The following is a 72,089-nucleotide window of genomic DNA, read 5'->3' as shown; positions in this document are numbered from 1 at the left end:
CCAGCATGTACTGCCTTAGTCGGCGAGCAGCCCAGACCAAAGCACAGCAAGTTTTCTCGAGCAGTGAATATCTTGTTTCACAGTCGGTAAACTTTTTGCTAAGATAGTATATGGCATGCTCTTTTCGACCAGACTCGTCATGCTGCCCCAATACACACCCCATAGACCCCTCAAGGACCGTCAAGTACAGAATTAACGGTCTTCCCTCCACAGGAGGCATCAGAATCGGAGGCTCCTGCAAATATTCTTTTATTTTTTCAAATGCCGCTTGGCAATCATCATTCCACCTGACCGTTTGATCTTTTTTCAACAACTTGAATATCGGTTCGCACGTGGCTGTTAGATGAGATATGAACCGTGAAATGTAGTTCAATCTACCTAAGAAACCACGAACCTCCTTCTCCGTTCTCGGTTCAGGCATTTCTCTTATTGCTTTTACTTTTGCAGGATCAACCTCGATTCCTTTCTCACTTACAATAAACCCCAGCAATTTACCGGACCGCACTCCGAACGTGCACTTGTTCGGATTCAACCTCGGTCTAAACTGTCTCAGCCGGTCGAACAACTTGGCCAAATCTACCAAATGCCCCTCTTCTGTCTAGGACTTTGCTATCATGTCATCAACATAGCATTCGATTTCATGATGAATCATATCATGAAACAAAGTCACCATGGCCCTCTGATAAGTAGCACCGGCGTTCTTGAGACCGAATGGCATCACCTTGTAACAAAAGGTACCCCACGGTGTGATGAACGTTGTTTTCTCCATATCATCTGGCGACATTTTAATTTGATTATAGCCAGAAAAGCCATCCATGAAGGAAAACACCGAGAATTGAGCTGTATTATCTACCAACACATCGATGTGAGGTAGCGGAAAATCATCTTTCGGACTAGCTCTGTTCAGATCTCGGTAGTCCACACACATTCTCACCTTCCCATCCTTCTTCGGAACTGGCACGATATTTGCAACCCACGGCGGATAATTAGTGACAGCAAGGAAACCAGCATCCCACTGCTTCTGCACTTCTTCTTTGATTTTCATCGCCATGTCAGGTCGAGTTCTGCGCAATTTCTGCTTCACTGGAGGACAATCTGCTCTCAACGGTAGCTTGTGCACAACAATATCGGTATCCAACCCTGGCATATCTTGATAAGACCAGGCAAAGATGTCGACATACTCTTTCAACAGTGCTACCATTCTGCTCTTGACACTTTCCTCCAAAGCAGCCCCGATTTTCACTTCTTTTTTGACCCCGTCGGTACCCAAGTTCACAACCTCAATCTACTCTTCATGCGGCTGAATCACCTTCTCCTCTTGTTTCAACAACCTGGCTAATTCCCCTGGCAGTTCACAATCTTCTTCGCCTTCTTCTTCAGCATGATAGATTGGATTGTCGAAGTCATACGAGGGTGTAACAGGATTGTTATCAATGAGATCCGGAGAAGAATCACATCTGCATGAATGTTGATTCATGCATTGCTTTAGAACCGGTGTGTGACAAATTGAAAAAGAAAAATGAAAACATTGCCATTTTTATTTTATTTTTATTTTTAAACTGCAAAAATAAATGAAAAACAGGGAACACCGCTTTTAATTGAAAAACATCCTTTTATTAATGATGCGAACTTGCAAATTTAAACATGAGGTGGCCCTTACAATGGACCATTACGTGTCGGGCAACGCGTATGGCTTTCATGCACATAAAATCAAAATAAGAAAAATATTACTCTTCCAGCAGAGTGACCCGGATGATCTTTTCAGCCTTCCAGTTTTGGATTCCCATCCCTGGTGCGCACGACTTTATCCACCGGTCAATGTCGCAGTCGTTATCAGCTTCCTCACTCATCATGCAGATGTGATCCGGATCCAGCATTCCGGCGCTTGTGAATGTTACTGACGTACGGCGTCCTCTGCCTTGTCCTGAGCCTCGGCCCGGCTGGTAACCCACTCCGAAGCGATCTTTCTTTGCGGAGATATCCATCATCCTGCCCCAGCCAGGAGCCTCTCCATTCTTTACCACCTCGGCGGCCTGTTTGTACGAAGCAATGGACGGTTTCTCCTCCTCTTTGGCAAACAGAGCATTCTCCACCTTAACGGTTTCGAAAGCTTGACTTGGCGTCTCCCAGATTTCGCCATCCATCTCCACATATTTGAATGAGGACAGGTGGCTGACAAAGATATCCTCCTCTCCGCAGACAGTGACGACCTGTCCCTCCCAAATGTATTTCAACTTTTGGTGTAAAGTCGAGGTCACTGCGCCAGCAGCAGGGATCCATGGTCGACCCAACAGGAAACTATATGCCGGTTGGATATCCATGACGTAAAAAGTCGACTTGAACACCTCTGGGCCTATCTTCACAGGAAGCTCAACCTCTCCAAACACGGCCCGCTTCGACCCATCGAATGCCCGCACTATTAAATCAGTCGGAGTCAGAATCAGCCCATTACAATTCAACTTTGCCAGAGCCTTCTTCGGCAACACATTCAAAGAGGAGCCGGTATCAACCAGCACATGCGAAAGCACGGCTCCTTTACATTCCATCGCTATGTGTAACGCCCGATTGTGATTTCTCCCATCCACAGTCAAGTCCATGTCTGTAAAACCCAACCCATGGCTGGCATGCATGTTAGACACGACCGTCTCCAACTGGTTAATGGTAATCTCTTGAGGAACATAGGCTTTCCTCAAAATCTTCAACAAAGCCTCCCTGTGACCCTCAGAGCTTAACAGCAAGGACAAAATGGATATTTTGGAAGGAGTCTGCTGCAGATGGTCAACCAATTTGTACTCAGACTTCTTGATGATTCTCAAGAATTCCTCTGCATCATCATCAAGTTTTTCTTCCGACCCAAGCGGCGCCGGTGTCACCACTGGAGTAATATCACTCACCACTGCTTTCCCTTTTGCCCTGGCTAAAGCCTCGGCCTTTTCTTTTTTCTCCTTTTCTCCTTCTTCTCTCCTTAATGCATCCGGAGCAAACAGTCTGCCACTGCGAGTGAAACCGCTAGGACCGGCATTATCCACCTTCGAAACGGTGGTTTCATCCGCAGTCTGATCCTCTACCCTCTCACCATTGCAGTATACCTCTCCACCATAATGCCATGGTACGGCATCCTCTTTGTCATACGGAATGGGTCCAGGTACCGTGATGGTAACTGGAGCCGCCTCCGCCAGGGTAGACAAATCTACCGGGTCAAAATAAATTGTTATGGTGGAGACCTCTTCTTTTCCCATATCAACCTTCTCAATCAAAATACTCCCATCGTCCATCAAACTCTGGACAGTCTTCCTTAAGAGTTCACACCCATCAGGGGCACCAACGCACTCAGCACATTGCTCATCACAGCCTGGATAAACCCCATTCTTCAACAACTGCCTCTTGACCTCAGCCAGAGGAGTCTTCAACTGATTAACACTTGACAACCCAACTCTGCCCTCCTCAGAGATAGCATTCACCCCCCTTTGACCATGCGCGGGCATGGGATTAGCATTCACGTTGGGAGATGGTGCAAAGTTGATAGCTTTCGAATCCACCAGGTCTTGAACTGTGTGCTTAAAAGCTTTACAGTTCTCTATATTATGTCCGGGAGCACCCGAATGGAATTCACACTTTGCATTTTCATCATAGTTGGCTGGCCTTTGATCAGGTCTCAAAGGTGCCAGAGTCCTTAGCTGTACCAGCCCCAAGTCCATCAACTTTTTAAACAGAAAAGAATAAGTCACAGGCGGCCTATCAAACTGCCTATCAACTGCTCTCCCCCACACCTGATAACCAGCCCTCTGAGGCCTCTGCTGAAATGGTTGTCTTTGCTGTTGAGGTTGTTGTTGTTGTTGTTGCTGTGCAGGCTGATGCTCAGCAGGAATGGTTACCGCAGCAGTATGCTGGAAGTAACGATCCCTACTGGGTCCTCTTTGTGCGTATACTGCACTGGTATCACCCTCCTTCTTCCTCTGTCCATTCCCAAAGGGCTTCTTTGACCCAGACGACGAAGCTACACCCTGAATCTTCCCGAGCTTCAACCAGCTCTCAATTCTCTCCCCAGCCACAACTATATCTGAAAAGTTGGTCACCGGACAACCAACCATCCTCTCAGCATACGCCCCCTGCAAAGTCCCCATAAAGAGATCAGACATCTCTCTGTCAACTAGTGGAGGTTGCACTCTGGCAGCCAACTCCCTCCACCTCTGAGCGTATTCTTTAAACCCTTCGTTATTCTTTTGAGACATACCCTGCAGCTGGGTACGACTCGGGGCCATATCAGTATTGAACTGATACTGTTTAAAGAATGCGTCCCCCAGATCTTGCCAATTCTTGATATCTGAGGACTTGAGCTTGGTGTACCACTCCAGTGAGCCTCCGGACAGACTGTCCTGGAAGAAGTACATCCACAGCTTTTGGTCCATGGTGTAAGCTGAGATCTTGCGGACAAAAGCCTGCAGATGAGTCTCGGGACAGGAACTCCCATTATAGCGATCAAACGCGGGCGCTTTAAACTTTTGCGGGATCACAATCCCCTCCACTAGCCCCATGTTTGACATGTTTACCACCCCAGGAGTGGCATAGCTCTCCAGAGCTCTGATCTTTTCAGCCAGCAGCTGAATCTCTTTGTTCTGCGGCGGAGCACTGTACTGACCAAAAGGTTCATTATGCATCGAGAACTGGTCTGCTTCCCTGTCTTCCTCTCTGTCATCCTCAACCCCGAAGAATGGAGGAAACAAACTATCCTTCAAATTCTGCCCCGGTTGACCACCAGCAGCACCGAAACCCTCAGCGGTGTTATTTGCCATACCCACCGTTGCTCTCTTTCCACCATCTCTAGAACCACCCAGCCCCTGGTTGGAGACACCATCCAAGTTTACACCACTGTTTGCTGCTGAAGCCCGCTCGAGCTTCTCGACTTTATCCGCTAGAGCCTTCTGACCAACTGCAAAGCCTTGCATAATGTTGATCAGCTCATTCATCTTATCCTTCAGCTCGAGGATGTCAGTATTTGGAAGATCCATCAATCGAGGAGTGTTGCGCCTCGTGAAGTATCTGTGAGGTCGGGTTGAGTGCAAAGGTACAACTCTGCGAGCACGAGCAATGATTCCTGAAACAATCAAGCACGTTATGATTATGCATGAATGCAGTGTTTATCCACATGAGGAACACTTTGTCTCTCGATCCTGGCTTCATCGAGACAAATAATAATCCGGCAGTAATATTCTGACAGTCAGCAGTTGATTTCGTCATACAAACCAGAGATATATGACTTAGCAAAACACCCCTAACCATGTGTGCACTTGTGTGAGTGCATACGGTAAAGCAAATCAAGCTTGAAGATCAATCACTGAATGAAAATAACCATCACATAACAAAATGCATAATGAGTGCCCTAGTCATATATCAAATCAGATACAAATCTCCAGAATCCGGAAAGAAATACAAGCAAATGAATTCCGTCAACAAGCCTGACGGTAATCCAACACAACTGAAAGGCTAGCCTGATGAGGGTCCCACAGATGGCCCTATCTCAGCTTCCATCCTCGCGAACTCTGCGGCGAACCTGAGCTCGGTGTTCTCCTGTTGTAATCTTCCCACCTCCTTCTGGTGAATCTTCGCCTGCCTGAAGTAATGATCTCTCTCTGCCATATAATGATCCCTCTCAGTGATGATCTTCACATTCTCCGTTTCCTTAACCTTCAGCTTGGCCTCCCTCTCAGCAATGAGAACTCTGACTTTGTCATCCCTCTGATCCCTCACCAAGATTTGTCTCCTCTTCTGATCCTCAATGACCTTTGAAGCTCTAGCCAATCTATCTTTGGTGATGTCGTGCTCCTTTATTGAAGATGCCAAAGCCTGACTGACCTTCCCATAGTAGGCCGTATCCTTCTCAAAGCGCTTTGCTTCCAAGGCATGTCGCTTGTCTTGATCTTCCACCTTCACTTTGATCTCCTGGTTAGCCGTCTGAATCCGAGCAACACTCATCTCCAATTCTGCTTTCTCTGCAAGCAACTGATCTCTGGCCCTCTTCATCTCAAGGAACTCTTCCATACTGACAGAAGAAGTCGGACCCTCAATCATAGGACACCAAGGATCACCTCCCGGAAATGGTAAAAATGTGAACTCTATCCTCTTCCGCAACCAATCATTAAATAGAGGAAAATACTGGCAGTTGACCTTGCCATACGGAACTTTGCCCTTTCTCTGGATATCACGCCACTCATCCAATACTTGCCTTAGCTTGGCCTGATTGCCATCAATCGGGAAGTAAAAGGACTCCTGGATCTCTCGCCCGAGAGGAGGACCCTCTACAACAAACCCCATCTGTCTCCTAAGAAGCACTGGGTTGTAATTGATGCAACCCTGAACTCCGATAAGAGGCACATTAGGAAGACTCCCACAACTATATATGAAATCCCGTCCAGCCATACCGTTATGAGTCCAAGCTATGTCAGTGGCCCGCAAACCCATCAATCTGACTGACCACTTGACAGTAGGATCAAGATGAGCAAAAGCACCTCGGGAAGGCAAATACCCCATAAACCACCTGAACAGCAACTGAGCACAGCATCGGATCAAACCCCCACGTCTCTTCTCGTTCTTGTTATGAACTGAGTAATAGACATCTCCGATCAAAGTAGGAATAGGGTTTCTCTGCATGAACAATCTGATAGCATTATGGTCCACAAAGTTCTTCTGATTAGGAAACAGAATGACACCATAAATGCTCACAGCAATCAAAGCACCAACCGTCTTCCAATCACCCACAGCAGCATGTTCCTTGGCATTAGCTTCCAAGAAACTCAAATGAAATCCAGGTAATTTCCCCTTTTCCTTCAAACCCTCCTTGATCATTTCCGGACTCAAATAAAGAGCACGGGAAATCCCAAGGACATCAGGCTCCACCCTAGTAGCATGGAAAGGAATCTGATCACGGATCTGCATACCCAGAATGCTAGCATAGTCTTCCATCAGAGGTCCTAACAAATAATCTGGAAACACGAAGCATCTCAGACCCGGGTCATAAAACTGGAGAAGGGTATGAATGGCACTTCTGTCGCTGTCAGCGAGTCTGAAAACCAGCTTCAGGATACTACCGTATGACTCTCTGAACATCCCCACATGGTCGGGTGTAATCAATGCTATCATCTCCTTCAGCACACCAATCTCTGGGTCAAAGAAACTGTAGGCAATATCATGCTTCAAACCGGTCCTCATATCTGAGCAGAAAGTATCTCAACCAGGATCTCGATCAAAATGTTCCTGCATATGGATAAACATGTGTTAGATGCAGGTAAATGCAAGATGTAATGATGCTGATGAATGAATGCAATGCACTGCCATCCTCCGAGTCATCTGATCATCTGCACTGAAGCCCTGATCTCTGAACTGATCACAACCATCTGAAGGAATATGTAACCATAAATCCAACTCAAGGGTTCCGAAATAAACGGAACTGACAGATACACCATCATCACCATCAGACAATCTTTGAGCAAATACCCATAATCCTCTGAATCGGCCCAGGGAATCCTGAAATAAACGGATCCCCACTGATAAATAACTCGGACAACACTCCGGCGTCTCGGCGATAAATGACCATAAATCCGACTCATAAATAGGACTCTGATCCACGGAACCAAAAGTCACCAACAAAGTCATCATCTGAACATGCATCTGTAAGAACCACCCTACCCTCACAGGTAAATTCTAATCAGGTCACCCTAAGGCGGATAATAGTCTCGACAATCGGGCAAAGATACTCAATGGGTTTGCCCTTTCGGGTGTGCCATTGTAGCTCTCCTGAGATCGTCTAAACCAAAAATCCGGGAAATGATCGGTCACCAGAGTCAACAACTCAAATGAAGTAACTCAAACAAAGTGGAGTACCCCACAGAGGAGAGCACTATCAAATGAACCTCGTCCGGCTTGTGGTACATCACGTTGCCAGGCACATATTGACCTAACATGAAGGAGGCAACATGAGACCACACTAATCCTAGGTGTATACTCGGGCCTGGGTTTTAGCCCCACTCAGAACACCCACCCCAAAACAGAGGAACCACCTGCACAGAGGACGGCAACATGGTAGTATGATGCATGCAAATATTTATGCAAATATATACACAGTCAGAATAATAAATGCAATAAATAAAGCAACACAAGCAACCTAAACTATCCTAAAACGCTAGGAGAGACTCGCTTAGGGAAGATGGACCAGCACAGGTCGACATCTATGGGTTCCCTAGCAGAGTCGCCAGCTGTCGCATTACGCGAAAAACCGGCGGGAAAACAGGACAACAGAGCCGCCACCGTGCGTTATTTATCCCAAAAGAGGGAAAGGAAATGCTCAGAGTAAACCTGGAAAAGACGTGGTCTCACGACCAAAGAGAATGGGATCGGGAGTCGGTTACGCAAGGGGAAGGTATTAGCACCCCTCACGTCCGTCGTACTCGACGGGATCCACGCTCTAAGAAAGGAAAGGTTGCTAAAACAAACACCACACACACACACTGGCTGAAAGAGACACAGGAAAACAAACAAGACTGAAACTGACTCGGCAGGATATCGGATCCTGGGCCTACTTAGTCTATCAGGCATAGACATCAGAGTCAAAGTAGTTCGAACTGGGGAAGCGACACATGCTCGCTAGGATATCGCGTCCTATGCATACGTATCTCCTTGGACGAAGGAGGATCAGAGCATTCGTAGCTCGGCTGACACGCACACAAAAACAGGCAAAGGCAAACGTGGAGCCCGAATGCCATTCGCTGGACTTACATCAGCATCCAAACCAACACACGCACACTGGAACCCAGATGCCACTCGATGGACTTATACCGGCTTCCAAGCACACAACAAGAACAAACAGACAACAAATTGCTAAGGAGTCGGGAAATCGAGCCTAGCAATCGTCAAACAACACACACAAAAAGAAAAAAGGTGCCCGGAGAGACCTCGCACGGTCTCCTGTCTACATACCTCGTCTGGAACGAGGATCAGGGCGATGTAGTTCCCCTACAGAGGGGAGAAAGACTAGCCTAACCAGATAACAGAGGGAGACACAACTAGGGAGACTACGACTCGAGCCTAGATGTTATCATGCAAATCATCCCTAAGTTAAGGTTTCTAGCTAACTTGCACAGGAAGCAAGCCTATCCTAACCCTGACTTGCACAGGAAGCAAGCCAAACTAAACCTAACTTGCACAGGAAGCAAGCTAAACTAAACCTAACTTGCACAGGAAGCAAGTCAAACAAACACACAAGCACAAGTAGCACACACTATATGCAAACAATGGGCTCAATCAAGGTTAGGTTTTAGTCGAGGGGTCATATCAACCTCAACAAACAAACCTCTGTAACTGGGTTAATGGTGCTCTTAACCTTGACATTAAGAGCCAAGGTGAAGCAGATGAAAGGATATGAGGGGTGTGCCTCATTGCTCTTATCCCTGGTCAGGGAGAACATTTGAATATCAGAAGGTGTGGGAGTTCAGAAAGTAGGAACTCTCTCCACAGATTATTGACTCGATAGATCTTGGGTTAGGATCTCAATGCTACAACCATGTCATGGGAGCAAGGAGAAGACTCACAGAATAGTGGGAGATAGACTACATATCTCTTACATCCACCAATTGCCTTATTTAAAGGACTTTTCCTACTTGAGACAAATGTAAACACACACAAGCATTGCCTCTTAAGGAGGACTTCAGACAGTTGCCTGGCCAAGTAACAGGCCAGGTCTTCCAGACTACATGGAGTAAGGAATTATACCTCAATGCAAATTGCTTATCAAGCAAAGCAAAGCAAAGTTCACAAGGAACTAAAAGCAACTAAAGTACCTGAAATCAGTCAAGCACAGTTAGTATATCAGACACAAAGTTAGAACAAACAACATAAACCAAACAGATAATACAGTCAATCAGTTGTGCAAAGCACAAGCTCAAAGCAAGTGAGCTAAACAACCTACAAAACACACAAGTTAGTCCATGATAAAACATCAAACTCAAGCAACTGGTATTAATCTCTTTGAAGCATTTGTTGCTTAACCTGAAACAACAAGCTTAAACATGAGCAACAAGACCACTAGGACAAGCCTAGGGTCAAAAAGAGATAAGAAAGTCAAAACAGCAAGTGGCAAGTGTCCAAAATCAAGTTCAAACAATCAAGAAACAAACTCAATTGGTTTCACAATCATATCATTCATCATCATCATTTTATAAGCAAAAAGAAGTCAAAGCATGGCATATGGAAGCTCATAGAAGTCAACAGCAAGACTCAACTCAAAACCAATCATAAACAATTCCAAAAATCATCAAATAATTCATGCTCAAACATAATCCATAACATGATATGCATATCAAATTTCACCTCATTTGGATCAAAGTAAGTTGGTCAATGAAAATAAGAAAGGCAAGGCAAGTTCAAGCATACTCAAAGAAGTCAACCAAACATGCACCAACTTGAATAATTCATAAAACAGTGATAGCATATGAGAAATGAATGGGATCAAAACCACGGCAAAGCTTAAGATGTCTACTAATCACATGTCAAATTTCATGTTCATCCAATAAAGTATGAGAATTTCACAAATGAAATGGGAACATGTGTCACAAAAAGTCAACATATGACTAAACAGGGGAGAAAATCCCAAACAATCAGGAAATGCCACAAATAATTCCAAGAAAAATCACATTTAAACTAGACATACTCAAGTGCATTCATGCAAAAATTCAAAGCAATTTGAGGTCAAGAAGCATGGTAAAGAAAATCATGAAGTTGCACATCAATGGTGTGACACAAATTGTCACACCCTGCTTCAAAAAATCATAACTCTCACACCAGAAATGATAAATTCATAAACTCTAAACCAAAATCACCATGAATGTGTCTAGTTTGTGCACAAAAAATTTGGAAGCCATTGGACAAAGCATCATCATTTCACAAATGTTTTGGAAAAAGGTACAAAAAATGGTCACATGTCACAAACCCTAATACCAATTAAAATACACTCATGCAAAAAATCAGGAAAAAATATGATAATAAACTAGAGATTGTGATGAACACAATGCAAAAATTCCCATGAAATTTGGATTTAAAATGAAAGACTTATGAATTTTGCAAGTTTGTGTATCAAATTGAAATAAACATTGAAAACAAACATGATTTAGTGAGACCAATGGCACGGGCGATGGCACTTATGTAATTACCGCAGCCACTTAACAAAACACTGTGTTTTGGCCATAGAAACGAAATAACGTGATTGGTTGGGGTTAATGTAACAGTGTCATACAGCCATGCACACGTAAAATTTTCTGGGCAGCAACAAGAAATTAGGGTTTGTATAAATAGTGACCACATTCATCATCTTCCAAATTCGTGAAAAATATTTATGCCCAGAAATACAAATTGACTACACCATTGGACTCAGCAAACATCACACAACACGAATCCATCATCCATTTGCACTAAAACAACTTATCCAGCATGAATCGAACAAGAACAATAATGAACACAAAAATTCATTTCCACATAACTTCAAAAATACACAATCATTTTCAAAACCAAGACTACCATAGAACTCAGCATGCAAAGACCTTTCCAAAACATGTTAAGATTTAGCGAATGGTGAAGTTCGAAATCTTACTCGATTTTGAAGAAATTGGAGAAACAGTGTTGTTTTGGTGGTTTGGTGATGAAACAGATGTAGCTTCTAGTTCCAAATAGTGAATGCTTGAAGATCCTAGCTCAGCAAGGCTTGAAATGGTCCATACTTTGAGATGCCATGGATGAATGCTCGGAGAAACAGAGCTCGAAATTGCTGCTACAGTTGGAGATTCAAGCTTGAAATGTGCTCAAAATGGTGAGTAGTGATGAAGCAAGCAAAGGCCAGGTCGAGGTCCTTGCAATTTTTGGTCGAAAATCCAAATGAAGGAAACTGTGAAAAATGAGAGAAACTGAGTTTTTCTGTGTGATAATGTGGCTGCTAGGGCTTCAATCAGAAAGAAAATGATCTTATATACTTCTGTTTATGATTGGTTAAGTGTGTTTAGCAAGGTGGTAATCCAAATTTGTAAAATGACCTCTTTTGCTAATTTTGCCAATTTCACTTAAGTGGTGAGGTGTATGATGGCTGCAGCTCGAATTGGGCCTTCCAACATGTTTCAAATGCAATTTCTGAACTATTCCAAATGGCCAAAAATGATTAAAAATGGTTATTTCAAAAAGTCAAATTTCACCCTCACTTGAAATTAATTCATGTAAGTTCAAAAATGCCATTTTGATTTGTGATGTTTTGATGAATGATGATGACATTTTTGGAAAGAGGAGATCAAATGTGACTTGTTGCAAAAAACCCCACCCAATTTGGCCAAATGGTTTGAGAGATATGGCCTTTTGAAGTTCAAAAATTTTTGAGAATGAATTGATCATAACTTGCCAACCATACATGGGAATTGAGTGTTCTTGGACTTTTTGGAAATGGGAGAACAAGATATTCAACTTTCATGTTGGGCAAAAATTCATTTGAAGCTTGTATCATGATGTAAGTTTGGGATCAAGAAGTTTCCATTTTTGGCAAATTCCAATTACAGGTCAAGTTTCTATTTTTGGAAATTTCTTGTCTGGCTTCAAATTCTTCTATGATGGTGTTTTATATGTTATATGAGGCCTATATGGACATGAATGAGCCTTCTCAAACCAATTCCCACCATCCAATCACTGATTAAATGCATAGTTGACCAACAGTTGACTTTTTAGGGTTTCTGGTGAACTGAGCCATGACTGATGACTTCTGAGCAATCAAACCTTGACCAAAACACTTCAAAAGGACCCCTAGGTCATGTGAACATGTTGGACCAACCCTAGGGCCTTGGCTCAATGAAAATTGCCCTTACTTGCTTGATTGACTGATCTCCTGACCAGTTTGACCTAACTTGTCAGCTGAACTTGCACTTGGGCAAATGGACAATGCAATGTTATGAAGTGGACTATATTATGTTAATGAACTAATGATGAAAATGTATGTACAAAATGTAGGTGCAAATTTGAGGTGCTACACTTATCAACACCCAAGTTCCATTGATATTGACAAGACTTGATTGGATCAACCAAGAATCAAGGGTTTGTTGTAAGTCACGAGCATGGAGTCTGGGTAAGAACCATCCCAAGGGAGTGAACTAAGGATAACAACCTGTAGATCATGTTCTAAAAAGTTCCTAGAGTCTTAATTGCATCTATCAGATATTACAGGTTAGGATGACTGACTCATCGACCCATAATATTCTCAAGAGAAACTCGTCTGAGTGTAGTATCGCGTAACAACTGTTATCAAGTCTACACTTGGACAGTTTCCACACTACGTTCTAAATAGGCCAAGGGGGGTTAAATGTTCTACGGTTCTCAGCTTCTCGGACCCCAAATTAGAGATAGTAATGCCTAACCACAAATACTTGTGTGACATTTCCAAATCCAAAAGGGTCTCAACTGAGTAAATGGATCTCAAGCCAACTTGTTAAGGACTACTCCACACAAGTTGAACGTGACTATACCATCCTCCTATCTTAATTGCGCTCAAGTTCAGGTTAGAACTTATCTCACCACTCAAAGACCACCAAGCACAACAAGCAGATAATATCATACAAACAAATATACATACATCAAATATACAGTTATATACACACAAAAAAGTAGGCTAAACTCACTAGAGACTATTCCTCAACAGAGTCGCCACTTAATTTATGTAGCGGTAAATTCACGATCATCAAGCTATGGATAAGCTAGACATCAAATAACAAGAGTCTCCACTGCGCTTTTATTGTTTCCAAGGGAAAAGGGAAAAGTACGAACAAAACGCAAAACTAAGAATTTTCAAATCAAAACTAATAAAATGCCAGAGAATACAAGTAAGGGGGTTGGTTGCACAAAGGGAAGGTGTTAACACCCAAAGTGTCCTAGGTACTCCTAGGGAGCCCTTTTTTGTGTGCATATGTATTTTTGTACAAAAGATGTTTGCAAATAAATAGAATGGGGAGATGAGAAAAGAATTCATTAATTATATTTTTGTGTTTGACAAGACCTTCAGACTTGTGCCTACGTACCAACATAAAAATGAGGGATCAAAACCTCGTAGTTCGTGGTATAAATTTCAAAGTGGATACATTGCTTTTAACAAAATTTAAGTTTGAAAGGCACAAAGGCCTAAAAAAAGTGGTTTGAATGAGTTAGTTCTTTTTGGCTTTTGAAAATTTAAAGTTAAGTATAATTAAGTATATTTACAAGTTTGATTAGGAAAATGAGTTTAAAAATGCAATGGCATAAGGCCAAAGTTTCTAACTTGCAAAATGGTCTAAGTTTAGAAAACAAACACAAAGAACGAATTTTTTTAAAAAAAAAAGGAGGGAGAGATTTTGAAATTTAAGAAATGGGGAAGAGATGAAGAGACTAATCCTAAGCATAAATTTAAAAGTTGAGAGTTGAAAAGATCTGACCAATGGGCTGCGATCCAATAGACAAGAATGTCATATAGAAACCCAAATTCCCTTGGACATTAGAATCAAGCAACAAACAATGCATAAAATATCAACTTGAAGAGCAAGGCATCAAATAAAGATAGCCACATCCAAGCTTAGCAACTCCATGATCTTTCTTCAAATTTACCCATGTAGCAGATGAGTTTCAAGATGCCATAAGGCACAGGTTCAAAATAATAGCTTCACAATGATCATGTTGCAGACGAACTCAAAATGGATCTCTAATGATGTATCAGATGAAGTTTCAAATCATAAGCACTTGGTTACATGAAAGTTGGTATTGGCCAAGTCCTTTGCATAGGAAGTGTTGCCTAAATTCTAAGTCCAAAAGTCTCAGATCAAACCAACAGTCCACACAAGATCTTTTTTAGGGTTTTTGTTCTTATTATGTACATTAATGGTCAAAGACCACACAAGCAATCACAATATACACAAGCAAAATATCACAAAGTATGGTCCAAGTGGGCAAAGTGAAAATGACATTAACATAAACAATTAGGATGGTATGAATAATGTCAAATGAATAAGGCTTAAAAAATAAAGTACATTGAAGTAAATGACTTGAAATTAAAGGTTAGTTGTTAATGAGTTAGAAGATAGTATTGCTTTTACTTTTTGTTTAAGTCATTCTTTGGAGAACACTCAACCCACTTATCACAAGCATGAATCCTTGAACCAAGACATGTTCCAAGGGAAGGAAAAAAGGCCAAGTTTCCACACAATACCATGAAAGAGGGAAGACTTACAATCTCACTAACTAGAATGTTATGCCTTTTGTGTCAAAATTTAGCGCTATGTTAAGCAATCGTAATTGGACTTATGTAGAAGTCACAACTATTTGAGGCCGGGCAATATAATTTTGGTGTTAGTGCATGTTAGAGATATAGTATAATTGACTATGCTCATGAAACATACCACACACAAAAAGAATATGCAAAAGTAGTGGCCTAATCGCATCCATACTCATGTTGATTTTGCAATCAACTAGCCTTAGGATATAGAGATATCATAGGACCATGACATGAATGCATAAAGAAGGGGAATGAGATGAAGAGGGAAGGGAAGTGGATCAAACTCACATTGGACAAAAGAGGACTTTTACCAAATTAAGATCATTCATTCATTTTGGGAGATGAAATGTATATTCCATCAATCCCCTAAATCCAATGGTCTTAACCTAGCAAAGTCAAATCAACCTTGACCAAGGCCCAACATCACAAGTCAATCTTACAAAAATCAATCAAAATGACTCAACACAATTATTTGGCATTTATTCAATTTAAAAATACTAAAAATAATGCATTAATTTAAATATGGTTGGTCAAATTCCTAAAAACTCATCAAAACACCAAAGAAATAGCCATGAGATTTACCATAGGTCAAACAAGGTCAAAGGACCTTGGAGAAATAATTTCAGAATTTTTGGAAACTTAAAAGTATTTTTAAACAATTAAAAATAATCACAAAATCAATTAAATCATGAAAATTATTAATAATGATCCAAAAATAATTTTAATTCAGAATATGAAAGATGATTTTATTTAAATTTTTTTTGGTGAAACTCTCATATTTTTTGAATCAATATTAAAATTAATATGAATTAATGAAAATCAAAGGAATAAAATGAAAATCAGAAATTACAAAAAAACGTGGACCACTTGATCTCCCTCAATAATTGAGGTGGCAAATCAAGTGGACACAAACGCGTGTTCCATGATGGAACTCAGTCAACGCGCCACACAAGTGGTAATCAAAACCAACGCTTGTGATTAAAACAATTTGAAATGGATCAAAGATTCTGAACCGTGCCACCTCACTGTCGGAGCTAAAGGCCGGTCACCTTCTTAGGCGAACCTCGTCGGACTGGTTCAATCATCACCATGACTAAAATAAAAAAAGAGGACATGGTCTAAAAGAGAAAATGGTGTAGAGCACGATCTAACCTCAATTTTAACTAACTCCAAATATATAGAAAGATATGAGGAGTTGAATTTTGAGGTATGTCAACTGAGTTGCTTCAATTTGACTTCAAAGTAACTCAATCTTCTTGCCTACATTGGTAGGACTTCAGACAACCAAAGAAAAAATCTGGAAAATACCTTCAATGCTGTGCAGAACTTGGTCTCTCTTGCTTCAATTCACGTTTGATCTTGCTCCAATAGCTTGCATAAGTGGTTTAGGATTGGTACAAAGCTTTGGATCCTGGAGTTTTTGAATCTCCAAACAGTGAGATTCAAACTTTATTTTCAAGTGAAAATTATCAGGTTTTCCTTTGAGTTGTGAGGGTTTGAAGAGTGGAGGCAAAGCTGGCGCGCAAGGATCCTCTCAAATGAGCTCAGAGGGTCTCTATTTATAGCAAATTGAAGTGTTATTTGCATACTTGAAATTTCTTCCAAAATTGGCAATGCCATGTTCATGCTTGCATGGGCGTGTACAGGCCCATGAAGCAATGCACTAGGGTCCAAATTCAGCTGTGCTGAAGTCTAAATGAAGCTTGAATGGCAAGGCAAAGTGAAATGGTCATTTGAAGTTTTGATTTTGCCAATTGATGCAGGTCTGTTCACACCATGCACAGCCCTAGAAAGCTTAGATCAAGAGGAACAATTCTTATGTTGAACATTTTTCCATTTGGAACTTGGATCATGATGAATTTTGAGGTGGAAGTTTTGAAATTTCAACATGTTAAAAAAAATTCTAAGTGTCAAGTCATATACTTCAATATTCCACCTTGCTTAATTTTTTGTGTGAGCTCCAAATGAGAAAAGTGCTTCATCAAAGTTGTAACTCTTTCAAATACCTTCAAAATGATCACAAATTTGACATCATTTGGAATTATAATGAGAGATTTATGCATTTTTGAAGTTGAGGAAAAACACTTATTCAATGGTATTGGTCCAAAATGACTTATAATGTTTCCTCATATCACATGCTCATAAAAGTTGATTTAGCTTTCACTACAAACATCAAAATTGAGGTAGACATCTTGAATTTGATTATGAAACTTGGAAATATTTCATCTCATTAAAGTTGAGCAAGTTATGGCCTTGGGAAGTTGACTTTCAAGTTAGGGTTTAGACAAAATGACCTATAATGTTTCAACATAGAACATGTCTTTACAAGCAAAATTAGCTCTAGACCTCAACATTAAAGTTGTTTGGAATGTCATTTAGAGTAACTTTGCTTTTGGAATCATTTCCATATGATGAAAAGTGTAGGAGATAGGGTCTAGGGGGACCTAGTTTTGATCAGATGAATTCATCTGGCCAACCACCATCAACCAACTTGCTAACTTGCAATTATATTGACTTTTTAGGCTCATGGTATATCATATATGTATAAGATGATGAATTTTGAAGTGCAACTTGATAAATTTGATCAATTGAGGAGGAAGCTTGTTGAAGACGTTACTCAAGATACCTAGACAAACTAGGGTTTCCAAGGCAAACCAACTCCAAACTCTTGAAGAAATCTTGATCAAAATAACATGCAAAGATCATTGGGACTCATATATGATTCTTAGATACATTTTGGATCAATCCTTGGTTGTGCTCTTGGCCATGAGGGTCTTAAATCCTAGATATGAACTTGATAGATCAATGGGGATCATGCCCTACCTACAAAAGAGTTAGACAAATGAAAAGACATATTTTTGGTATTTTGGTTAGAAAAATTATAATATACAAGTATGATACAATCACATGGTGCTTGGTGATCTCTCCCAAAACAAACCTAATGAAAGAGGGGTAAGGAGGATTCCAATGTGTGATCCCAATGCTAGTGCATATGATTAAATTGCATGAGGGATCTTAGGGTCGAAATTGGGGTCTTACACCATCATTGAAATGAGAACCACTACCTTAGTGAAAAAGGTCAAGTAGCTGACGGGGGAGATTTGCCCGCCTTATCCTGGTATCTGTCATGCGCATATGAAAAAATCATTCCACTTTTTTTCGCAAACCTAAAGTAAAAGGATATGTTTGAGTAGACAAGTGAATGTAAAGAGGCGTTTGTATAGAAAAATACATTTTTAATGACCCTGCTAGTACTACACTTATTGAGAATGAAGGGCCCATATACTTGTATTTGTTAGTAGCAAACATTGCGATTTTCTCCGTATTGGTCAAGTAAATAGAGAAGACTGAACAACATGTTTACTTCGTTAACAAGGTGTTCAGAGGCGTAAATCTAAGGTACCAAAAGATATAGAGACTAACATTGATTTTTGTTATAACAACAAGGAAGCTAATGCCCTATTTTCTAGGGCACCGAGTAATGGTAAAGACAAACTATTTCATCCGTCAAATTATGAAGAAGCCTGATATGGAGGGAAAGATATTGTCTTTCTAATTTAAATCTTCAAAGTATGATATCACTTTTGTGCTAAGAGGTAGAATGAGATCCCTTTTTGTGGTAGACTTCCTAGTAGAATTTAGCTCCCTAGTAAATGAGATAGTCCTACACGTATGTATATTGTCATTTGACGATGCCTTAAACTTTAAGAGTAGTGGCTCCGAAATATTTTTGGAAAGCTTGAGAAACACACTTATAGAGAAAACCTTTATTTTCGAATTTAGGGCCAACAATAACCAAGTTGAGCACGAGTCCACTAATGTCGAGATGAGCCTTGTCATAGAGATGAATGCTTTGAACCTCATATCCTAAAGAAATTCCCAATTAAATCCAATCATTTGGAAGTAAGAATGAGACAAGTGAAGCCCGAATTATAAAATATCCCCAAATAATACAAGATAACTAAACTTTTTATGTTGTTTGATATACTTTACATGCCTAGAGAGAAAAACACCCAGGTGGACCTTTTATCGAAGCTCACTTGTACTAAGAATCCTGGTCATAAGAGAACAAGAATACATGAAACTTAGTCCACGACCATCATAGAAAAGAAGGAAGTTAATGTCATAGGCATTGCCAAGGACAAATATTGGATGACCCATATAGTTTTATACTTGACAACGTAAGAGCTTGCTTCAGACGAAACCGAAGCAAAGAGGCTAAGAAGGTTAGTTGTAATACCATAATAGGAATAAATTTTTATATGATAGGAAGAGCCTCCCCAGTGTTGAGATGTTTGGGAAATGATGAGACCTCTTTGATTCCAATTGAGGTCCATGAAGGGTCTATGAAATTCATATTCGGCAGGGAGTACTCGCCTATAAGCTACAAAGAACTGGTTACTATTGGCCAATCTTGATGAAATATAATGTTGATTTCATAAAAAGTGCGACAGATGTCATAGATATTTCAACCTCCTCCATATGTTGGCCAATATTTTCCGTTGTGTCACATCTCCTTGGATCTTTTACTAGTGGGGCATGGACATCTTGGGTCCTTTCCCATAAGCACAAAGTTAGCTAAACATTTTGATCATAGGGATGGACTATTTCATGACGTGGGATAAAGCCGAAGCCGTGTCCAATATTACATCAAAAAAGTGAACGTTTTTTAGTTGAAATGCCTTATTTGTAGGTTTTGCTTGCCAATGAGTATAAATTAAGATAACATAACCCAGTTTTCCAGCTCAATTGTGGTAGAGTTATGTCATCAGCAGAGAATTTTTATGGATCTATGTGCTTGCAGATATGAAGTTTATGATATTGCTAATAACCTTCTTGATGTTTTGATGACGACAACATTAATGATTGTTAGATTGGTGGTAATAGCTTTACAAATATAGGACGGTGATGAAACTTAAATAAATCTCAAGTCTCATCAAGTAAGAGACTCGTGATTCCATTGAAGTGCTTATACGATGATGTATCTAGAAAAGAATCTTGAAAGCCTCAGATTTGTAAAAGATAGGAAGTGTGAAAGCTCGCCTAGTCGTGTCTGTCTGAATGACCAGTGTTTTGTGAAAGTATGAGATTAACTCCTAAGGTACTAAGTCAAATCACATACACACTAAAATCTATTTTAAACCTATTTGTTAACTATCAAAACTCTTAAAAAAATCCAAGGCCGATCCAATTGATCAGGAAATTATCAACTTCCTTTTGAGGCATTTTTTGAACCATCCAATCGATTGGTACATTAAGCCAATTGAATGGAAGAAGCCTAATCAAATAAAAAATCATCCATGTCATGTAATAACTCTCTATCCAAGCTTTCCACAATGGGCTAGGGTAATCAATTATTTTACTCATCCAATCGATTGGGAAAAGGAGCCAATCGATTAGGCCATTAAAAACACACATGGATCGTTTCCTTTTTTAGCCTTCCAATCTCATATATAAATGAGGTTCTTATCATTATCATTACACTAAAAACTCCTAAGTTATCTATTCCTTTGTAATTCATCTTCATTCTCTCTCTCTCTCTCTCTCTCTCTCTCTCTCTCTCTCTAAAAATATTTTTTCTTTCACTTAAGTTGCCTTAGTGCCTTCAAGTGAAAATCTACTTGTGAGAAAATTATATTAGTGTAATACTGTTGTTATACTCAAGATTGTGATACTTTTGGTAAAAAGAGTTTGGTTATTGAGATTAGCCTAGAGAATCTCTAATCGGTTCGTTAGGTCAACCTGGGTAAAAGTTTTCTTTTAGGTTGGGATAAACATTTGTAAAATCTCTAGATTCGATTACATTAAAGATTCGTGGGAATAACCTGTAAAACCTCAAGTTCATAGTCAATATCTCAAGAATATCTCTTAGGGACAGGAGTAGGCCAACGTTCAGCCGAACCTAGATAAATCACTAGTGCAATCTCTCTAAACCCTTATCTCTTTATTTTTGAAAGTTACTTTACTATATTTACTTTCAGCTGTTTATTTTACTTTGAACTCAATGAGTACTAACAGAATTCATTTCGTAAGTAACAAAAACTTAAAATTAATCATAAATTTTGAATACCACAATTAACTCCCCCCCCCCCCCCCCCCCCCCCCTTGTGCTAAGTAACTTTTCCAACAAGTGACAGTAGAGCCTAACTCTTGTAAAAGATTAATCGTCTTGTGAGGAAAAATTTCTTCAAGTTATTCACTAAAAAAAACTCCATCATTCAATGTAGAAAGATATAGTTTGTGGAATGAGAAAATGAATTTTTTCATAAAAGGGATATAGTGTGGTATTTGGAAGATTGTGAAGGAAGGTTAATTTGTTCCTACATACAAAGAAAATGGTGTTGCAGTAAACAAACCAGAAAAGGATTGGATCAAAGATGATAAAGGAAATATGCAATTGTCGTACCCTAAATTTTACTCGCATTTTACTAGTTTACTTTTTTTTGGTGTACCAAAAACATTTGTATTTGTTTTCAGTTTTAGGCCTAATTCAAAATAAAATATATATAAAAAATAGGTATTTTTTAGTAAAAGGTAAAAAAAGTCAAATGTTGACTTTTTGGAGTATTTTTTAATTATTAATATTTTTATTTTTATTCACTTTTAATCATAAAATAATTAAAAATTACAAAAAAAAACAAAATATCATAATGTACATAATCTTTCTCGATTTGTCATCCTTGTTTCTAAATAGTTGTAATTTGTCACACTTGTTTTTAATTGGTCTCAATGTGTCATACATGTTCAATGAGTTGCAATGTGTCATACTTGTTTCTAATTTGTTGCAATTTGTCATACTTGTTTTTAATTGGTCACGATTTGTCACTTTGACTTATTTTCCTTTTATATTAGCATGAAGATTAGTATAAAAAGGAGGTTTTTTTACCGAGATAACCCACATTTTCGAAAAAATTCACAAAATACCCCACTTTTCAGGAAAATTCCCAAAATACCCCACTTTTAGGAGGAGGCGCCAATTGGATTGGCGACCCCTCTTAAAAATTGCAAGGAGGCGCCAATTGGATTGGCTAGGGCACCTGCCCTAGCCAATCCAATTGGCGCCTATGTGTTATTTTTAAGAGGAGGCGCCAATTCAATTGGCGACTCCCTTAAAAAAGCCTCAAATGAAAACACCTCCAACATGAAAGTTGTAGATATTTTCAAGACAATGAATTTGGATATAAAGTTTGCATCATTTGGATTTTTTATGAGAAAGTTATGGGCAGTTGAAGTTGGACTGCTGAGTTGTTGAACTGTTATCTGACCTATAATGTCTTGCATTATTTCATGTGTTTCTTTTAGAGTTATGAAATTTTGTCCAACATAACAACTGAAGTAGACATCTTAAATTTTGCAATGCACTTGGTCCCACCTCAAAATAATTAAAAATGAGTGAGTTAGGTCCCTGCGAACTTGACCCAAAATTAGGGTTTCTGTCAAAATGACCTATAATGTCTTGCATTATTTCATGTGTTTCTTTTAGAGTTATGAAATTTTGTCCAACATAACAACTGAAGTAGACATCTTAAATTTTGCAATGCACTTGGTCCCACCTCAAAATAATTAAAAATGAGTGAGTTAGGTCCCTGCGAACTTGACCCAAAATTAGGGTTTCTGTCAAAATGACCTATAATGTTTTGAAATGAATGATGAGCTTCCAAGTTTCAAATGGATTTTTGATGAACATGAAAGTTGTTCATATGGCGACTCTTCTTAAAACCTGAATGGAGGCGCCAATTGGATTGGCTAGGGCAGATGCCCTAGCCAATCTAATTGCCTATGTGTAGGTTTTAAGAGGAGTCGCCAACTCAATTGGCGAGTCCCTCATAAAATGCCTTTTTTGTCTTATAAATAGATGCGTTGTGTGACATATTGTTCCACAACTCATATAATCATTTGGCTATCATGTTTGGTGTTCGTCGTCGATACGGTAAGGTGATTTATGCGAGAGACAAACCTCAATTGGTGATGCTGTTTTGGAACATCACCATGTTAGATCAACTGAAGAGGGAGCTGGTTCGATGGTTAGACGGGAAAATACCAGAAGGGAAAAAAATCAGAAGTATTGAGAGACTTGACAGTATCTTTGGTTGGGTGCGAATGAAGACTGATAAGGATGCTAGGGAAATGATGTTCGGTCGAGACGACATTAATTTGATTGTTGTAATCAGTTAGAATTATTTATGTTTTCAGATGTTTTGTACTGATGTTGGTTATGAAACTCGTTGTAACAAGAACTTAATGATATATAATGATTGATTGTTACAGAAATACAATGTTAGGAAAAGCTTAAGATCTAGAAAAAATGTTAAAAAAAAGCTTAAGATCTAAATAAAATGTTACAAAAATCTTAAGATCTAGATGATGCTCCTTGATTGGGACAGTTGTTTTTGTTGTGTCCTGGTTGACGACAGATACTACATAATATTATCATTTTATCTGTGGAATCCATCTCTGTTATGATACGTGTGCTGTTTGGCCTTCCTTTCTTCTTTCTACGTAACACTTCATTGTGCCAAACAATATCTCCTTCATATGGAGGCCAGTAATCCTCCATTGGTAGTACTGAAAAGCTTTGACTATATACATTCATGATGGTGTTGGCCTTGTACACATCAGATAAATGGGTGTAAGCGTCTTGACGAGTATAAGCGCATGCTGCAATGACATGGGAGCAAGGTATGCGGAAGGCCTGAAATTTTCCACAATCGCACCAACTCCTGTGTAGTTTAACCGCGTAGGCTAAATTTGGTCTCCCCTCGTTGTTGCCCATTGTTTCCTGGACGCTGAAATTTTGTCTTTGACGGTCAAACACTGTTACAGCGTGTGTCGTAGCTTTGATGCTCTCCTCTTTCATGACCTTCATGCAACACTCACTGAATACTTGTCCAGACATTAACACTGCACTCCATCTTTCACCTCTGGTTGCGAACATAGAAGCCAACCTATAATAGGTTGATCTTACCAAGGCGGTTATCGGCAGGTTTCGAATTCCTTTGAAAACCCCATTCATGCATTCCACAATGTTTGTTGTCATGTGGCCCCATCGACAACCACCGTCAAATGCTCTTGTCCACTGCTCTACTGGGATGTTATTTATCCATCTCCCCGCGTCTTCATTAGACAGACGAATCTCATCACGATAATATTGAAAAGACGGTTGAGTTAAAGCATACCCAACATTCACCACCTTCTTGCGAAGATTCTTATCTTTTATAGTACGCATGAAGTTTTGTGCAATGTGTCTGATACAGTAGACATGTGTAGAAGGAGGATCATGCCATCCGTTGTCATGGTTGTTGTAGGCACTTTCGATGGCAGCATGTCTATCAGAAATTAAACATAGATTGGCTTGTGGAGCGACATGCGTTCTGAGATGTCGAAGAAAGAAACCCCATCCACCAGCCGTTTCACCTTCAACAAGAGCAAAGGCAATGGGAAATACATTGTTGTTACCGTCTTGTGCAACTGCCATGAGCAAAGTACCCTTGTATTTTCCGTATAACCAAGTGCCATCAATTTGCAGGAGAGGTTTGCAGAAAGCGAAACCTTTGATGCACGGGTCAAATGCCCAAAAAAGATGGTGAAATATTCTATTACCTGTAGCACAGGTTCCGTCTGGCATCATTGCTGGCACTGTCTCCAGAATTGCCACAGTTCTTGGGACATAAGTTTTTAGTGCCCATAAAAACCGTGGTAATTCCTTGAATGAGTCCTCCCAGTTGCCGAAAACCTGCTCAACAGCCTTTGTCCTCGCAATCCATGCTTTCTTGTAAGATGGAGTATAATTATATATTGTTCGGATATGGGATATAATTATACTCACCTTCACTGATGGGTCTTTATTTACCAATGGCAGAATGTCTTGACATATCAAAGTTGTGCTCAGTTTACGGTGATCTTGTTCAACGTTAGTTGCAACGCAACTGTGTGGTGGGTCTATTGAGGCGATCTCCCAAGAGTCATTTTTCTTCTTGTAAGATGCAGCCAAACGAAACTTACAAAGCATGTTACGACATTCGATAACATACCTTCTAGAGTCAGTGCGTTTCACTGTAAAGTCAGCAAAGTTGTTCATATGGTATTTTTTTATTGCCAAGACACATTCCTCTTTGGTACGAAACATGTCTCCCACCTTTAATTCGCCTACTGGTCTCGGATACGGATTATAGAAGACACTGTCGAACGTTTCATCGTCGTGAAGATCCATATTTGTCATATGTTGAGGAGGATTGTAGGCATGAGTAGGAGGTATTGGTGGTGGTTGAGCCTCATCTTCATCGTCGTTGTTCAGGATGTGATCAACCTGTACCTCAGTCTCCTCTTCTTCTTCATCAACAACGTCGACCTCTACTTCGGCTTCTGGGTTGAGTTCATCTGACCATTGTGCATCATCTGCAGCATCTTCACCAGCTGGATCCTAATCGGTTAGTTGAGACTGTTGAGACGGTATACATGGTTGTATAGTAATGTACAACTCGATATAATCCATGCCTGAATGTTCATGACTAAGAAACATGCTTTCAACATCTTCATCGTCTCGTATCTTTAGGGGGAAAACTTGCATTGACCATTCTCAAAAAATATAGGATTCTGATATGTCATCTTTGACACAATACCTGATGCTATAAAGGATTGTATTCTTTTTTTGAAATGCAAAAAGGTTGCATTTCTCTTTATTGTCACTCTAATGGTATCAGTGTTTCTAAAACAAAAACCATGAAGCTCAGACTCAAAAGTTTCACTGTTGCAGTGAACGTTGATACTGTATAATGATGAAGATGACATTTTGGAGATAAAAAGTATTTTGCAAGTGCAGATGAATGTGAGTGAAGATGAAAAGTATTTTGGAGATGAAAAGTATTTTGCAAGTGCAGATGAATGTGATAGTAAGACACTTAAATACATGGTATCAGTGTCTCACATTGAAGCTACTCTGAGATACTGTGTCAAGCATGCAAGTAATTTCAGAGATGAGGTGTCTGTCATGCAATACAGTGTGAGTTGATGTGTCAAGCATGCTAGGTAGTCATGAGTTGATGTGTCTGTCAAGCATGCTAGCTAGTCAAGACAGAAGTGAGTATTCAGCATGCAGGATACTAGAGAGCCACGTGTCTGAGATGATGTGTCAATCCTGCAAGACAGTGTGACTTGATGTGTCAAGAAGGCAAGCTATCAAGAAGGTAGTCATCAACATGCAGGAGACAAGACAGACACGTGTCGGACACCTAAGATGGTCAGAGATGATGTGTCAAGCATGCTAGCTAGTCAAGACAGAAGTGAGTATTCAGCATGCAGGATACTAGAGAGCCACGTGTCTCAGATGATGTGTCAATCCTGCAAGACAGTGTGACTTGATGTGTCAAGCAGGCAAGCTATCAAGAAGGTAGTCAGCAGCATGCAGGAGACAAGACAGACACGTGTCGGACACCTAAGATGGTCAGAGATGATGTGGCAATCATGCAAGCCATCCATAAGTGAGTTGTTCAGCATGCAGGAGACAACAATGCCAAGTGTCAGACATGCAGAAGGTGGCGCCAATTGGTTTGGCGCCTACCTTTAGGGCTTGTACATGGTCGCCAATTTGAATGGCGCCCCCATGGAGTCAGTCCTCGAAACCAAGCATTCAGAACTAGCCTTGCATGCATGTACCCTATGGTGTCGCCAATTTGAATGGCGCCCCCTCTTTAATATTGTACATGGTCGCCAAATGAGGTGGAGACACCATGCAAACACAATTTTTCATGCACTCCTCCATTTGCCTATAAATTGATCCACTCCTTCAACAATTCTTCCACACCAACATTCTCACTACTTCATCTACAATTCTCACTACTTCATCTACATTACTTCTTTTACAATTTCATCTTCAACAAAATCTTCCATTTTCATCTACACCAACTCCCCAACAATATGTCTTTACTCACAATGGGCGAAGCACACAGAGGAACAGTTGCAAACATCGCGACATACGTAAGTTTTTTCTTATACTTCTTTTTTATGTTTCATCTCCACCAACCCCATTTTATTTTGAAATACCGACTTAGTCAAGTGTTACATTATTTCTATTATAGGATGTCTCAAGGTTTCGAACTCGAGTCCACGAATTTGTCCCAATGGACCCGATGATTCAACCTTATGTTGAACTCGCCGGTTTTGGTCACCTTAGCAAAATTATGTCTTGGTCTATAGATAACAAGTTCATTCTAGCCTTATGCGAAAGATGGAGGCCAGAGACACACACATTTTGGTTTCCAACCGGTGAGTGTACCGTGACGTTAGAAGACGTCTACATGCTTTTAGGACTACGAATTGAAGGCAAAGCTGTTAATGGTAAGACCAACTATGCAAATTCAATTTGCATGAAGCTTTTAAACACTGATTTGTTAGATGATAATGCTAGGGGACAAGGTATACTACTTTCACGCCTAAAGTCATATTATAATAGTTTTTATTTAGATGAGCATTCTACCGAAGATGCTCGAATCATCAAAACTAGGTGTTACATAATGTTGTTACTAGGATCCTTTTTATTTCCCGAAGGTAGTGGTTCTAGCATGCATATTATGTACTTACCTTTACTTAGACATATAGATAGAATAGGTAGTTATAGTTGGGGATCCGCATGTCTAGCCTATCTCTATAGTTCGTTGTGCAAAAACTCCCACAAAGATACTTCTACATTTTCTGGATGTGCTGTTTTGCTACAAGCATGGGGATGGTCAAGACTACCGTCTCTAGCACCGGTCAATAACAACCCCTTCACTTTTCCATATGCAAAAAAGTAAGTTGTTTAAATTGCTATATCTTTACTTCCTTCCTTACAGTTTATTACCCATAACTAATTTATTTTAACTTTTTGGTGTAGATGGTCGGCACGCGGTATGAATTACAGCAGATGTCCGAGACACTGTATTACTCAATATCGCAACCTGTTGGATCACCTTCGACCGGCAGACGTAAGCAAAATAATTTCATTATTTCTTCATATTATGTTGACTTTTTCTACATTCATTTAAATCCTATCGTCTTTAACATTTCAGTTCATTTGGCGTCCATACCTTAATATGGATCATGAGCATCAGATCAACCCTGAAGACGCAGCCGTATGGACAACATGCACACCGATAATACGGTTCATAACAGTGGAGCTGTAACACCCCGATAAAAATAAGATAATTATTTAATTTAAGTTAATATTATATTTATTAATTTAATTAAATAATTGGAATTATTGGATTATTATTATTATTATTATTATTGGAATAATAATTATTGGAAAATATATATAAGTTGGAAATAAGAAAAAGAGTCCCATTTGGTAAAGAAAGGGTTTCACGTGAAAAGCAGAGAAGCGGCTGAAAAGAGGAAAAGGGCAAAGAGACAGAGCAAGAGGAAGAAGGTTGGAGAAGAGAAAAGCTTGAAGCTTAAAGATTCGCCGGATTAACTCAGGTAAGGGGGGTTTATCGTCGTTTAATGGGTATTATGGGTTAACATGTAATGGGTAGTGATAAGCCATTGATTTGACCCTAATTGGGATGTTGAATGCTGAAAAAAATGGTGTTGGATAAGTTGTGTTAAAGCTGTAATTGACTCTGTATTGGATGAGTCTTGATTTCCCGAAAGTGTAGCTTTTTACGGAATTGAAATCGGAGGTCCGGAAGTCCTCCAACGGCGGAAAATGCGGAGAATTCTGCATTCTGCTTCGTGTTAGCGCAGGAACAGCTTTCTGTCTTGCGTTAACCGGTTAACCCAGGGTGTTAACCGGTTAACACTGTTAGGAATTGTGAAGTATTGTTGTTTTGCTTGCGTTAACCGGTTAACCCAGGGCGTTAACCGGTTAACACTGTTGTGATTTGTGAAAATTGTTGTTCTGTTTGCGTTAACCGGTTAACCCAGGGCGTTAACCGGTTAACACTGTTGAGTTTTGCCAGAAAGCGTGTTCTGTGTTGCGTTAACCGGTTAACCCAGGGCGTTAACCGGTTAACACTGTTGGAAATTGGAAAAATTGATATTTTAATGTTGTGAACATAATTGGTGATTGGCCTATATCGGTGTGTGATATAGTAGGGATTATTTCCCGTTGTTTTGAGTAGGATAGGTATTAGTAGAGTGTGCTAATACTGTGACTGAATTATTTGGCATGACATAATATGATTATGTGATAAATATGCTGATGATGTGTGAAAATATGCATAATGTTGTGAATGTATATATTATGTATGTAATTGTGGATGGACTGTTTTATGGCTTAGAGTGTGAGCATAGGTCCATTGTGGATTGTTGTTGATGTTGCATGCTAGGTGATTTGGCATAGCATAATGTGGCCTTTATGGTGGTAGCTAATTCCCATGGTGAGGAATTAGTGATGTTAGTCATTTTGGACTGTTGTTGATGTTTGCATGCTAGGTGATTAGCGTGCATAGCATGGCCCTTGGGGTGGTAGCTAATTCCCATGGTGAGGAATTAGTGATGTGAGTCACTAGGTCTCAAATGAGTGGGACTAGTGAGCTTGGTAGCCGTACCTGGATTTGGTCGGTGAAGTTGAACTATATGTTCACGAATAGTCGGTACCGCATGCATGGAGTCTCATTGCATAATGTATGTATGGCGTATAATATGAATGGATGTATTCCAATATTATACGTGTGTTGTGGTTGTGTTGAGTATGTGTATGATCATGAGTTGATGTTGTCGTTGCTGAAGTTGTGATATAATTAGGGTGATGAAATGTATTATTTACTTAACATTACATGATATTTTATAATGCTTATTATATCGATTGAGGAACTCACCCTTACAACTATTTTTCAGGTAACGAGCAGTGATTGAGTAGGAGCTAGTGCTTGGAGTCTAGTGTAGTTCCTTAGTGGGTCATGCTCTGGTAGATGTAACATCGGGACGGGATGTTTTAAATGTTTATTGGTGGTTGTGAACCAGTTTACATGTAATATGCTACATGTTTTGCATGATTGATTTAATCTCTATCCGCTGCGTATTGTGCAAATGCTTTATGCTTTGAATTAATAAAAGAGCATGACAGTTATCATGGTGAATGGTGTGAAGTGATTGTGTGACACCCTTAATTGCATATCTACTCTGATATATTTTTGTTGTTTTAATTAAATATTTGGGGTATTTTAGAAGGGTGTTACATTAGTGGTATCAGAGCATAGTCGGTCGAGTCGAGTCGTAATTATTCTGTTTCCCCTGTACGTGATAGGTGTTGTGTAACCCTATCAGTACTTATTGTTGTAGCTTGTTGGGTTTTCAGAATAGAGATGGCTGGAAGAGGTAGAGATGATGTTGCGATTGCTGAGGCTCTAGGTATGCTAGCTGGAGTACTTGGAGGGAATCCGAATGTTGTGGGGCTGGGAGCTGCTCGTCAACTGAGTGAGTTCCAGAAGAACAATCCTCCAATGTTCAAGGGAGCATACGATCCAGATGGTGCTCAGAAGTGGTTGAAGGAGATCGAGAGGATCTTCCGAGTGACTGAGTGTGCCAATAACCAGAAGGTCAGGTTCGGTACGCATATGCTGTCAGAGGAAGCAGATGATTGGTGGGTTGCTACCCGTACAGAGTTGGAAGCTGCTGGGAGTGCTGAGATCACTTGGGCGGCGTTCAGAGAGAGATTCCTAAGGAAGTACTTTCCAGAGGATGTCAGAGGAAAGAAAGAGATAGAGTTCTTAGAATTGAAGCAGGGCAGCCGGTCTGTTACTGAGTATGCTGCTAAGTTCACAGAGCTGTCGAAGTATTACACTCCCTATGATGAGGCTACTGGGGAATTTTCAAAATGTGTGAAGTTTGAGAACGGGTTACGTCCCGAGATTAAGCAGGCTATTGGGTATCAACGGATTAGAGTGTTTTCTGATTTGGTTGACTGTTGCAGGATTTTTGAACAGGATACCAAGGCCAGAACGGAGAGCTATCAGCAGAGGGTTGATAGGAAAGGCAAGAATCAGAATGATCGTGGGAAACCGTATGCAGCTGGCAAAGGTTTCCAGAGACAGAGTGGGATGAAGAGGCCTAGTGGGGGAGACTCCAGTGCCCCTGCTAAGTGTTACAGATATGGTCAGGCTGGACATCGTTTCCATGAGTGTACCAGTGCTGAGAAGAAGTGTTTCAAGTGTGGAAAAGGTGGTCATTTGGCTGCAGAGTGCCGGTCGAAGATTGTGACTTGTTTCAACTGTGGAGAAGTGGGTCATATCAGTCCACAGTGTCCTAAGCCGAAGAAAGAGAACCAGTCGGGAGGCAAGGTTTTTGCTTTATCGGGTTCGGAGACTTCTGCAGATGATCGTTTGATCCGAGGTACGTGTTATATTAATGGCTTTCCTCTTGTAGCTATTATTGACACAGGTGCGACTCATTCCTTTATATCTTTGGATTGTGCTGTGAAACTTAAGTTAGAGATATCTGAGATGCTTGGTAGTATGGTGATTGATACTCCTGCGAAGGGTTCAGTGACTACTACTTCAGTTTGTTTAAATTGCCCTTTGAGTATTTTTGGTAGAGACTTTGGGATGGACCTTGTGTGTCTTCCACTAGTGCAGATTGATGTTATCCTGGGTATGAACTGGTTGGTGTTTAACCGAGTTTATATCAATTGTTTTGATAAAACTGTGATCTTTCCTGAGATTGAGGAAGGAAAGAGTTTGTTTCTATCAGCAAGGCAGGTGAATGAGGCAGTAGCAGATGGGGCAGAGTTGTTTATGCTGTTAGCGACTTTGGAGGCTAAAGATAAACTGGTGACACTACGCCAAACAAGACCTTAGACAGCGCTTTTTTTGGCCTTAGACAGCGCTTTAAAGCGCTGTCTAAACCTCCGCTGCTAAAGGTTTAGACAGCGCTTTTTGAAATCTTAAAAGCGCTGTCTTAGCCCCCCCCCCTTAGACAGCGCTTTGGCCAAAAGCGCTTTCTAAGACCCTCCTATTTTAATTTTTTTAGGTATACCTTAGACAGCGCTTTTGGCCAAAGTGCTGTCTAAGGGGGGGGGGGGGGGGGGGGGGGCTTAGACAGCGCTTTTCAAAAAGCGCTGTCTAAGCCCCCCCTATTTTAATTTTTTTAGGTATACCTTAGACAACGCTTAAGGCAAAAGCGCTGTCTAAGGGGGGGGGGGGCTTAGACAGCGCTTTTCAAGAAGCGCTGTCTAAGCCCCCCCCCCCCCCTTAGACAGCGCTTTTGCCTAAAGCGCTTTCTAATCCCCCTTTAGACAGCGCTTTTTCCAAAAGCGCTGTCTAATGTATACGAAAATTTTTGAAGCTTTTGTTTTAAACCACATTTTTTCCAGGTTTATAAACCAGAATTTCTACCTGTTTTCAACCAGATTTTGACAGACAGTTATCACATTTTATACATGCCATTTTGGCCTTTTTTCTAACAATTTTTGGCTAACAAATATATATATATACCAATTCTAACCAATTTTGCCTTAAATGTATCAAAATATATACAAATTTATGTACACATTTACAAGTCATTACATATACTACAAATGTACACATTAATTACACAAATTTATGAAAAAACTTTGAGCTCTATCATGAATTGACACCACTCCTCTTTGATTTCGTCCACTTGATCCTTTGTATAAAATGCACACTTGAATTCCTCAAAGTACTACATAATAATATAACATATTTTGATTTAATTCCAACTATTTAATTATATGAGATATGTGTAAATATAAAAATAACTCATAAGTTAGAAATACATACATCGGTGGGAATCACTAATCGGCCCAAAGCAAGAGTATCCCGCATAAACCTCAACACGAAATACCCGCAATCTATTTGATTACGTTGTTGAGGACACTACATGAAAAAAAATATGGATTATAAATCCTAAGTTTTATCAAGTGTCATCACTAATATAATAAAAAATGTGGTAATTAAAAATATACCGCCACTTTAATCCATGTAATGCGGTTGGCGCTCCTCCTTGAGGTTTGGATATCTCGTTGGGCCCGAAAAGCTTGTAGGACGCTAATAAAATAAAAATGAAGCAATTAGAACAATTCACATAAACTAAGAAATTTTTTGAACATTCTCACTTACGTGTCAATTAGGTCCTTCATATCCGGGTATGTTGTCCAATCATTTCCTAACGAGTCAAGATAATACACAATTTCTCGGATAGGATTGATTGCGAGCAACAACCAATGTCCACTGTAATGATTAGGCAAATGTTAGATGGTAACTTGGAAAATAATTATAATAGATGAATTTAGAATGAAATGCTAACCCGGTATTAAACGGTATAAAAAACAACTTCTCCGCATCTTTATTGTCCATGAGGATCCGAAGAACATACTCCGTCACGGTATGCGGTCTACTTAAGATTAAACCTAAGTTGACGCTCGCGGGTGCTAAGAATCCGAATGACTCGTCCAAATCATTGGGGCGCATCAATTTGTCATACAAAAACCTAATATAAAAACATCATTAACACCTCTTTTGAAACATAAAGTAAACCGGATTAACATAAAGTAAACATCATTAACATAAGTTGTTTAATTAATAAAACAAAGTAGACCGGATTTACCTAATATATGTATTGACAACGTTGACGCCGATTTCTTCATGACCAAAAACTTGCATGAAGTCTTCATTACCAATCATTTGGTCGTGATCAAAGCCGAAAATCCCTTCCTCCATATGTATAGTCCGAACACCTCCGGCCGGTATATCGGTCATCTCTAGAAATGTCCTGAGGCACGACCTATACTTGGTGGTAGGTTTTTTCCTAGCTACGGTCTTCTTAGCACCAGAACTTTTTACGCGTGCGGAGGCGTTGCTAACCTCTTTTTTTTGTTGTGCGGAGGCATTGCTAACCTCATTTTCTTTTGATTTGGATTTTGTGGGAGTCTATTTAACATAACCAAGGAAAATATGTAAGTAAAATTTTAAGCATAAATTTTAAACTTTGAATATACACATTAAAGTTAACATAAGTTTTAAGCATACCTCATATCCTACGCATATGAGGTTTGTCGGCCATGCAACAAACGAACCTACTGCTTCGTGCACCGTTGTTGCATCCGAATCATCGCTAGGATATGGTAATGCTGCATTCGGCTCAACTGCAATATCAACTGATACCTTCAAACATCCAGCAGGGAGCTCTCTAGTGTGGAGTAATACTCCGTTAACGTTATGCACTTTTCCCTTGCCAACCATCCGATAGTATGGTGACGCCAAATACAGCTGACAATGGGAAATGCCCTAAAACCAATAATAACAAGAAATCGTCAATGTGTATATATGTCAAATACATAATTTAAGCAAATAGTTCATTTTAAGACAATTATATGTAATTACCTCTGGAATGTTCGGCTGAAAGGTACAGTTGATACTGTTTTTGTCCGAAGCATCTCTGTATACCGTTGAGGCGCTAGCCTCTCTTTCTCTCCTCAATGCATCAAGCTCAGCTTGCATGGCTTCCAATCTTGCATGAAGCTCCCGATTACTAGGAGCCTTTCCTTTTTTAACACTGAGGGAGGTCGGAGTGACTCCAAATCCCTTACCCCTCACCCGACCAGAATACTCAGGGACATCTAATGCCCGACTAAGTATGCTCTTAGTATCATCGGGAGATAGAGACTGAGATAGCTCCTCCTGAAAAATCAGATGAATACCGTATACTTGTCAAATATTTGTGTATAAAAATGTTATTCAATTAATGAAAAAATGTTATACTTACACATTTCTGGTATACGTTTAAAACTTCTTCTTGAGGAACTCCAGATTTGCCCACACGGGCTTCCTTCCACAAAACATGTGCAGGAAGAGATGTTTCTGAACTTTCCTCCTTCTGCAGCTACACATTAAGTCATACAATTTGATCAGATAAAACTAATATATGATGAACAAATTTGTTTTCGCAATTTATAAATACTTACCATGGATTGTTCTAAGCGTCCATATCCGACACGTCCTTTTCGGTACGGATATGCGGGACTTGATGCTCTTTCCCGATTTGTAGCACTTATTCTTTGAAAATTCGGGTCTTGTCTTTTGGATTTGAAAGCTTCCCATTCTTCAGCCGATATCAAACTTTCATATTTTCTAGGAAGCTCCGCATCCACAAAATTACCATCCGCATCCTTAAGGAACTTGGATGATAAAAATGTCTGAAACCCTCTAAGAAGCTTTCCGGCCAATTTCATACAAAACCCTCTTCTTTCTTCTTCGATGTTAAAACATCGCTAAGAAAAACATACAGATTGATAGTTAGTATCGGTAATTGAAAAAACATAATTGATACCGTATAATTAAGGGCCAAATGATTGTACCTTTATCTCACTCCAAATTTTTTCTTTGGAGTCTTTCAACTCTTTATTTCTCCAATCATCACATGTAATGGGAATTTCATTCCTTACTAGTGCACCGATGAAACTAGTTAAGGTATGCCCATTAGGTTCTATAAGTTGTCCCTGGTTGTTCCAAGAGACATCTAGTATGATGCCTCGAGATCTTCCTTGGACCACCCTTCGCATTACTGTGATGCCTCTTCGAATTTCTTCTTCCGCGGATACTTTACTAACTTCCTCATGTTGGTCATCAGCCATGTCTAACCTGTAATAAACCAAGGAAACCATCAAATATCAAATATAACTTATAATCATGCAATTGAAAACAAAAAAATAAAGAAATCATGCATTATCAGATATAACTTATAATCAAAGCAATTGAAAACAAAAATATAATGAAATCATGCATTATCACATATAACTTATAATCAAAACAAATGAAAAAAAAAATAAAGAAACCATGGATAATTTACCTAAGTCACTAACATCTCTTTCTTTTCTTTGTTGGAATATTAATCACTTGTTTCTTAGCAATGCGTACGGATGAATTGATCCAAATTCCCTCATTATGATCGTTTCTTATATATGACTCATCCGGTATAAGATCCTCAACTTCATCATTTCTATTCAACTCATTCCGTCTAATGCATGACTCATTCTCAACATCAATATCACATTGATCGACACCGCTATCATCAGTCACTTTGTTAGAGAAAAGCACTATAGACCATTTTGTACTCTTCGGGTCATTCACATAGAACACTTGTTTAGCTTGAGATGCTAGAATAAAAGGTTCATCTTTGTACCCCACCCTAGTAAGATCAACTTGCAAAAATCCAGACTTATCCATTCGTATGCCACTACTATTCACCCACTTGCAACCAAAGATGGGAATCTGAAACTTCTCGTAATCAAACACCCAAATGTGCTCAATAACTCCAAAATATGACAAATTTGCATATTTGGGGTTTAAGTCCTTCATACTTGATATATGCATTGCTTCAGCTAGCACGGTGACACCACTATTTTGCATAGTACTCTTATCATCTTGTTCTTTGGTATAAAATGTGTATCCATTAATTGAATACGCGCTATGAGAAAACACATGCAAACTTGGACCATATGCCAAACATCTCAACCTTTCTGTTACCGAAGAAGGATCTGAAGAGCGCTTCAAATAAATATGATCCTTCAACCATTGTATGAAACTTTGATTGTGCTCTATAACTATCCAATTTTCATTTCTGTTCGGATTTAACCTTCGGAGTACATCCTTGTGCATTTCAACATATGGCTCAACCTCATTATTATTGTGCAGAACATACAAATGAACTTGATCCCGTTCATCCCTTGATATTGTCACAATTTTATTCCCAATTAATTTTTTACCTTCCATTTTGTCGAAAATCTGAGCTCTGGGGAGTCCAATCGATTGAACGTTAGACAAATATTCAGTACAAAACTCAACAGCTTCTTCAACAATGTATCGTTCAACAATACAACCCTCTGGTCGACTTCGGGATTTCACGTACCCTTTAATATTTTCATATACCGTTCAGCAGGGTACATCCATCTCATATAAGCTGGTCCACACAACTGTGTCTCTTTCACAAGATGAACAACTAAATGAACCATTATGTCAAAAAAAGACGGAGGAAAATACATTTCAAGCTCACACAAGGTAATTACAATCTCTTTTTGTAGTGTTGGTAAGATCTCGGGATCGATCACCTTACTACAAATTGACCTAAAGAAAAAACACAATTTAGTTATGGCACTTCTTACTTTTTCTGGCAAAATAGAACGTATACCTATCGGTAGAAAATGTTCCATTATAACATGGCAATCATGTGTCTTCAAATTCTTCAACTTGAGGTCTTTCATAGAAACAAGTCTTCTGATATCAGATGAGTATCCTTCTGGAACCTTAACTTCACTCAGAGACTTACACAATTTTTTTTTCTCCTTTCTAGATAAAGTAAAAGCAGCAGGTGGTAGATATGTTCGTCTTCCTTTCTTCACGGGTGCTAATTCAGTTCTCATTCCCATTTTTAACATGTCCTCCCTTGCTTTAAGGCCATCCTTAGACTTGCCTTTATATTGAGTAATGTACCGATAACACTTTCAAATACGTTTTTTTCAATATGCATAACATCGAGAAAATGTCTCACGTACAAAGACTTCCAATATGGCAATTCAAAAAATATCGACCTTTTCTTCCACCCACCTTTCACAATCTTATGTGCAAAAGGCTTGCCAAACTCAGTACGCACATCTTTCACCTTTTCAAAAACTTGTTCACCTGACAATGCGGGTGGAGCTCTACGATGTTCGGTGTCTCCATTGAATGCTTTTCTCCACCCACGGTAGTGATGTTTAGAATGTAAGAATCTACGATGACCGAGAAACACATTCTTCTGGCAAAGTTCTAATCGAATCGTATCGGTTCCGTCTTCACAAACAGGACACGCACGTTGACCTTTAATGCTATACCCAGATAGATTCCCGTATGCTGGAAAATCATTAATTGTGCCAAATAACATCGCCCTCAAATTGAAACTTTCTTTCCTATATCCATCATAAACCTCCACACCGTTCTCCCACAAAATCTTTAAATCTTCGATCAGAGGTGTCAAGTATACGTCTATGTCATTCCCTGGTTGTTTAGGACCAGAGATTAACAGAGATAACATCATGTACTTACGCTTCATACATAGCCACGGAGGTAGGTTATAAATCATAAGAATCACAGGCCATGTGGTATGTGAGATACTTTGAAGACCATGTGGGTTCATTCCATCAGTAGATAATGCCAATCGAAGGTTTCTTGCTTCTGATCCAAACTCAGGATAATCATTATCAATCTTCGACCACTGTGGTGAATCAGCCGGATGCCGATACTTTCCATCAATAATTCTTTCATCTGCATGCCAAGTAAGATGTCTTGCATCGGTTTCACTACGAAACATGCGCCTAAATCTCGGAATTATCGGAAAATACCATAAGACTTTTGCGGGAGATAATCTTTTCTTATATCGAGACAAACCGCATTTAGGGCACTCAGTTAACATTGCATATTCGTTACGAAACAAAATGCAATCGTTAGGACAAGCATGTATCCTATCATAGCTCATGCCAATAGAGCACAACATTTTTTTTGCCTCATAGGTTCGATTAGGAAGAACATTATCATCCGGTAGCATTTCTCTCATAAGGGCCAACAACTCTGTGAAACTTTTATCCGACCATCCATTGCCCGCCTTTAAGTTGTACAACTTTAATACCGCAGAAAGTCTTGAGAATTTAGTGCAACCGTTGTACAACGGTTTCTCTGCATCGCTTACCATCCTCTCAAACATTTCAGGACAATCATGAAGATCTTCTTCCAGTGCTTCTACAATCTCTTCAACTCGATCACAATCGTATGTTTCCGTGTCTTTGTCGTATGAAGCATAGGTCGTATTACTTTTTCCACTCGATTCAACATTCTCGTTAATTTTCTCACCATGAAATATCCAGCACCGATAACTTTGATCAATTCCATGCCTCAGCAAATGCGATTTCAATCCATGTGCGTCAACCTTACCAATATAACAACAACGCAAGCAAGGACAATGCATTCGTCTGGGGTTTTCAGCGTGTTGAACAGCATACTTAACGAATTCCAAAACCCCACTCTCGTACTCTTTGGTCATTCGATCGGCACAGATCCATGTTTTATCCATGGTTTTCCTACTTATTAAAGTAAACAATTAATCCATACAATTATAAGCAACTTACTTATTTTTGACTGTTATATTATTTTTTACTGTTATATTTTGTTTTGTTAACTGCAGTCAATCAAGGTCCATTCAATAATAAGCAACTTACTTATAAAAATATTTTATTGTAAAATAAAATACTAACTGATCTTCTTTACTCTTAACTAAATTTCCATATATTTTCAATCTTTATAAATAAATCATTTAATATTTGACACATGGAGTACTACTTCTACCCAGAACAATCCCTAGTTAGTCCCTGCCCCCATATGAGCAACAACAAACAACCATTATATTTTGGAGTGTATTACCGACAAATCATGATTTACAAGCAAAAACCTAAGACTATAACTATTAATTTGTCTGTTTTAGTTGAATTTTTTGGTGCTATTATTACTCTCTCAAACTCTTCTAATAATGCATGAACATAGGTACAAATCCCCTAAGTTTTGAACGGGTGCAAGAGTTACTAGTATGATGCAACAATTCTGAGCAAACAGTAACATATTCTTACAAATTCATGTGTTTTTGAGTCATTTTTTCCTGTAAAGAGTAATCATACGTGTTGTAGTAGGCATTGGTGAGTATATAAATATATATAGTACAGACAAAGAAAAACATCTTATATGCCACCTGAGTACATGCATTTTATATGCTCAGAAAAAACACACAAACACAAGAAAAACAATAAAAAATAAAAAGAAGTATCTTGAAACATACCAGTTCTGTTCGCTTGGAATCGATGCCCGGTTTTATATGTGCTTCAACAGTTTCGTCAAACTTTGCCTTGGCGTTGGCCTGAACAATATATAATGATATTAAAACATACAGTAAACAATGGAACATTGCAGGTAAAACAGGAACAATGTAAAACAATGGAATACAGTACACACAAAATAGGGTTGAGATTGTTGAGATTGTTGAGATTGTTGAGATGAGGAGTGCGGTGGCGGAAACGGTGGCGGAAACGGCGGCGGTCGCTTGTTTGGGTGACGGCGGAGGTGAATAGGGTTTTCGAACGTTGCACTGAAAAAATGTGTTTTGGGTGTCTGAGAGGTGAGTGAAGAAGAGGGAAAACAAAAATACGTACTGAGAACGAAAATACAATCCTGAAATTTTATTTTAATTAGACCTTAGACAGCGCTTTTGTGGAAAGCGCTTTCTAAGGTATGCCTTAGACAGCGCTTTCCAAAAGCGCTTTCTAAGCCCCCCCTTAGACAGCGCTTTTGGTTTTAATTTTTTTTTTAAATTTAAAGACTTTAGACAACGCTTTATCAAAAGCGCTGTCTAAGGTCTATATTTAAAAGCGCTTTCTAAAAGCGCTGTCTAAGGGGGGGGTCTTAGACAGCGCTTTTTAAAAGCGCTGTCTAAGACCCCCCCTTAGACAGCGCTTTCATTATTTTCTTGGAACATTTTCAGCGCTTTATTTTAATTTTAACCTTAGACAGCGCTTTCTTTTAAAAGCGCTGTCTAAGATGCGCTGTTAAAAGTCATTTTTGCCATAGTGTGATTTGCGATCTAGCCGTGGTGTGTGATTTTCCTGATGTGTTTCCTGAAGAAGTGAACGAATTACCACCAGAGCGTGAAGTTGAGTTCTCGATTGAATTGGTACCTGGTACTAGGCCGGTGTCGATGGCTCCGTACCGTATGTCTGCTGTTGAGTTAACTGAATTGAAGAGTCAGTTGGAAGATCTGTTGGATAAGAAATTTATTCGTCCGAGTGTGTCACCTTGGGGTGCACCGGTGTTGTTGGTTAGAAGAAGTTAGTTTTCTTGGTCATGTGATTTCAAGAAGTGGTGTTGCTGTTGATCCTTCTAAGATAGAAGCGGTATCTCAGTGGAAAGCTCCGAAGTTTGTTGCTGAGATTCGAAGTTTCCTTGGTTTGGCTGGTTATTATAGGAAGTTCATTGAGGGATTTTCTAAGTTGGCGTTACCGTTAACGATGTTGACTAGAAAGGGGCAAGCGGTTGTTTGGGACTCAAAATGTGAAGAAGGTTTCCAAGAGTTAAAGAGAAGGTTAACTATTGCTCCTGTTCTGATATTACCAAGTCCGTCAGAACCATTTGAGGTTTACTGTGATGCTTCATTGTTGGGTTTGGGTGGTGTGTTGATGCAGAATAAGCAGGTTGTAGCTTATGCTTCGAGACAACTGAAGGTTCATGAGAGGAACTATCCGACACACGATTTAGAGTTGGCAGCTGTGGTATTTGTTCTGAAGTTATGGAGGCATTACTTGTACGGGGCAAGATTTGAAGTTTTCAGTGACCGTAAAAGTTTGAAGTATTTGTTTGATCAGAAAGAGCTGAATATGAGACAGAAGAGATGGTTAGAGTTTCTGAAGGATTATGACTTTGGTTTGAATTACCATCCGGGTAAAGCAGACGTAGTGGCTGATGCATTGAGTCGGAAATCATTGCATATGTCTATGTTAATGGTTAAGGAATTGGATTTAATTGAGCAGTTTAGAGACTTGAGTTTGGTGTGTGAGAGTACTCACAATAGTGTTAAATTGGGAATGTTGAAGTTAACGAGTAGTATTCTGGATGAGATCAGAGAGAGTCAGAAATCCGATGTGCTTTTGGTTGATAAGTTGACTCTAGTGAATCAAGGTCGAGGTGGTGAATTCAGAGTTGATGAGAATGGTGTTTTGAGTTTTGGTAATCGGGTGTGTATTCCGGATGTTACCGAACTTAAGAGGAGTATTCTGGAGGAAGGACATCGTAGTGGCCTGAGTATTCATCCGGGAGCTACGAAGATGTATCATGATTTGAAAAAGTTATTTTGGTGGCCGGGAATGAAAAGAGAAGTTGTGAGTTTTGTTTATTCTTGTTTGACTTGTCAGAAGTCAAAGATTGAGCATCAGAAGCCGTCTGGGCTAATGCAACCGTTGGCTATTCCAGAGTGGAAGTGGGATAGTGTCAGTATGGATTTTGTTTCTGGTTTACCGAGAACGATTAAGAATTTTGAAGCTATATGAGTGATTATTGATAGATTGACAAAATCGGCTCATTTCATTCCGATCAGAATGGATTATCCGTTAGAGAGATTAGCTGAGTTGTATATTGAGAAAAATGTAAGTTTGCATGGTATTCCGTCGAGTATTGTTTCGGACAGAGATCCTAGATTTACATCGAAGTTCTGGGAAGGTTTGCAGAGGGCTTTGGGAACTAAGCTGAGATTGAGTTCTGCATATCATCCGCAGACTGATGGTCAGACTGAGAGGACGATTCAGTCACTAGAGGATCTTTTGAGGGCTTGTGTTTTGGAAAAGGGAGGTGCTTGGGATTGTTACTTACCTTTGATTGAGTTTACCTACAACAATAGTTTTCATTCGAGCATTGGTATGGCACCGTTTGAAGCTTTGTATGGTAGGAGATGTCGGACGCCTTTATGTTGGTATGAGTCCGGTGAGAGTGTTGTGGTTGGACCGGAGATTGTTCAACAAACTACGGAAAAGATTAAGATGATTCAGGAGAAGATGAGAATTGCTCAGAGTCGTCAGAAGAGTTATCACGACAAGAGGAGGAAGTCACTTGAGTTTCAGGAGGGAGATCATGTGTTTCTTCGTGTTACTCCGATAACTGGGGTTGGTCGAGCTTTGAAGTCGAAGAAGTTGACACCTCGGTTTATTGGTCCTTATCAGATTTTGGAGAGGATAGGGGAGGTAGCCTATCGTATCGCTTTACCGCCGTCACTTGCGAATTTGCATGAGGTTTTTCATGTGTCTCAGTTGAGGAGGTACATTCCTGATCCGTCGCATGTAGTCCAAATAGATGATGTACAGGTGAGAGATAACCTGACTGTTGAAACATCACCTATGAGGATCGAGGATCGAGAGTTGAAGCAGTTGCGGGGTAAAGAGATTACTTTGGTAAAGGTAGCTTGGGGAGGACCAGCAGGTGGCAATGTGACTTGGGAACTTGAGAGTCAGATGAAGGAGTCTTATCCAGAGTTATTCGCTTGAGGTATGTTTTCGAGGACGAAAACTCTTTTAGTGGGGGAGAGTTGTAACACCCCGATAAAAATAAGATAATTATTTAATTTAAGTTAATATTATATTTATTAATTTAATTAAATAATTGGAATTATTGGATTATTATTATTATTATTGGAATAATAATTATTGGAAAATATATATAAGTTGGAAATAAGAAAAAGAGTCCCATTTGGTAAAGAAAGGGTTTCACGTGAAAAGCAGAGAAGCGGCTGAAAAGAGGAAAAGGGCAAAGAGACAGAGCAAGAGGAAGAAGGTTGGAGAAGAGAAAAGCTTGAAGCTTAAAGATTCGCCGGATTAACTCAGGTAAGGGGGGTTTATCGTCGTTTAATGGGTATTATGGGTTAACATGTAATGGGTAGTGATAAGCCATTGATTTGACCCTAATTGGGATGTTGAATGCTGAAAAAAATGGTGTTGGATAAGTTGTGTTAAAGCTGTAATTGACTCTGTATTGGATGAGTCTTGATTTCCCGAAAGTGTAGCTTTTTACGGAATTGAAATCGGAGGTCCGGAAGTCCTCCAACGGCGGAAAATGCGGAGAATTCTGCATTCTGCTTCGTGTTAGCGCAGGAACAGCTTTCTGTCTTGCGTTAACCGGTTAACCCAGGGTGTTAACCGGTTAACACTGTTAGGAATTGTGAAGTATTGCTGTTTTGCTTGCGTTAACCGGTTAACCCAGGGCGTTAACCGGTTAACACTGTTGTGATTTGTGAAAATTGATGTTCTGTTTGCGTTAACCGGTTAACCCAGGGCGTTAACCGGTTAACACTGTTGAGTTTTACCAGAAAGCGTGTTCTGTGTTGCGTTAACCGGTTAACCCAGGGCGTTAACCGGTTAACACTGTTGGAAATTGGAAAAATTGATATTTTAATGTTGTGAACATAATTGGTGATTGGCCTATATCGGTGTGTGATATAGTAGGGATTATTTCCCGTTGTTTTGAGTAGGATAGGTATTAGTAGAGTGTGCTAATACTGTGACTGAATTATTTGGCATGACATAATATGATTATGTGATAAATATGCTGATGATGTGTGAAAATATGCATAATGTTGTGAATGTATATATTATGTATGTAATTGTGGATGGACTGTTTTATGGCTTAGAGTGTGAGCATAGGTCCATTGTGGATTGTTGTTGATGTTGCATGCTAGGTGATTTGGCATAGCATAATGTGGCCTTTATGGTGGTTGCTAATTCCCATGGTGAGGAATTAGTGATGTTAGTCATTTTGGACTGTTGTTGATGTTTGCATGCTAGGTGATTAGCGTGCATAGCATGGCCCTTGGGGTGGTAGCTAATTCCCATGGTGAGGAATTAGTGATGTGAGTCACTAGGTCTCAAATGAGTGGGACTAGTGAGCTTGGTAGCCGTACCTGGATTTGGTCGGTGAAGTTGAACTATATGTTCACGAATAGTCGGTACCGCATGCATGGAGTCTCATTGCATAATGTATGTATGGCGTATAATATGAATGGATGTATTCCAATATTATACGTGTGTTGTGGTTGTGTTGAGTATGTGTATGATCATGAGTTGATGTTGTCGTTGCTGAAGTTGTGATATAATTAGGGTGATGAAATGTATTATTTACTTAACATTACATGATATTTTATAATGCTTATTATATCGATTGAGGAACTCACCCTTACAACTATTTTTCAGGTAACGAGCAGTGATTGAGTAGGAGCTAGTGCTTGGAGTCTAGTGTAGTTCCTTAGTGGGTCATGCTCTGGTAGATGTAACATCGGGACGGGATGTTTTAAATGTTTATTGGTGGTTGTGAACCAGTTTACATGTAATATGCTACATGTTTTGCATGATTGATTTAATCTCTATCCGCTGCGTATTGTGCAAATGCTTTATGCTTTGAATTAATAAAAGAGCATGACAGTTATCATGGTGAATGGTGTGAAGTGATTGTGTGACACCCTTAATTGCATATCTACTCTGATATATTTTTGTTGTTTTAATTAAATATTTGGGGTATTTTAGAAGGGTGTTACAGGAGCTGCACAACACCGATCGTGTGAAGCTGCAGTTTGGTATGGTCCAGAATATCCCAGATCCCCCAGCTAGCCTAGGAGAATGGCATATGCGTAAAGTGAACGACCAATGGAACTACAACCCTTGGCAAACCTTCGCAAGATCAGAGTGTCACAAGTGGAAGCACCGTCATGACCATGTCTTAACTGACGCAGTCATGCCAAATGAGGTAAAACCAAGTCGTACTTATATGGCTTGGTATAGATCAGTTGGATTTCAATTCATCGCCGATGATATGTACCTCTACGACCCACGCCAGACAAGTTACACACAAGAAGGATCAACATCTAACCCCCAACAACATTCTCAGCCCGGTTACTCACAACCACCTATCCGACAAACTTTCCGTTCCACAAACACACAAACATACAACCAAAACATGCCATTCACCCAACCCCAAAACCAAGAACATCCCCCATACCACCACCAACAAATGGACCATCAACCTTCGACCGAACATCGCTTCGCACCCACACCATCACCCTACCAAAGTCGCCTTACCCAAAACACTAACCGCCCCATCACCTACCGTAGCCAAGAACCCCAAACATCACAATACCATAACATCCCACAACCATATCTCTTCCAAACACCCCAACAACCTTTCCAACCTTTCCTAGACCCATCATTGTCACCCATGTCTCCCTTCAACTGTCCCGGTCGCCCATCCATGACTCAACCACACCCCAACTTCTCTGGCATGGGTCATGAGCTCAGCTACGCCGGTACACCATCATTGAATACTGAAGACTATGCCGAGTTGGCTGAATACCTCAACGGATCTTCTCCTGTAGGAGGTAATGACGCTCCTGGACCATCAGATGAACAAACACCGGTGCAGAATCGTCAACGTGGGTTAGGGTAGCTAGGGGATGTGGGACCGGAGGTCGGTTAGGTGATCCCGGTCATCACCATTAGGATTCTTTGTGTAAAATCCAAATTTTATTAATATCAATTCGTATTATGTCAAATTTATCTTTGTGTAAACTCCAAACATTAGGTTTCTTTCATAATTCTAAAATAAACACATATCACAATACAAAAATTTATAGGTCAAAAACCCTAATTCAAGGACTTGTTATTGTTATGTTGAAGGGCTTGAATTTGGTCCCTTTTGGCAAAATTCACATACACATGTTTTGACAGAAACCCTAATTTTGGGTCAAGTTTGCAAGGACCTACCTCACTCATTTTTAATTATTTTTAGGTGGGACCAAGTGCATTGGAAAATTTAAGATGTCTACTTCACTTGTTATGTTGGACAAAAATTCATAACTCTAACACAAACACATGCAATAATACAAAACATTATAGGTCAGATAACAGATAAAATGTCAAAGAGTCCAAGTTCAGGTGCCCATAGCTTTCTCATAAAAATTGCAAATGATGCAAAACTTTAGTCCAAATTAATTATCTTGAAAAGATCTACAACTTTTATGTTGAAGGTTTTGTCATTTGAGGCTTTTATCATTCGAACTAAAGGGCTTGAAGTTGGTCCCTTTTGGCAAAATTCACATCCACTTGTTTTGACATAAACCCTAATTTTAGGTCAAGTTCGCAAAGACCTAACTCACTCATTTTTAATTATTTTCAGGTGGGACCAAGTGCATTGGAAAATTTAAGATGTCTACTTCAAATGTTATGTTGGACAAAAATTCATATTCCTAAAAGAAACACATGAAATAATGCAAGACATTATAGGTCAGATAACAGTTCAAAAACTCAGCAGTCCAACTTCAACTGCCCATAACTTTCTCATAAAAAATCCAAATAGTGCAAAATTTATATCCAAATTCATTGTCTTGAAAAGATCTACAACTTTCATGTTGGAGGGTTTTTCATTTGAGGCTTTAGGGAGTCGCCAATTGGATTGGCGCCCCCTCTTAAAAATTACACATAGGCGCCAATTGGATTGGCTAGGGCAGGTGCCCTAGCCTATCCAATTGGCGCCTCCTTGCAATTTTTAAGAGGGGTCGCCAATCCAATTGGCGCCTCCTCCTAAAAGTGGGGTAGATTGGGAATTTTTTTGAAAAGTGGGTTATTTTGGGAATTTCTTCGAAAAAGTGGGTTATCTCGGTAAATTTGCCTAAAAAGGAGACACTCACACTGACAAGAGAAGGACAAAAAAAAAGAGCTTATACAAAATCAACTTTCTCTCCCTCTCATACGTGTTGACCAAAAAGGTCAAACACCACCACCACCAAACTCTTCATCATCAACTATCATCACCTCTACAAAATCAAATACAACTATCGTAAAACCCAACCCCATTATCAAAGACCACCTTCTCCAATTTCATACACCACCATAAACACAAGAAAGAAAAAAATAGAAAGTTAATCTACTTTTCTCATCATCAACACCATAATCATTATCAATATTATTCATCATCATCATAAACAAAGAACAACATCCACAACAACTATCACGTCCAAATCGGAAAAGAAAAAAGAATCAGAGAGGAAAGAAGCTGCCACCAACCGCCCTTTCTCCTATCAAATTAGACCGTCGCGAGCTCTTCCATTGTCGACTGGAAACCACCAGGCACCACATTTGCATTTCCTGAATCGCGCAAGAGGTGATTATTTTCTTTTGTCATTTGTAAAATTGAGATATGTTGTGATTTTTTGTTTGTTTTAATTGTTGGTTGATTTAATTTGAGAGAAAAAGAGTTGTTATGTTTTAACCATGAAAGAAGAAAATGGTGGAGGTATGTTTGGAGAAGAAGATGATTGTGTTCACATTTGTTGTATTAGTATTTTTTCTTTTTCTTTTTCTTTTTTCTTTTTTGGTTTATAAATCTTGGTTTTTTTTTTTGTAATTATCATTTTAGTTTATTTTAAAAGATTAATTAGGGTTGTCTAACTTTGGGTCAATTGGGCCTTGTAACACCCTCCATTTATTCTCCACACACCTCTCGTTGGTGTGTGTTGAGAGTTTTGGGTCATTTGGACCCCGTTACAACCCCCCAATTCCTTTTGCACCTCTTGGATTTTTTTAATTTTATTTAGTTTAGTTAATTTCAATTTATTTAGTTTATAAAATTTATTTTGTTTAATTTATTTAGTTTTATTTAATTTTAATCCAAGCATTATGTTCATTATAATCTATACCTATATATAAAGGGAAAAGGTGAAAATGGGTTGGCCTTTTTTTCATCCGATTTTATCATTTACAAATTGTTACAATTACTATCAATTATTAAATTTAAAAATAAAATACAAAAATAAAATTGTTTACTAAATATGTAACCTCCATCAACACATCAAATATCTTCCTCCAACACATCAAATATTTTAAATAACTTCCTCCAGCACCACTATATATGATAACTGCATCTATAATAAGAAGATACAGGTTTAGAATGGAACAAAAAGAGAGTAATGATAGTAGATGAGACAAATTGAAAAGTGGTTACACACTTCTTCTTTATTCCAAATCTAGTATCATATTGTTCTCATTTTTTCTCTTTTCCATGTCTGTTTAATTTTTTTTATTCAATCTCTTTTCATTCTCAAAATATCTCACAAAAACAAATATATTTTCATTATCTTTGAAGAACACAGGTTCGATAATATCGTGGAGTTTTAATTTTAATATTCAAGATGGCTACTATCATATAATAAATGTGGGTTCTTATTTTGAGTAATTATATATGCACAAAGGAATTGTAAAAATAACGGGCTACTGTTATTTATTTTTTATCTTTATGCACGTCTGGTTTGCTTGCTTATGCACAGATAAATTGTATATATGATGTGCACGTGTTGATTATATAGCCAAGTTTACTGTGACCATGCCTATTATGAGTTTTAGTAGAATAAGTTATATATTTCTTCATGGCAAACATATTGTTCAGGTTTTTCTTGCTCAAACACATAGACTAGATTCCAATGTTTCCTGAGATTCAATTGATGTTGAAGGATTTTATGACTTTTCCTACAACAACTTCAACATCATTGTCTTTCAAATTACCTTGAAACATGATTCTTGACAATTTACTAGATGCAAATTTTCTCTCATAACATATCACATCTTCAAATCATTCCCACCCAACATCTTTTAAGAAGAACTTTGGAAGAACAATTGTTCAAATTATGAGTGTGTCTTTTCTTATGCCACATAATGTTAAGAAAATTATTACTATTTTCTCTAACCATTACTGTTGTTAATGACTCCTTTTTTTCTTGCACAAATTCATGAATTTTTAACTACTTCATTCTTATGTTGCATATACTTTGCCTGTATATAAGTTAATGGTTGCTCATCATGTCAGACTTTTCACAAGCTTCTTATATTTATAATAATCTCAAAATAAAGTGATCTAGATATTCAGAGAGTTGTTTTAAGGTTATGTGATAATTAGGATTTTGCTTATGATGCAGATACATTGCACAAAACTAAGTTACGTAACTATCTTAATTACAAATCTACTTGGTTTGGTATCTTTTATTCCTATGCTACTCTTTGGTCCATACCTCATGGTATTCTTTTAATAAAAAAAAATTGTTATTCCATCATGTCATTCATATTGTTTACACACTTTAGTATTTGCATTCTTTTTTTTGTATTTCTCTATTCTTCTTCGCAGTTACCACATATGTTTGCTTTTTTATGCATAAACTGCTCAGGACAAACCAGAGAGAAGAAACAACCAAAAACTTATTAGTCAACCAAACCAATCAATTGTCAAGTTCTTTCCTTCTAGATATGCTAATAGACAAACACATTTAACTATTTTATGGCTATTAGTATTCCGCTCCTCTTGCCTTCATAAACCACTGATAACAAAAAAAAATAAAAAATTTACATTACATGAAATGTCTATTAACTAACCCAAGTTGTCAATCTATAGGATTGCCATCAAAAGAAAAATAAACATTTTTTTTAGTTTAGATTATATTTTTAACATATATTTTGAAAATATTATTTTTGAAGTAACTTTTTTTTTAAAATATTTTATTTTAAAGCAAATCTATATTTACTACTATTTTCAACATAATTAGTGAGTTTATGTTGCTTATAAATTACATATGTGTTTGGCAGTTACATTATCAAAATGGAAAATAATACCTGTCAAATATCAAGTCAACAACAAAGATCAAGAAGACCCGAAAATGAAAGAAAAATGAGACAAAATATGAGCAACAAGCAGAGAGAAAACCATTTGTCGAGGCGACGTGAAAATTATAGGGGGCGGAAAGAGAAAGATAAACAAGCTCAAACGTCTCGCCCTATAAACAGTCAATCGAGAGTTCCATTTTAAAATTTTACAAATATGACTTTTCCAAGATCACACTTTCAAGGAACTCATGACAATGAAGCTGGCTCAAGTAGAATTACACATATTAATGATATTGCACTTGGTTGGTGATGATCAATATATACATCATATATTACATTGTATAATTTTGTTTGCTTTCTTCATATCTCATTTTATGTATTTAAACTCGCAGGTCGTAATTGCTCAATACCTAATCAACGAAACAACATGAGTCAATCAGATACAAGTATAAGGGATATTGTTCTAAGTATGCGAGTAATAATTTTTATACATGTATATATATTAATTATTATTTTTGTATCAGATGATATGGATGTTGATGAAGCTTTGGAGGATGCAGTAATATCATATGTTAACATGGAGGCTAGAGAAAATGGTGCATTATCATGTCGTCCTCAAAGTATGTTCATTTAAACATTTTGTGTCAAATAAATGTAGATTTTACTCAGGTGCATAAAATTTAAAATCATGTAATAAGAAATTAGAAATAGTAATCATCAATCATCATTAATTATTAATAGATGTAATAAATATTATACACAATAAAAAATAGTAATTAGTATCATCATTTTTCAATAAATAAAAATTTGTCTACATTGTAGAAATATTCAATGAAGTGCTGAAATAAAATTGTGAAATATGTCTCCTTTACATTTTTTAAATATAGTGAACAATTTATCTTTATTCATTTATTTACCATCATAAATTTATTTGTCTTTTATTGATCTATCATGCACCATTTGTTTTCCCATATGGATAGCATCATTGGGCTTCATTCCTCTTCTTTTTCTTTTTAAGAAAGAAGTGATAAAAACAAAATATAAAAAAGTATAGTTAATAAAAACACACATAAATAAGTCATTATTTTCTTTCGAGATATAAAACCAAATTTAAGCCACATGATGAAAGCAAGGAGTGAAAAAAATATACAAAGAATATTTTCTTTTATAGATTTAAAATTATCATGAAGAAACAGAATAATTTAAATATATCGAATATAAATTATAAATTTAGAAATATAAAAGGTAAGTTTGAATGACAAAAGAAAAAAAATTGAATTCAATGTTAGAATTCTATAGTTATAAAGTGCAGTAATTATGTCAAAAAAGCACAGTAATTAACCAACAAAATTAATCAATAAATTTTAATATTCATTCATAACATATCAAATCAAAAGTTGTATCATTACTAAAATTGTGGCTAAAACATACGTCTTCGCTGAAATTGTGTTTTCTCTTCTTCTCCCTTTTCCCTCTCCATATCTATCTCCTTCAAAAATATTATAAAAATTAGCATAAAATTATTGATTTACTTTTTCTTATGTTGATTGAAAACTGGAATAATAATGCATCTGAAGTGAACGTCTATCAACCTTTTGTGATTATATGTTAAAAAAATAAAAGATATTGAAAACAATAAAAGCACAATAACGAATAATATACCTTCTACCAGATGAAATAAAGATTAAAGAAAACAATAAAATAGAGATTAAATAATAAAGAGAATTATAGAAAACAATAAAATAAAGATTAAAGAATAAAGAGAATTATAGAGAAGAAAAATAGAGATTAAAGACTAAAGAGAACATAAAAAAACAGAGATTAAAGACTATATAGAGTAGTGGAGGGCGGGGGTTGAATGAAATCCATCCTCTTCCTTTCTCTTTCCTTTCCATTTTTCACTTTCCATTCATTTGTTCTGGCAATTACACTTTTGATAATCTCCATTGTTAACCTCCCCTTTATTGCTCGGTAAAAAACCTTGGTTATATATTCAACTGTGCAGCCGTTTTTTTAAAATCATTTTTTAATTTTTAAAATTAAAAAGGTAAGATTTGAAATAAAAATAAGCTACATCAATACAAAGTTTTGGCTTTATATATTTTTATTTATTATTAATAAATTATAGAGTTATTTTTGGTGAATTATAGAGCATAAATTAAACAATTGTCTTAAAATGTTATAAGTAGCATTTTTTAATTTGAAAAAAAAAGAAGGAAAATTGATAGCTTTAAAAATTGAATGAGGTGAGAAATAAAACTATTAAAGAAGTTACCAATGAATGCAAAAGTTGTAAGTGAAATTGTGTTCTTTAGTCATGTGAAATATAACATGATACAAAATCAACTAAATAGACCTTTTGATATGTTTTTTTTTTAGATCTTAGTCATGAATATTCCATCAAATGTGATTATCTAACACCAAATCCATATAAAAAGAGAAACAATTATATATAAAAAATAGAATTTATCAATTAGAATTAGAAGTTAAAACTATAGTTTGAGAATTGAACATAACAAAAAAGTAAAGAGAAAATTGAGGATTGTGGCAGGATATAAAGATACCCCATTGAAACATAGTTTTCACTGGTTGTTATACATAGTAGTTTTCACCAGAACGTCTTCATATATCATATAAAAAATTAACCAATCATTTCTATGCACGGTAGTTTTCACTGGTTGCTTACGATTTTCCTATTTAATAATAAAATAAAAAGAATGTTAAAAATAACATTTTTTAAAATAAAAAAATGTAAGAAAAATTTATTAATGAGAAGTAACTATGCGTGGAAGAGCCGAACATATTTTCCATTTCTAAAAGTTAACTTCATCCAAAATGATGTTTCATTGATCCATACAATCTCTTTACACTATAAATAAAAACACATATAAATAAGAAATACAACTAAAACTGATCTAGAACATGAGATAATGTGATTCGGTCGAGATAATATGTGTTTGAAATTAAATAGTTTATTAATTATTCATCTGGTTGCCACTTCTCCACGAATGTATCTCTCCAGTAGCAAATTTAGATATTAAGAAGAAATACTACGGTGCTGACAATTGCCTCATACGTTTTACAAAGTCAAGCGGTGCCATTTTACATATTAGTTAATTGTTTTGAGAATTTAAAAGAAAAACAAAAGACAAATCACTAAAACGATTATATCTGTAGTTTTAAATAAACTTCTTAAATCAACCGCACCTCAACTTTTCTATACACAATTCAATTCATTTTAGTAACTTACATGTTTTAAAATAAATAAATATTAAAAATAATGGATAAATAAAAAACAAATAAAAATGGGTTGTTATGAAAGGAAGGGTAATATTGGAATAAAAAAAAGTCAACCCAAAATTCCTTATCCTCTTTATAGACAGTAAGTAATAGATTGTATTTTAGATTTTAGATAATATTTAGTAATCAATATCAAACTCCTGTCTGTAGAATCAGGACATGCTTTTCGAGCAAATCACAATATTGCTCGAAATTTCAAAAATAACATGACGATGGCAAAATCTCGGTTGCCTCATCCAATTACCTGTAGACACTACAATGCAAGATTGTTTCATTATGAATCACGTGACACGTGTTGTACTTGTGGAAAGATATCATTTTCAGGAGTTAATGCTCCTATAGAATTTCAACAATTATTTTTGGATGATTCAGCTGAAGGAAAACATTTTAGGCAACATATTCAAAGTTATAACCATGTGCTCTCATTCACTTCAATTGGTGTTCATGTTGATGAGAATATTCTTGCATCTGATCGTGGTATATACACATTTCGTGCTCAAGGTGTTTTTTACCATAACATAGGATTTTTCTATCCAAATGAGGGTGCCATGCCGCATTTCTTACAACTATACATCTACGACACCGATAATGAGCTACATAATAGAAAGCATGAAAATTCATAGCTGCACCAAAATGTAGTTCATAAATTACAGAAAATGCTCCATCAGTTTAATCATTTTGTAATTAGGTTCAAGCAACTGTCACTACTTTCAAATATCAGTGAATGTAGCCTCATACTTAAGGAGCGTCCAAGTAATCACCATCAATACAACCTTCCAACTGCAGAACAAGTTGCGATAATTATTGTTGGATATGATGCGGATTCTATGGAATATGGAAGGGATATTAATGTCATTTGTCATGATGGAAATCTCAAAAAAGTTCAAAAGACAAAGGGATATTATGATCCTTTGCAATATCCTATATTATTTCCATTTGGGACGCATGGTTGGGATGTCAACACAATAAATTGTAATGGACGAAGAGTGTCATGTCGAGCGTATTACAGTTATATGCTTCAATCAATCAACTGTAGTTAAATGCGGGTCAACTATTGCAACAATATGTTGTTGACAATTATGTCAAAATTTAATCAGGGAGGTTAAGGTAGATTAAAGAGCACCAAAGTGATATACATGCTGAATTGTACCAAGGTTTACAGGATGCTTTGCATGTTGGTGAAACTAATGAAGGTACAAATTCATATAGCATAAATATACAGCTTTTGATTAATTATTAGTTGTACTTCTAATGCTAATCATTCATGTATTCTAATACTAATTCATTTTATGAATCGTCGTAGAAAACATTAGAAAAAGAACAATTTTGCCATCATCATTTATTGACGGTCGTCGAGACATGACACAGCATTATGAAGATGGCATGGCTATTGTTCTTAGTGGCGGTAAACCAAATATTTTTCTAGCAATGACATGCAATCCTTCTTGGAGTGAGATAACATCAGAACTTTTATCTTTTCAAACACCACAAGATCGTCCAGATTTTCTAACAAGAATATTTTGTTCGAAATTCGAGCAATTGAAGGATGATGTTATTAATAAAGGAGTCTTGGAAAAAGTTAAAAGTTACATGTATGTCACTGAATTTCAAAAGCGAGGAATTTCACATGTGCATATGTTGTTGGTCTTAGAAAGTAATGATAAGTTGCATGACCCAAAAGATTATGATAGTATGATAAGAGCAGAAATACATAAATTAGAATATGAACCACAGTTGCATGAAGCTGTTGTAAAACATATGATCCACAAACCTTGCGGCATAATCAAACGAAAGTCTCCATGTATGAAAGACAGACATTGTAAGAAAAGGTATCTCAAACAATTCTTGGATGAAACACGTCAAGGCACTGACTCATATTTGTCGCACCTCGAAAAAATGGGGATACGACTTTAAAGCGAAGCGCGATCGCACGCTCGCAATGATGGACTGAACAGAGTCGCCACCGAACTTTATTTATTCCTAAAAAGGAAAGGGGAAATATCGATAAAACCCAAGACAAAACGGCAATGATTATTGGTCGTCGCAACCAAATCAGGGTTCGGGAGTCGATTACGCAAGGGGAAGGTATTAGCACCCCTCACGTCCGTTGTACTCAACGGGAACCATTAGGTCAGTTGTGTGCGTTAGTGTTAGTTCGAAATGTTAGGCTTTTCAATTTATTAGGTAGGAAAGAAAGAATAGAAGAAATGAGAAATGCTTTTGGATTTTTGACGAAGGACTAAACCTAAGTTTTTTATTAGTGGGCCTGACAAGATTTATAAATCCTGCTCCTACGTATCTCAAAAGAGAAATCAAGGCTTACGTAGTTCTGGGTAGAAAAATGTTTATTTGTTGGTCGATTTTAGCGAAAGCTACTTTGTGTCAAATCGACGAAAACATTGTTGGACTACCCAAAACAGGTGGAAAAACATTGCCTTGCATTGCTTTGAGACAAAGTACCTTTCGTTTGAGAAAAAGGTTTAAGAGTCAATCGCACGGCGAGAAAAGAAATTGATTGGTTCGATGTATTTTGAATAATGGCGAGAACTTGGATGAGCGAGATATACATCTCGAATCCTAGTCTCAGGAGTGCACGATATACACCATGTTCCATTTCCATCTTTATTAAAAAAAGTATTAAGGTAGGAATTAGGTATTTTGAAGTTTGAAACACGAGTACTTGTGACTTACAAGCTCTTACAGCTTGGATCTAATACTCGGGACTACGTCTGGACATTCCACCCAGGCAGTCTGTTTCTTTCCAATATTGCTAAGAAAATGATTCGAATATTTATGAATGTTTTGGAGGGAAGATGAATATTTATGGCTTGCAAGCTCTTACAGCTTGAGCCTAATATTCGGGATTACGACTGGATATTCTCTCCAGGTAATCTTTTTCTTCCAACTTTATTAAGAAGATGGTTTGAGATATTTACAGGTGTTTTGGAGAGAAGACGAATATTTATGGCTTGCAAGCTCTTACAGCTTGAGCCTAATATTCGGGATTATGACTGGATATTCCCTCCAGGATAATCTTTTTCTTCACGTTTTATTTAGAAAATGATTTGAATATTAGAGTGTTAAAGAGAAGACGAATATTAACGGCTTGCAAGCTCTTACAGCTTGAGCCAAATATTCGGGATTACGACTGGACATTCCATCCAGGTAATCTTTTTCTTCACGCTTTATTTAGAAAATGTCTTGAATAATAAATTAAAATAATCAAAGTACATAGGTTTGAAATTATTGAAAGTTAAGTTGATGTTGCTTAAGAGCTCATTGTAAGAAGGCCCAAGAGTAAGCCATGCGAGGTTGATGGCGATGCTTAAAAGCAATCGACTTACAAGGGTATGGAAATGGGCTCGACGTTGAATCGAGAATCAAGTGATATTTATCATTATTATTTTTTGAATGGTTTTTCTTTTCATCAAGGAAAATGAGATGATTCATCATGATTGTAACATACCTCACACATAAAATCAATAATTTGTACAAATGAATGGACAAGCACAAATATAATAATTCTCATAAATCCCAAAAAAAAAAAAAATTGCCTAAATAATATTAAAAAAATAAAATAAAAATAAAAATAAATAAAATAAATGATAAGAGAAACATGTTAATTGATTAAATAAGAAGACTATATAATTAAATATGAGTTATTAATAATAATAATAATAAAGATTTAATTGTTAAATAAAACTTCATCAAAAATCAAATAAAATTTGGATTTTTTTTATTAAAAGAAGGGAAAGAAGAAAAAACAAATCTGCTAATATAACCCAAATAAAAAACTTCACAAATTAGAGGGGTCTTGAAGGCCCACGAGGCCCATTAGGGCAGAATCCAGGCGGGTCAACCAAACCCCACCCTGATCCAAAATTCTCCCCAGCAATCTGCAGGAGCACGTGGGGAAAAGGAAAACTACAGTTAAACGGTCACATGGGGACCGAAAAGCCATTAGTGCAGAGGGAGAAAAACTAGGTAGCCGGCCTTGGGCAGCGGAAAAGGCGCCGCTTATAGTGGCCTTAACTCGCCTAAAATAAAATGAAAATGAACAAATGAGATGTTACATTTCCATCTTTAACTCTCTCTCCTCACTCTGAAACACTCGCTCAAAACCTCTCTGTCAAAAGGCTATTCTCCTCACACGACAAATACAAAGAACACTCACCAAATCCTGAACCCTAATCACCGATGTTAAACTTCCGATATCAAACGAAATAAAGACAATCATCTTGCCACGGAATAAATGAAGCAAAGAAAAGAGGAACCATACACATGTTTATGAATCTGAAAGTGAGACGACGAAAAGGGGAGAAATGTACCGGATTGGTAAGTTTTGGGAGGAAGTCAATAGGATGAGTGCTTCTCGAACCCTCTCCTGTTTTTCGCAGTCACGACTCCCTTGGTTATCGCGACGTTTGTGGTGTTTGCGAGGAAACGGTTTTGATGGAGCTCAAAGCGTGTTCAGAAATTCACAATGATTCCTAGTGGCTTCGTAACAGAAACTTGGTATGAGTCTCCTCCGTCGACTCAACTCCGAAGCGTGCTCGTTTGCCTGCTTGGCCCTTGTCTCAGCTTCGTCCAAATGCCGGCGAGATGAAGCTCTAGGTTTCTCTCCACAGCGAGCCGCCTCCAGGTTCTTTAGCCTCTGTCTCGTTTTAGAGTCTCTAGGGTTTCTTTCTTATCTTTTTGAACGGTAGCCGCTCTCCTCTCTAGGGTTTATGTGAATAGTGGTCCTTCTTTTATATGCCACTAATCTCTTTCCTCTGATGTGCAGCGGAGGCTCTCGTACGGAGGATGTTGGGGAAATTTTTTCCTCTTTCAACAGGTGGTCCCTCCTCTACTCCTTATTACTCTTTTACTGCTTTGTAAAAAAAAATTTAATCACTTCTTACAAATTTACTCGACACACTTGAATAAGAATGGGATATGTGTTATTGGAATCATGGGAATGGGATTGTATTAATTTCATGACTGGGTTGTTGAAGCTTGCAGGAGGACATGTCGGGCTTAACCAATGGAAGGGTGAGCAGAGAAAGCTTGTAGCCCACCATTGACATCAACGGTATTGAACCAAATGTGTCTGGCAACAGAAAGAGCATGGTGGTAGGAAGGGAAAAGAGAGGCGAAAACCATTTCTTTGGCGTATTGGGTGTTTCCACAGATAAGTAATCATTTTCATTAACCTAATCCCAATTTCATTCTGCAGACACTAATCTCTTCTTAGTGTTTTGTTCGATTGTGTAGTAGTCGAATTCAATTGCAAAACGGATCTATCTGTTGTTTTTTCATCCGGTAGATCAGTTTCATTATTAATCCCATTGATGTTTGGTGTACAAAGCTTGTCTGCAATTCCATCCAACTTACCATGATACTTCATCATGTCATGTATCTTTAACATAACTGGCACTTTGTAAACACTTGGTTTTGTGCCTTGGATAAATTGAAATGCTGCTTTGGAAACCAAAACCGCAACCTGATGTGAACCACATGCAACATCTCCTTTTGATTTTTTTTCTTTGGTTTTGGGGTATTGACTGTCGTGATTTGGTTTGATCTTTGCAGGGTCACAGTTGTGGCTTTGGACGTTGCACTGCGTTTCAATTTGCACAAAGATTCAGAGAATTAACCATAAATCTGAAGGGGTGCGAAATTGAGCGTTCAATGGTGATTATGAAGAATGTCCAGAAGAGGTTCAATGATTGGGCTCATGTATTTGTACAGAGTTGTGGGTGAGTTTTAATTTCTAGATGTGAGTTCTGCGTTTTCCTTGTTCATGCCGTTTATTCCAATCTGCACTTTGTTCATGCTGCTACAAGTTCCTTTTGCGTTTTGGTATCTTAGTTTGCCTTTTGTGAGTACTTGCGTTTTAATCCAGCTTCAGTTGCCGTTTTGGTTTTTATACTGCAATGGTGTTTAAGGGACTGACAATCGTATGATAACACTGGCCATTGGTGTAGGGTCCTGCTGTCACTACTGTGATGACGTTTTGGGCGTGACAAGGCATAGCTCCAGTTCGAGGATGTTAAGTTCCAGCAAATTGGATACATGACAATAAGGCCAGCACCAACAATGATCTTATCGTTGGATGGAGAGAAGCTAATGCCAGCAGTTGGTGTCCAATTGTATCCCACAGATGTATTGTCCTATCATCACCAGCTGTCACAAAAAGGTGACGACTAACCCGAGAATAATCAAGAACTCTCAACATCTATTGATTGGGATCTTTGAGTTCAGTCATCCTTTGCCTAGAGGCAAGGTTATGAAGTATAAGGTCTCCATTGAGGCTAATAGAAGCCAAATTATATAAGTATTCACATAACACATTTGGTAGCAAATTCGAGTAGGACTCCACAAAAACCTCTGTAAATTCTAATAAGTGAAAAGCCGATGTACGCTCGTTTTCATGATCCAACACCAAACTCCCATTCCTCTTTAGTTCTTCTATATTTTTTTTACCAGATTTCTTGATAATGGAACATATCCTGGCATGTGCATACTGCAAATAAACAACAGTATTTTCCTTATCATTAAGCATATGATCAAAGTTGAAAGTGTAATTTGTTAATCTATTGATCTTCCAGTCAGCATACTTAACAACTCCATATCCAATTATCTATGATGTTTTCTCACTCTCTTCCTCTCTGAAACTTGACTTGAAAACTCTTGAAGTAAGATTTGTTTGGAGAGAAATAATCACAGTAGTAACTATTGCAAGTATTGATAAAAGGATCATGAGCATCATTTTGTTTGCACATTGCCCATGGAACACCAGTACTAAGTCATACAGCTATATGTATATAAATAAAGAGAAAGTAGGGATTAGGATCCTTGGGATTCTTGGGGATGGGCTGGATTTGGTCCAAATGCCAATTTTTTGTAAATTTGTAATTTATATGACTTGTAATGATTGTAATATTTGGTGTGAATGAAAAATGGGTGACCTTGTGGCAAAACAAAATTGTTCTCTTGTACCTTAGAACTTCCCGATATTCATGTGATGGGATACTTTATCCACATGCCATGTAAATGGATGATTATGATTGAATGAATGAAAAATATGAAATAGTAAACATGAACATGTATGAAGGTGAATGCAGAAAGAATGCAAACGAGTGATTGATGGGGAAAAATTTTCAGTGCCAAAATCGGGGTATGACAGTTGCCCCTATTTAAACATCCTCCACCAGAGGAACTTGAAACAGCATTTTTCATTGGATCGCAGTGGGGGATGGTTAAATACGATGGAGACCCAGATTTTGATCCTGAAAATGAAAATGCTATGATATGATATGCATGGATGCAGGATTCTTTATTTTTTTGATTTTATCTGTTAGGGACACGATGAATCCTTAACAGGAGATGCTACTTGACAGACCAATCTGTGGGGAATACTGATGGTCCACAGGGAGACAAACAAATGGTAACAACAACTCACTGGGGATAACAATCCTGTTGGAGAGTCAGACACACACTTGAGAGTACTCAAAGTGAAACTCGATGAACGACACTTAGAATACAAGAGATTTTGGCAGTAAGTTCACACATGACTTACTAAACCCGAATAAGAAAAATTTCTACAACAGGTTCATACATGACCTGGCAACATTGGAACAAAAGGTTCAGCAACAGGTTCATACATGACCTGACAATACTGGAATAATCAAAGAAAAAGATTCTTCAAAATAGGTTCAGACATGACCTGGTAATACTGGAATAAAAGCTCAACAACAACGGGTCATACATGACCTGACAATGCTGGGGGATACCAAGACGTTCTGACAGCAGGTTCAAACATGACCTAACAAACTCAGAAAAATTCAAAAAGATTATATCAACAGGTTCATACATGACCTGATGACAACTTGAATACCTTGAGAAAATTTCCACGACAAGTTCATACATGACTTGACGACACTGGAATAATCAAAGAAAAAGATTCTTCCAAAATAGGTTCATACATGACCTAGTAGTATTGGAATAAAGGCTCAACAGCAACGGGTTCATACATGACCTGACAATGCTGGGGCAATCAAAGAATTTTCTGACAGTAGGTTCAGACATGACCTAACAAACTCAGAAAAATTCGAAAAGAGTATATCAACAGGTTCATACATGACCTGATGACAAACTTGAACCTTTTGAGAAAACTTCCACAACAAGTTCATACATGACTTGACAACATTGGAACAAAAGGTTCAGCAACAGGTTCATACATGACCTGGTAATACTGAAATAAAAGCTGAATAGCAGGTTCATACATGACCTGACAAAACAAGAACGTTCAAAGAATTTTCAACAACAGGTTCATACATGACCTGACAACACTTGACTATTCAAAGAGTATTCAATTAACAGGTTCATACATGACCTGACATCGCTTGGGAAAAAATCAAAGGGAGTTTTATCAATAGGTTCATACATGACCTGAGAATATTGGAAAACATACAAAGGAACATCATTGGAGCTTTCTAACACGAAGAACCTCCAAGCTTCTGGAAATTCCTCAAGATGATAAGTCATACATGACTTTCACGGAACCATCAGGAAAGACAGGGTAATTAAACTCTCTGTACGTGCCAACAACAATTGGACTTTTGACCGTAAGTAATGGACTACAACCAACTTTGCCAGCAACAACTGGACTTTGACCAAAAGCAATGGATTACAACCAGCTTGCCAGCAACAACTGGACTTTGACCAGAAGCAATGGATTACAACCAAACTTCAGATATCCATTACAAATGTACTTACAAACAGACTGGTAGTGATGCCAACGACGATACTAGCGACAACTGGTCTTTGGATCAAGGGATAACAATCACCAACGTGACCTGGGTCAATGCAAAATGAGCACAAAGTACATTTCGGCTATGCATGGTTTGGATTTTCCTTATATGCATGATGTATGAATGATCATGAAATGCAAATGCTGACAATATACAGACTGATAATTAAGGAAAGCTTTAGGGAGGTACTGAATCCTCAACATCAATAACTCAACCAAAGGAGTGAGTAAATTCAATAAAGGAGGACCTATCAAGCTGAACAGTTACAACTGGCCCAATAATCCTTCCAGAGAATGATAAATTTGTGCTATCTAGAGATAGATGTTGATCGTCCAAGGGGCGTCTTGCAACTTGAGACTTGCGGGGAAAGACGAAAGATTTCCTTTTAATATTTCCACATGTCAAAGCAAAAATTGTGTTTCTCAATATGTTGAAAAATTCTTTTTTGAGTTCAAAATTTCATTATTAACAAATAAATGACATTTTGCATAACAAAGAAAATCAGAGAAAAACAGCAAATGATAGAATTTGATGGGCAAACTTGTATTTATTCAAGAATGGTAGCACGCAAATGGCGTAGCTCCATGGAATGTTACAAATTTGAAAATGGCAATAGGGAAAGGTTTACATTGAATCCCAATGACTACTACTATCCCTAATAACAATGACTCCATGAGACCTTGCTTCTGAAGGGAGTAACTAGATTGATCTTTCATTTTTTGCTCTTCTGTGTTGATCAATGACGAACCGATGCAGTCCATGCCTTTTGTCCCTAATTTTTGCCTGGATCGCCCTTTCGGGTTTTCAATCCACCGGGACGCTCGTTTTTGCCTAAGTCGCCCTTTCAAGTTTTCGACTTAGCGAGCTACCATTTTTTTTTATCCCTAACTTTTGCCTGGACCGCCCTTTCGGGTTTTCTGTCCACCGGGATTTGTCAGGCATAATATCTTTTGACTGCATCAGAGTTCACAGGGTGACTGAGCTCTTCGCCATCCATAGTTGTGAGAAATAGAGCACCTCCAGAGTATGCTCTCTTTACAACGTATGGGCCTTCATAGTTGGGAGTCCACTTCCCACGTGAATCTTTGTGTACTGGCAAGATCTTCTTAAGCACGGGATCTCCTTCCTTGAACTCTCGAGGACGGACCTTCTTGTCAAATGCCTTCTTGATTCGTTGCTGGTACAATTGTCCATGGCACAGAGCGGTCATCCGCTTCTCATCAATGAGATTAAGTTGATCATAGTTATTCTGGATCCATTCAGCTTCATCCAGCTTAGCTTCCATCAATATTCTCGTGGAAGGTATCTCTACTTCGATTGGGAGGACTGCGTCCATCCCATATACTAAGGAGAATGGGGTTGCCCCTATTGAAGTGCGGACTGAAGTCCGGTATCCATGCAGAGCAAAGGGTAGCATCTCGTGCCAATCCTTATAAGTTTTCACCATCTTTTGCATGATCTTCTTGATATTTTTATTGGCAGCTTCAACAGCATCGTTCATCTTTGGACGGTATGGAGAAGAATTATGGTGGTCAATCTTGAAACTCTCACATAATTATGTCATTGTCTTATTGTTCAAGTTTGAACCATTGTCGGTGATGATCTTGCTTGGGATTCCATAGTGGCAGATAATCTCCTTCTTGATAAAGCGAGCAACCACATGTCTCGTCACATTGGTATAGGAAGCAGCCTCTACCCATTTAGTAAAGTAATCGATGGCAACCAGGATGAAGCGGTGACCATTGGAAGCCTTAGGCTCTATAGCACCAATCATGTCGATGCCCCACATTGAGAAAGGCCAAGGCGACGTCAAAATATTCAAAAGTGTTTGCGGTACATGCACCTTATCAGCATAAATTTGGCATTTATGACATTTTCTTGCATAGCTGAAACAATCAGACTCCATGGTCAACCAATAATAGCCAGCTCTCAAAATCTTCTTGGCCATGGCATGCCCATTAGAATGGGTTCCAAAGGATCCTTCATGAATCTCCTTGATTAACATGTCTGCTTCGTGTCTATCCACGCATCTGAGCAGAACCATGTCATGGTTTCTCTTGTAAAGCACATCATTGCTCAAAAAGAATTTGGACGATAATCTTCTCAGAGTTTTCTTATCCAACAATGTAGCATCTTCTGGATACTCTTGACTTAAAAGATATCGCTTGATGTCATGAAACCATGGTTTACCATCAGTTTCTTCTTCAATCAATTGACAGTAGGCAGGCTCGTCTCTTCGTTCGATTCGAATGAGTGGAGCTTCATTATGGAATCTGACTTGGTACATTGATGCTAATGTTGCCAAAGCGTCAGCCACTTGACTCTCTACTCTTGGGATGTGATGGAAAGTGATATCATCAAAGTATTATATCATCTTCACAACACGAGCACGATACGGGATCAGCTTTGCATCACGGGTCTCCCATTCACCTTTGACTTGATAGATCACCAAGGCTGAATCTCCATACACCTCAAGGATCTTGATTCGGAGATCAATTGCGACTTCAAGACCAAGAATACAAGCTTCATATTCAGCGACATTATTCGTATAATCAAAGCACAACCTTGCTGTGAAAGGGGTAAAGCCACCATTTGGATTCATCAAAACGGCTCCCACACCATGACCACTGTAATTGGAGGAACCTCCGAACGCGAGCTTCCATCGAGATCCTGGTTCTGGTCCTTCATCTGGGCCTGGCATCTCACAATCCTTTATCACCATTATATCCTCATCGGGGAAATCAAACTTCAACGGCTGATAGTCTTCAATTGGTTGGTGAGCAAGATATTTTGCTAAAACACTCCCCTTGATTGCCTTCTGGGTTACGTACTGGATGTCATACTCTGACAAGAGCATCTGCCAACGGGCAAGTCTTCCAGTCAAGGCCGGCTTCTCAAAGATATACTTTATTGGATCCATCTTTGAGATCAACAAAGTAGTATGGCAAATCATGTACTGCCTCAAACGACGAGCGGCCCATGCTAGCGCGCAACAAGTTTTCTCCAAAAGCGAATATCGACTTTCACAATCGGTAAACTTTTTACTCAGATAGTAAATAGCATGTTCTTTCCGACCAGTTTCGTCATGTTGCCCCAGCACGCATCCCATTGACCCTTCAAGCACAGTCATATACATGATTAATGGCTTTCCTAGGACAGGTGGAATTAAAATAGGAGGCTCTTGCAAGTATTGACGAATCTTCTCAAAAGCATTTTGACAATCAGAATTCCATTCAACAGCTTGATCTTTTCGAAGCAATTTGAAGATAGGCTCACACATGGCCGTCATGTGAGATAAACCTTGAGATGTAATTCAAACGTCCAAGGAAACCTCTGACCTCTCGCTCGGTGCGTGGAGCAGGCATTTCTTGTATAGCTCGGACCTTGTCAGGGTCTACCTCAATTCCTCGTTAACTAACGATGAAGCCAAGCAACTTCCCCGAACGGACACCAAATGTGCATTTTGCAGGGTTTAATCGTAATCTAAACTTTCTGAGGCGTTCAAACAGCTTCTTCAGATGGCTCATATGATCTTCTTCATTCTGAGATTTAGCGATCATGTCATCAACATAGACCTCTATCTCCTTGTGCATCTTATCATGGAAAAGAGTGACCATAGCTCTTTGGTAAGTTGCCCCAGCATTTTTGAGACCGAAAGGCATTACCTTATAGCAAAAAGTGCCCCAAGGGGTAATAAAAGTGGTCTTTTCCATGTCATATGGAGCCATCTTGATTTGATTGTATCCAGAAAAACCAACCATAAAGGAGAATACAGAAAACCTTGCAGTGTTGTCTACCAAAGTATCAATGTGTGGTAGAGGGAAATCGTCCTTCGGACTAGCTCTGTTCAGATCCCTATAGTTAACACACATCCTCACCTTTCCATCCTTTTTAGGCACAGGTACAATGTTAGCTACCCATTGTGGGTACTTCGCCACTGCAAGAAAACCAGCGTCAAATTGTCGTTTGACTTCTTCGCGAATCTTTAGAGCCATATCTGGTCTTGTTCTTCGGAGTTTCTATTTTACTGGCCGGCAGTCTAGCTGAAGTGGCAGCTTGTGCTCAACGATGTCGGTGTCTAGACCTGGCATATCCTGGTATGACCATGCAAATACATCCACATATTCTTGTAGCAGCTTGACTAATCTCTCTTTGACGCTTGCTTCAAGTGTGGTGCTGATTTTGACTTCTTTCTTCTCTTCCTCTGTGCCAAGGTTGATTGTTTCCACCGGTTCTTCATGTGGCTGAAGGGCTTTGGACTCGTGCTCGAGCAGCCTTGCCAATTCGTCGGGGATGTAACAATCTTCTTCACCCTCTTCTTCCACTTGGTAGATAGGGGATTCAAAGTTATGAGAGGTAGTAAAGTCATTGGATTCAACGGGGTTATCATTTATTCTGCATGTTTGAATGATTGATTTCTTTTAGAAAAGTGAAAACAAAAGATGCATAAATGAATTTTTTTTTTTTTTGAAAAGATTGTCATTTTCTTAAGAGAAGGAAAAATAAATAAATAAAAAGAATTTAACAAAATGTCTTTCATTTATTGATAATGATTATTTGAAAATGAAAAAGGGCCTATACAACATGATCCATTAGCCTCGGGCAGAGCTAAGGATTTGAAAGGAAAAATTTCGGGGATCTCAACCGCCTTCCAGTTGTTCAAAGTTGTCTCACACCGGTAAACCAAACATGGCTCGTCTTCACTTTCGGTGCTATCTTCAATTGCATTAACCTGATCTCCATGGATGAATCCTGTGCTGAGGAATACTTCCTGGATGCTTCGGGTGTTGTCCTTTGCAGGGACTCGGGCTCCTTTCGCAGCGGAAGGCACATATCCCAGACCAAAGTGATCATGCTTCTCACGAATATCAATAAGTTGACCCCAACCTTCAGGGTTTCCTCCTTCGATGCTAGACTTTGCGCTTTTCAGAGACGCGAAAGATGAACAAGCTTTCCCAACAGGGTCCTTCATTTCCACAAAAGTGGCATTGGCTATTTCAAGAGCTTGGAAAGAAGTTTATAAAGCGTCCTCATCAGCCTCAATGTATCTGAAGGATGAAAGGTGACTGACCACAAAGTCCTCCTCTCCAGAAATGAGGATTAATTGATTGTCCACTACAAACTTCATTTTCTGATGCAAGGTGGAGGTAACTGCCCCTGCAGCATGAATCCAGGGACGTCCCAATAAGCAGCTATATGCTGGATTAATATCCATGACTTGGAAATTAATCGGGAATACATGAGGGCCAATCAATATGGGCAATTCAACCTCTCCAATCACTGTTCTCCTGGAACCATCAAAAGCTTTCACTACCAAGGCACTAGGCTTCATAGCTGGTCCTTGATAAGATAATTTGGCGAGTGTTCTCTTTGGCATAACATTCAGAGAAGATCCAGTATCAACCAACACTCTCGCCAAAGCATCATCTTTGCATTTCACCGAGATATGGAGAGCACGGTTGTGATTTTGTCCATCCTCAGGTAATTCTTCTCCACTGAAGCTCAAAGTATTGCAGGCTGTGATATTTGCAACTACTCCATCAAATTGGTCCACTGTTATGCTTTGTGTTACATGAGCTTGAGCAAGCACCTTCAACAAAGCCTCCATATGGGCTTGGGAGCTCAATAACAGAGACAGAATAGAGATTTTAGATGGTGTTTGATGCAGTTGATCCACCACTTTGTAGTCACTTCTTTTGATTAACTTCAAGAATTCAACAGCATCTTCGGATTGGACCACTTCGGGTTCTTTAGTGGGAGCTGCAACTGTTGATTCCTTGGTCGGCCTTTGAGGAGTCACATTGAATTCGGGCGTATAGATTCGACCACTACGGGTCATTCTGCTCATTCCTGTAATATTGGTGACGTCTTCACTTATAGCTTCTGTCACCTCAGTGTCTGAACTTCCTTCAACAACCTTATCCACAACAGTAATCTCATATTTCCAAGGCACGGCCTTGGTGCTCTCATACGGAAAAGGTGCGGGCATACATATTTCAACAGGCGACGGATGACTATTCTCAGGCGCCACCCTTCTGCTATAGTAAGGGATTTCCACTGGTTCGGGTAAATTGAAACAAGGTTCAATTACCAACACGTCTTCATTCTTCATAGCACTGGATATTTGAAGCACTCCTTTATCCATCAGATCTTGAATGTTGTCTCGTACCACCTGACATCCCTTTGGGTATGTGGCACACTCTTCACAGTTGTCATGATCAACATTAACCAGGCCAACTTCCACCAATCGGCCATAGAATGCTGCCAAAGGAGTCTTTACATCCTCCACCTTCTCAACCGTAACACCAACAGAAGCATCTTCAATGGCGTTGACTTCAGGATTTCCATGGGGAGGAAGGGGATTGTTCTTCACATTCGGTCCCATGTCCTTAAAAGACAAGATCTTGCTCTCAATCAATTCTCGAACCCTATGCTTTAGAGCGTAACAACCCTCTAGGTCATGCCCGGGGGCACCTTCATGAAAAGGACAGTGTGCATTAGGGTTGTACCATGGAGGAAGACGGTCAGGTGGAGGTCCCATAGGTCTGGGAACTACCAACCCCTTTTGCAACAAGGAGGGATAAAGCTCAGTGTAGGACATTGGGATTGGATTGAAGGTCGCCCTTTCCCCTTGTCTCCTATTTTGGTTTTGAGCATTCTGCCTCGGCGCTTGAGCTCTCGGTTGTTGATAAACAGGAGTTGCTGGTGCTTGTTGATAAGCTGGCGGAGCCGCAGCACGTTGTTGAACTGGAGCTGGTCGATAAGCTGGAGGCGCTTGATAAGCCTGAGAAGGCTGTTGATTGAATGCAGGCGTCACAGCAGCCATGTATGGTTGCGGAGCATACTGGACGGGATACATGGGTTGCTGATAGGGAATTGGTTGTTGAACATACTGCTGAGGTGGATATTGTTGTGGTCTCCTTCTTGGAGGAGCTCTTCCTTGACCATCAGTCACAGCATTCGTTTCCCCTTCCTTCTTTCTAGGAAACCCTCCAGAGAACTTCTTTGGATTAACACTTGAAGTTCCAGCTACAACCGCCAGTTTGCCATTCCTTACACCATATTCCACGCGAGCTCCTATAGCAACAAGCTCGGAGAATCCCAAAGAAGCACTTCCAACCATCTTCTCATAGTATTGAGGCTGGACAGTGTCGATAAATAGTTTGGCCAATTCTTTCTCAGCAAGAGGTGGTTCAACCTGAGAAGCCAGTTCCCTCCATCTTTGAGCATATTCTTTAAAGGACTCCTTATCATGCTGGAACATGCTTTGCAACTGTCTTCTATCAGGCGCCATGTCCATATTGTATTTGTAATGTTTTATGAACGCATCTGACAGGTCTTGGAAACACCTGATCCTGTTCTGATCCAGACTTAGATACCATTTGGAAGGAGCCCCACTCAAACTGTCTTGAAAGCAATGGATCATCAGCTTGTCGTCTTCCACGTGTGCAGCCATTTTTCGATAATACATGATGAGATGGCTCTTTGGACAAGTATGTCCCTTGTATTTGTCGAAGTCCGGAGTTTTTAATTTGGCTGGAATCACCAAACCGGATACAAGGCACATTTCTTTGGCAGCAGATCCAAAGACATGGTCTCCTTCTAGATCTCGGAACTTCTTCTCGAGGAGCTGCATGTTCTCCTTTACCTCTCTGAAGTCCTCAAACCTTACTTCGTCACCAGCAACAGTTGAGTCAACAGTCTGATACATGTGGTTTTGATCTTCATAATGAGGAACATGCCTAGCATAGGCGGTTGGTGGAACCACAGTATAGATGACTGGACGTGCGTCGGTGTAAACTGGTAATGGCACAGCTTGTTGGACAGATTGCCCCATTTCGTGCACCACCTCCGCTCGGGGGACGAAGTCATAAGGTAGCCCATATGGAGGAAGGGTTGAGGGTAACGTCCTCTGAGGTGGGACTTCTACTGCTGGGCCCGTGGTCTCTGAAATCACGGTCGCTTGTGGAATCTCGAACCTGAAGGTTAAAGCTTGCAGCATCTCTCGCATCTGGGACATGCCTCCTTTGATTTCGTCTAGTTCAGCTCTAACTCGGGCGCTCTCTTGTTCTTGTTCAGCCATTCTCTGTCTTGCTCTGGCGCGAGTGTTATACTGGTGTTGAAAATTCAGCGTGAAACTAGTGGAAGAAAAGGGCGGAGTGAGACTCTTTTTTTTTTGAAAATGTATGAATGCATGTATGGATGCATTTGTTTGCAAAACTCTCAGTTATCTTTATTATTTATTCCAGCAATGTTAGAATATAAGAACAATATGTAATAATTGAGACCCAAAATGACAACTTCCATTAATCAAAATCAAATTCGAATACAAAAGTATTTAACTTCAAGTACACATGATTCGAATACAAAAAGATTTAGACACCAACAATTCAAATTCAAGTACATGTAAACTTAAGTTCTGTCTCAGCTCTTATGATCGTAGCCAGATCTGTGGTGAGCTCATTCATCATTTTCTTGATAAACTTGACGAAATTGAAAACTTGAGGAGGTGTGTTTTCTGGACACATACACCAATCCGCTTCCTGGAGTTTTTCTGGGAGTTCCAACATATTTAGGTTAACAAACCTAGCTAAGTTGCGGAACTTGCCATTCCATTCAACATAGAGCTCTTGGAGTTTCTGGATGACCTTTTGATCTTCATCTAAGGTTGCTCTAGCCTCTCTATACAACCTTTTCCAGTACACACAATCATTCTGTAGGAGTAAGTAGGCTGCATCACCTTCTTGGCTTTCCAAAACTGCAAACCTCCTAGTAGCTTCTTCCAACTGGTACCTGAGATGGTGACAGTTTCTTTCAGCTTCTTCCTTTTGGAGGATCTCGCGAGACAACTTTTCCTCGCATTTCTTCAGAGCGTCTCTCAAGTCACGGATCTGTGCCTCAAAGTCGAGCTTAATTTCTTTTTTATCCATAAGAGATTTATCCAACATTCTCCCTAACTCACAGATCCTATACTCAGCTTTCTTGAGCTCTTCCTTCCTAGTTCGGATCACTGATGTGGAACCTAATAGGATATGATCAAGATCATCTTTCTGGTCTTCCAACAGCCTGGCTCTCTTGTTACTATCCTCCAGTTCTTGGGCCTTTCCCTTACGTTCCTCTTTCAAATTCTGATTTTCCGAGATAACTCGGTTCATCTGAATTCGTAATTCAGTATTCTCCATTTCGAGCTCCTTAACCTTAGTAGCGAGTTTCTCCATGTCCTCGGAGAGTATGGGCTTGGGCTCAGGAGTTTTAGGAAAGGCTGGAACCTTTAAGATAAATGGCAACTGGATTTCCTCAACTCTTTCTTTCACCCATTGAGTGTAAGATTCTTTGGCGAGAATGTTTCTTTTTCCAAACTCTTTACCCTTTCTTACAACCTTTAACCAAGCCTTTCGTACTACTCTTACATCAGGATTGCTTGCTTGGATGTCAGAGAGCACAAATGGCTGTAAGTCCTTTGCGTCAGGAGGACCATCCATGGAGTAACCGTGTTGTAATCGAGATA

At 38.8% G+C, this 72,089-nt stretch overlaps 4 protein-coding genes across 5 annotated transcripts; 3 read left to right on the top strand and 1 right to left on the bottom strand.

Annotated features, from left to right (window-relative positions):
• Nucleotides 1-27,126: 27,126 nt before the first annotated feature.
• On the top strand, nt 27,127-28,474 carry LOC127107003 (protein MAIN-LIKE 2-like). 2 transcript variants are annotated; one of them, XR_007795597.1, is made up of 3 exons: nt 27,127-27,283; nt 27,385-28,269; nt 28,354-28,474. XR_007795597.1 is itself a non-coding variant. In XM_051044293.1 (2 exons), exons 1-2 carry the CDS (start codon nt 27,224-27,226, stop codon nt 28,096-28,098), a joined length of 774 nt encoding a protein of 257 aa, XP_050900250.1. In that variant the 5' UTR covers nt 27,127-27,223; the 3' UTR covers nt 28,099-28,312. The 2 variants fall into 2 exon arrangements, 1 of the variants encoding a protein (XP_050900250.1); XM_051044293.1 differs by lacking the exon at nt 28,354-28,474 and having other exon boundaries at nt 27,385-28,312.
• Nucleotides 28,475-50,700: 22,226 nt separating this feature from the next.
• On the top strand, nt 50,701-54,409 carry LOC127102589 (uncharacterized). Its single transcript, XM_051039943.1, has 4 exons — nt 50,701-50,788; nt 50,879-50,953; nt 51,011-51,106; nt 53,937-54,409. The coding sequence occupies exons 1-4, from the start codon at nt 50,701-50,703 to the stop codon at nt 54,407-54,409; spliced, it is 732 nt and encodes a 243-aa protein (XP_050895900.1).
• A 736-nt stretch (nt 54,410-55,145) lies between these two features.
• Nucleotides 55,146-58,280, top strand: LOC127102588 (uncharacterized). Its single transcript, XM_051039942.1, has 2 exons — nt 55,146-55,615; nt 58,184-58,280. The coding sequence occupies exons 1-2, from the start codon at nt 55,146-55,148 to the stop codon at nt 58,278-58,280; spliced, it is 567 nt and encodes a 188-aa protein (XP_050895899.1).
• A 724-nt stretch (nt 58,281-59,004) lies between these two features.
• LOC127102587 (uncharacterized) lies at nt 59,005-70,664 on the bottom strand. Its single transcript, XM_051039941.1, has 4 exons — nt 68,022-70,664; nt 67,314-67,547; nt 60,154-60,291; nt 59,005-59,385 (listed from the first exon to the last, which is right to left on the bottom strand). Exons 1-4 carry the CDS (start codon nt 70,662-70,664, stop codon nt 59,005-59,007), a joined length of 3,396 nt encoding a protein of 1,131 aa, XP_050895898.1.
• Between the last annotated feature and the right edge of the window lie 1,425 nt (nt 70,665-72,089).

Source organism: Lathyrus oleraceus, chromosome 7, assembly GCF_024323335.1.
Source record: "Lathyrus oleraceus cultivar Zhongwan6 chromosome 7, CAAS_Psat_ZW6_1.0, whole genome shotgun sequence".
Classification (NCBI taxonomy): domain Eukaryota; kingdom Viridiplantae; phylum Streptophyta; class Magnoliopsida; order Fabales; family Fabaceae; genus Lathyrus; species Lathyrus oleraceus.
This window is presented reverse-complemented; position numbering and strand designations above follow the sequence as displayed.

Bases quoted from the DNA above. Each gene is read 5' to 3' on its own strand.
- LOC127102589 (XM_051039943.1), top strand. From the start codon at position 50,701: ATGACTTTTCCAAGATCACACTTTCAAGGAACTCATGACAATGAAGCT. The intron at 50,954-51,010 runs GTATGCGAGTAA...TTTTTGTATCAG, and splicing joins TATAAGGGATATTGTTCTAA to ATGATATGGATGTTGATGAA. The intron at 51,107-53,936 runs GTATGTTCATTT...TCCTGTCTGTAG, and splicing joins ATTATCATGTCGTCCTCAAA to AATCAGGACATGCTTTTCGA.
- LOC127102588 (XM_051039942.1), top strand. From the start codon at position 55,146: ATGACACAGCATTATGAAGATGGCATGGCTATTGTTCTTAGTGGCGGT. The intron at 55,616-58,183 runs GTATCTCAAACA...TGTTTTTCGCAG, and splicing joins GACAGACATTGTAAGAAAAG to TCACGACTCCCTTGGTTATC.
- LOC127102587 (XM_051039941.1), bottom strand. From the start codon at position 70,664: ATGGCTGAACAAGAACAAGAGAGCGCCCGAGTTAGAGCTGAACTAGAC. The intron at 67,548-68,021 runs GTGAAATGCAAA...GTGGAAATGAAG, and splicing joins ACCGTGCTCTCCATATCTCG to GACCCTGTTGGGAAAGCTTG. The intron at 60,292-67,313 runs GTTAATGCAATT...GTTTATTTGCAG, and splicing joins GATTCATCCATGGAGATCAG to TATGCACATGCCAGGATATG.
- LOC127107003 (XM_051044293.1), top strand. From the start codon at position 27,224: ATGTCTTTACTCACAATGGGCGAAGCACACAGAGGAACAGTTGCAAAC. The intron at 27,284-27,384 runs GTAAGTTTTTTC...TTTCTATTATAG, and splicing joins TTGCAAACATCGCGACATAC to GATGTCTCAAGGTTTCGAAC.